The following is a 60,948-nucleotide window of genomic DNA, read 5'->3' on the forward strand; positions in this document are numbered from 1 at the left end:
CTTACTTACAACTTATATTTGCCTTATTAGTAATTCCATAACCTCCAATTTTCTTATTGCATTGTGTTATATAAAGCCAAATGTAATATAAGTTGCATTAATTGATTCACTGGTGTATTTTTTAGATTTTTGGTTTTTTTATAATAAAATAAAAAAATAGATACCTTTACAAATGCACAAATATTTTATCTCTTATTGCATTATTTTTTTCTAATTATAATATTTACTTGTCCTATCTTCTTATACTACATTGTTTGTATAGAAGATATTAGTCTTTGTGAAATTTTATTTTTATTATTCACAAACAATTTGAACACCTAGATGTAAAAGATTAGGTGAAAATATAATCACTGTTGTATCTCTAATGCATAGTTGTTCTTTTTATTTTTTTTTATAGTTTTTTGGTTTTTTTATTTTTAAAATTAACATTATGCAATTCTTTCAATTTTAAAAAATCTTGTCTACTTCTAGATCCACTTAGAAAAGAGTTTTTTTTGGATGTGGACATGTAACTTGTAGAATGAGCATTTTGTCATCCACTTAAAATTAGACATTCTTATACTAAAGTTGGATCTTTTTGAAGCAATTCTGTGTAGTTTCAAGGATTAACTCCCTTTGAGCTATCCACATTGTTCTTCCATCAAAAAAAAATCTTTGTATATGTTCATCTTTCAATCTTGTACAAATATGGTATAATGGTCTTAGTGTTTCAAAGCCACATAATACTTTGAATGGTGAGAATCTCAATAACATTGTAGGAGTTGTATTAGAACCAAATTCTATCAAATATAGCTTTTGTACTCAATTACTATCAATGGTAGCCATAGGATGTCTCAAGAACATATTGAAAATTTTGTTCATCCTCTCTATTTGGCTATTGTCTTCTAAATGCCAAGTTGTTAATATTCCTACAATAGTATCCAACTTGTTCATAGTAATATTTCAAAACATGATGTAGAATTGGACATCCCAATCACTTAAATTAATTTGAAGTAATCTATACAAATCTAACATGTTTTACAAAGAACAAAGTTACAAAAAAACATAAGCTCTGATTTGTGGTTATTATTTTATTTTATAATTGAACCTTGTTGTCTTACTCAGCCTATTAAACACAACTAAAGTTGCATCATATTTTCTATACTTCGAAAACCTACTCATAGAATCCAAAGAAATATACTTTGAAAGGTATTATTGGCACCGTTTTCTTATTTTGCTTTGTTTTGTTGTTTTATTTTGATTTTGTTTCTTTGTCAAAGGCACTTTTGTGAGTCTTCTTTGTAATTGAGTTGTTTTTGGCATTGCCTTTGACATAGGCTTTTACCATTGTCAAAGCACTCTTATTAGTTCCATGCCCTCCTTTTATCCCTTATTGTAAAAAATATTTGTGCTTATTCTACAATATTGTCTTCAATGACATTGTGTCACACAATAAAGTTTGTGCAAATTCTTCCTTCTCACAATACATGATTTCAAGATTTATTTGACCATCAAATGAGAGATGGGATCATGGTAGTCTTTCTCTACAATTTAAGATGATGAACTTGGTTCTTTTGTTAATAAAGAAGGACTGGAACAACAAGACTCCAATCTCCAGACCTCATTCTTTGTCTTTATATAAATGTGAGTTGTTGGATGAAATTAGGAGTTTGTTGAGAAACAAGTTTTTAAAGAAACCTCAATTGAATAAAAAGAAAAATTGATCATAAGATTGAATAGATGCTACGTGCCAAACACTTTGTAAACTAGTTTTAGTAAACAAGTTTAAAGATCATATTTTTCAATGATTTTTTTTTTTTTTTTTTTTTTTTTTTTTGTTTGGTTTCCACAATTGTTTAATTTTTGAAGTACTTCTGTAAGAAATTTGTGACATTCACTGTTCTTTCCATAAATGTGTGCATTTTAGGTTGACACATTAAAACTTGTAATGCACACAGATTATCAGCTTTGATCAGTTATGTGATAATTTTTACTCTTTTTAAAGTTTATTGAAATTATCACATTACAAGTTTTTGCTTAATATATGCATTGCATAATGCAATGGTGTTTTATTTTTTGTTTTTGTTTTATTTTGTTTTTTTTTTTTTTTTCATTTTGAAAAGGACTTTTAATACAGTGTCTAAATTTTATTGATACTTAGGTACTCTTATGATTAATTATTATTTATTTATTTATGGATCTCTTGATGCATTTTAGCTTTCATAAAATAAAATGTTATCACATGTCATTGTATTGCAACTAGATTTTAAAAATAAATCATTAATGTTTTACAAACTTATCACTTTTAGATTCAAATTCTTATTCATAATTATTATTATATTGATACATTATCTTTGAAATACTTTGTGTGTATATATATATATATATATATATATATAAAGAGAGAGAGTTTTCTGGAAAAAATCTCGAGTTACAATGTTTAGATGCAGCCATGATTAAGTAACACCACAAGGTTGTAATATTTTGATTTCACCATATTCTTTTCATTTTCATACGAAAATATTTTTGGAAAATATTTTTCACATGAGCACAGGCATTGTAAAATGTCATGTTGTATCATCACTTTTGTTCTTAATGAATAATGTAGAAATAAATTTACAAATAAATGAGTAAATAAATCAGCCGTTTTTGTTTCTGTTTAAGAAATTTATATAAGTCTTTCACGACATTGAAGTATGGCTTCTTTTTTTTAATATATATTTTTAAGTATCAAAAAATATATTCACATGTCAAAAAGAAATTGTTTGTATTCAAAAAATTGATTTTCGTTTTTAAAGCAACTTCATTCATTAAATCAAGACTTATCAAAATTAGTACATGTTCATGTTTAAGTTGAAAACTGCATGATACGCAACATATTCTGCAATCACGTCCACACTATAAAATAATTGCAAACACCTGTAATTTACAAAATATAGAGCACTTATTATTTTTAAGAATATCAGAAAATTTAATGTCAGTAAATTATAAAGTCACCACCATCTAAGTCTAGCAAACAAACTTATTGTTTCTACAGAAATAAAATATACAATAAAACATGAAAATAAATTAATATTCTCATTACTCTGCGAAGCATCCACAAACCAAGACTAGTGTCCCGGTGCACTGACGCTTTCACCTTCCATAGCGCGTGAGCTAGCTGCGATACACCACGGACTTCAACAATGAAACATTCGAGCCTGGACGGATACACACCAATCAGACCAGGAACCTGGACTTACCCTCAAAGTATGCTGCATCCAAACTACCGTCACCAGGACCCAAGCCTGCCTTGAAACCACTGACCACGCATATCCCATTTGACATGCAATCGAGGTTGCCGGGGTTCTGGAGCTGGTAACACAGCAGTGCTCTCAATCTAGTTAATTAAAAAAAAATTCGGGGATAGAACTGACTAACTGCACATGGCGCATACATTGGTATCAGCATCAAAATAGATTGGGACCTCCCGCAGCATCCACAGATCGAGGCTGCAGACTGCTTCGCAGCAGCCAAGTATTCTCTTCTTTTAACCATGTAGACACTGGGAAACACCCAAACCTTCCCCTTACCTCAGGAAATTTCAGGTGGGTACTGTGTCACCCCGATCCTTCAAACTCCTGCTCTGTAGTGAGAGGCCTGGTATAACACAGTTGCATCAAATCAATAGTTCCTGAAAGCGTCGCAGGCACACAACGCGAGCTTAATTGAGAGAATTGTAAGTTATTCAAAAGAGTCGCCCATCGAGGCGTTTCATGTTGTAAGACAGCCCGTTGCTGCACAGTTGTCAAGGTAAGATCTTCACGAAGAGGGAGTACTCGACGGCAGACAATTTGCAGTGGCAATTGAAGTTGTCCACAAGGGAGGAAGTGAGGAGCAGAGGTTGGAGCTGAATGAATGGTACTTAGAACGGAATGGATATGTTGATAGGAAGATTTGCCGACATGGAAAGGGTTTTCATGTGCTCATGCCGGAGTGGTTATCGGGCATGACTAGAAATCATGTGGGCTCTGCCCGCGCAGGTTCGAATCCTGCTGAGCACGTCGTTTTATTTGTCTGGACTCTACACGTCTGCCTGAACTTTCTGTGCACATTCAGACTTTTGTTCCCCGCAATGCCTTCCTTCAGCTCTCGCATCGGGGCACAGCTGCTCAACTTCTCGTCCTTCATGTACTTCGGCGTTGTCTTTCCAGCACATCCTGCACCTGAGCACTTGCCACAAATCATGTCCACCTCGTTCACCAGCCACAGTCGACTACTTTACTTAACATCCATTTACAACACGCCATAGTCCAGGATTTTATACAAGCCTGGTGCCCTACACCTGCAAGTCAAATCAAGTTATGCTGATTTAAATCAAAACAATATCTTTTCCATTCAAAGTAATAATTATAATTATGACGATCTAAGTAAAGACTATAAAGTTGTGTGTGTATGTATGTTACACTTCTCAAGAAAATATTCTAAAGTTTATGTAATATTTTATGTACGGTCAATAAATACGTATCTGTATGATCTATATATTTTTTGCACTGTAAGTACTAACATCTTTTTCAAGTTGGTGGATTTCACCTTAGAGAATGGATTCAAGACAACCCTTCTTTTACTGAATTAAAGTAGAACGAATTTAATTTTGGAAAGATATTTATAATCTCACATGCAAAAGCTTTTGACTTGGTCTATCATCAACCCCTACCCACAAAGAGACTGCAACTTCCACAGCATGAAGATATTCTCCAACCATAAAATGAGACGGTAAGATAATGTAACATTAAGCAAAAGATTGCCTTTTTACAATAACCGTACCAGGACTCAAATCCACAAAAGATGGCGTAAAGTAGATTTTCTTATACTCTCTTCAAAATATGACAAAGTGAAATGGATTCCCACACACACGATTAGTACAGAATTCAACATTTCAATATGTATATGTATATATATACACTTACAGACAATATATTTCAATGTACACTTACAGACAATTCTTACATCCAAGCATGCGTCTGAACGAAGCACCCACAGACCTACGACATCTGAGCTGGTGTCCCAATCTTAAAGCAAGAGCCTCGATTGTCTAAGTTAGCTGCTTCGAACACATGTGATCTCTAAGCCTCGACGGGTCTACCCCATACGTAAAAGAAACGAAGAGTAGTGGCATTCGTATGGGTTAGACCCGTCGCATTCGTTGAAAGGAGAGGGCACACAACCCATCTGGAGCCCTAGTACTGTTGTTGTTGCAGAGGGAGCTTAAGAGGATAAGAAAATTGAAAAAAGTTGTACAACTTGCCTTCCGCATCCGCATGCGCTGTGTGTACGATTAAACCACAAGGGGACTCTAGATTTTCATCTGACTCTATTACCATCTATTTTACCTATAATATTACTCAATGTATTTTGCCGAAAACGTTTTCGAATTGGTGAGTTTCAAGATCCAGAATGGGACTATTCCATCCCAGTTCCACACAGTCCCGTCAAGGTCTTCCAGTACTTTGTACTTGTGGGGGTGATGTAATCAACTCATTTCTGATGCCTCCGAATGCAAGTCAATGACTGGGACCGGTGTACTTGCATGGCACCGAAGTCTCGAGCCAAGCAGTTGTAAGAGTATCCTGCAGTTGAGAAATCATGCGCCCAGGTCCCGTACAGAGACTGCACCGGGCATTGAATTTGTGTCTGCTTCATGGTCCCCGTTAATGAAACAGTAGAATCTCTGACCTGCCCCCACAGGGTCATTCGAACCATACCAGAACACGTCCTGCGCTAGCCCAAGCTGCGTCCGAATGGGGGATGGTCGCGAATCGGTAAGGGCCATCTGAGCGGGGCCCGAATGTTTATACAACCGTTCCTCTACAGGCACTAGGCGCTGGAAATTTCAACGCACCCACCTTGACAAGAAGAAAAACAAAGCGGGTGGCTGCCGGCAGGTTGGTTCCACGCGTGCCTCACCCCAGTGCAGAGTTTCCTCGCTCCACCGAAAGTCACGCTGCAGTATTCCAGCAGAGATTGACATCCCCGAAACTGGCCCGGCATCCACGAAGTTGTGAACCTGGACAGAGGCTGGATGGAACACTTTGGGGCAGTTGCAGCGATCGACTGGCAGCGATCGACTTTTGTTGACCACACATGGCGGAAACCAGACGGTAAGCACTGCTAGGTCACCAGTAGCGGCGGTAACACACACACACACACAAAGGAAGCACCTATTGCGCTTGCTTGGACCCCGCCGCAGTGGTTCCGCAGCAGCTGCCCCACCAGGACACGATCCCAAAGAACACAAACCAGTGTGCGATGCTCGATCCTGCACGTTTGTATGGATCAACGCCGCCGGTCACGGTGACCACCCAGCGAAGAATGGATTTAGTAAAAGAGTGACATCGTGATGGTGGAAAAGGACGATTTTAAGAGTGCACTTCGAAGTGCCAACAATCTCTTTATGCACCGTAAGACACTTAATCTTTTCAGCTGATTAACTACGTGGAGCTGTTCGATGATGCCCTCCCTTTCTTCCTCGTAGGTGGGGTGAATCCATGCGTTTTTCTCCCCTCCGATTAACACAGCTTCACCTACATTGCTGAGTGCCCCGGTCCATGCTTCCGTGTGGCCGGTGCTCTGGTGTGTGTTGATCGATGACTGTGTGGTCATGTAATCGGTACGTTTCTATCAATTTCAAACCTTTGAAGAGGTAGCAAAAGAGTGCAATATATATACACATACACATACACATATAGAAGTATTAAAATGACCCAGGTTTTTATTAAATTGATCCAGCCCCCACCACTGTTCCCTCGTCCTGACCTCTAGTCCCTTATATGACCATAATGTATTGGCAGAAGTCCCAATATTGAGATGGATAATGGAATAGGACAAATGTGGAACAAAATAATAGAGGGGAACTAGACGACACAAGATCAATGTTGGTGTAAAGATTTTTAGTGCCATATTCATTGAGAATAGCAGTGAAAAAGCACACAAACAAACAACAATCAAACAAACAAATAACAACAACAAAGGTGAATTTAGAATGGCAATTGATGCTTGCTTTCAAAGAGACATGGACCAAAGTATGTATAGTATAGATCCATTTTATGATTGTGCACAATTGTGACAAAAGTTTATATACTAATTTCATGTGCAAGTAACCTTTCTCTTTTAAATGCCTTGAATATCTCCTATAGCCATCTTTAAAACATTGATGCCTTTGCTTACTTTAATTCTCATGTCACAAATGATCAAATTTGCCATCACAAAATTTTTATGTCATATCTAGGTGTATAAGCTTGAATGCAATACATAAGTGACCTAGGATAGCTATGAAAGTGACTGACCACAAGACAAAGCAAACATGCATTTTTATAGGGGGCCCATAATTAATTTGGTGTTAGCAAAGGTTGAGGGTTAGTTGGTTGCATAAGTAAGATAGTGGTCGTGGAATCATTACATCTACTTTCTAAATCTAATATATTTGTGGATTTTAAATTGTGAGAAATTTGATATGGTAAATTTGAGTAATATTCTACTTCTATGCTTGTAATTTTTATATTTTATTTAAAATACTTTACAATGGTGTCTTGATTGCATTGGCATACTTCTATAACTTACTTTTGGTCCTACTTTGTTCTATAAAGAAGGGTGTTGAGCTACACAAATTTAGTAGTAATCATCTACTTGGCATTGTCATGTATTATGAAAGCAAAACATCTATGACTAATATTTGACAATGCTACATTGTTTTACTCTGAAGTATTGGGAAAGAAGAGATACTTATCATTGGCATGCACAAGTTGTTTATAAATATCATTGAGAAAGTTTTAAAAATTGTAATATGCCTATTTCTCAAGATGTTGTCTATCACATTCACACTACAATTTCAACCTATAATGTATTCAACCAACGGTTATTGATTCAAGCAATGATTAGCTCTATTATTCATTTATATTTGAAAAAGTACTAAAAACTATTGTATACAACTTTTCAATATTTTCATAATTTATTGAAATGATAATTGCTAGTATATCCCTATAACTAAAACTTAAAACTTTTCAATCTCTACAACTATTTTAATTTGTAAAATTCAAGTAGAAAAGACATCACATACTAATTTATTGAATTATTTCAGCACTAATATTCTATTATAAAGAATATTAATATCAAAAAATTAAAAATAAAAAAAATCAATATATTCTAATGTCATTTAGAAAGAATAGATATTTATTTAAAATTAATATAGTATTGAAATTGGAATGACTATTGCCAAAAAAAAAGAAGATTTAAAAGTCTTGAAACAAGACTAATGACTAGAAAGACATTGATAAGAATGAAGAAAGCTTCATTCTTGCCTCTATATATATTATCTAACTAAGAACTATGTAGCAACATTTTATAGAACTTCCAACATGTGTTCAATTTTTAAGATACATGTCTTAACTTGTAAGGTAACTTTTCTATATGTGCATCACATATTTAGCTTGTACCATAAGCTACCAACAAGTGGAACATATGGCTAACTTATTAGCCATGTTTCTATTAAGTTAGCCATATATATATATATATATATATATATATTGAATTAACCATATATAAATTTGATATATATTTTACATATGTTTGAAATTGACTTTTCTACAAAATATTATCAAATTATCTACTTTAATTTACTTCTATTTATTATTATTATTATTATTATTATTATTTGATACAATTAATTATGTTTGCCACATACTATAATCTTTATTTTCTTTGAAGGTTGTTGATAGGTTGTCTTCATCATTGATAATATCTTATTTTAGAATAAAAAGACTACCCTATTATTTGATCATTTTTTAGACCTTTTTAACTTCCTTGAAACAAAATATTTGTAATACTATCAAGAATTGTTCATACTTCTAGTACAATCACCAATCATTGGGAGTCTCTTTCAAGGTTGTGATATCAAGTACATTATATCTTGCTATCTATTTAAGAAAGAACATATTATTCTTAAGAATCTTTATTTCCATTACATCATTATCATGTAGTAACACTGCTATTAGGTAAAATAAGATAGAAATTATTTTATTATAAAAGAACTTAATTAAAAATATATAGTAAAATAAATATAGATAAATGATAGATAGGTAGTAAAATCTATTAATATTAGAATTGCTTTTATGAAATTAGGTTCTATTTACTTTATAGAGCCATAAATAAGAAAAAATAAGATACATTAAAAAAATAAAAGATATAAGCATATATAAGAAGGAATTAGGAGTTTATTTTAGCAAAAATTACCTCAAAAAGATAAGAATTGATATTTGGAGGAGATTAGTTGTCAACTAGGATCAAAATTAGACTTAGAGACACAAAGAAAAGTACCTATGGTGATTTTAAGATTCTTTTATAAATTAAAAAGTAGAATTTAAAAACAAACTTTAAAAAAGATTTTTAAGCGTTAATTTCATGTTATTTAGATTAATATTGAAAATTTAAGAAATTTCCAAAATTAATAATATTCTTGGTAAATTTGGATTTTAAAAAATAAAAATATATTTATTAATTTGAGAATTTATTGAATTTTATAACATATGTATAGGTAAAAATTGGTCAATTTGTTGTTGTAATTGTTGTAAATATGTGAGATATTTGAGATCAATTAAGTAGTTAGATTGAAGCATATGAGGATTTTTAGTGGATCATAGTCTTAGAAATTTGAGATTTAGAATCAGTGAATGATTTTAATGTCTAGGAATATCTGTTGCTTGGATAGAAGCAAAATTTAGTGAAAGAAATTAAAACACATATATTTACATATAATCAAATTTTTGAAGCAATTGAACAATTTAGCAAAGAAAAATTGATGTTGAAATATTTACATTCAAGTCTGAGAAGGGAGGCGGCCAAAGTTCGAGAGGTTTTGAAAGCTTTGCTTACTATTTGTATATGCAATCTTCTTCAAAAAAATTTGTACTTATTGTCTACTTGGTTATTACATGGTGTACAAATTTTAAGTCAAAATCAATGGTTCAAAGATTAATTATTAAATTTTTAATGTATTATAGGATTATTAAGATTTATTTAAGATATAGGAATTTATTAATTATTAATTAGAATTGATTTAGGATCTAAAATTTGATTAGGATTTGATTAGGTTTTAATTAGGATTTAAGATTTATCTAAGATTTAGATAGGAATTAGGATTTTTTTGAATTTAATTAGCATTTGGCTAAGATTTTATTAGGATTTGATAATAGATTGATTAGGATTTTACTAAGATTCATTTACGTTGGTCTTAAATTTAGAATTTAATTAGAATTTGACTTAGAATTTAATTAATATTTATTAGAGTTTTAATTAGAATTTTAATTAGAATTTGATTAAAGTTCATTAAGATTTTAATTAGGACTAAATTGAGATTTGATTAGGATTTTTTAATATTTATATTTTAAATATAATTTTAGGATTATTTATTATTTCTTTTAAATTTTCTATTTTTAATATTTTTTAAAATTATTATTATTTCTTTAAAGATTTATTTATTTATTTATTTATTGAGATTAATTTAGGACTTCTTTGTGTTTCTTTTGTAAATTCTTTTAAATTTATTTTAGATTGATTAAAGTTCGATTAGGCTTATTAAAAATTATTTAAAGTTTATTTAAGATTATATTAGATTTAGTAGGATTGTTGGTATATTTTTACTTACCTTCTACGATTAGGCACCTAGTGTATTCCTAAGTAAGAACACATGTAATACAACATCATCTTAAAGGTTATAACAGTTGCAATTTCTTGTTCAGTATATTAACAAATAATAAATCTTGAATAAAATCTATTGGTTGTTGGTTTTTCAGCTCTTTAAGACCATAAATATACAGAAACTACAAATAAAGATAAAAATATAGAGTGCACTCTTTTCAAGATTTGATTTCTTTTGTAGCAAAGATTTGTTATTTTTTTTCTTGATTTTAGTAGATATTGTTGATAAAAAGCATCAACTTTATTTGTGGTATTTGTAAGATTCTTAACAAGGTCTCATGTGCATTTACTAATATCATATCTATGCCAATGAACAAGATATTTTAATTTACTTTGGTGTTGCCTTGAGTCTAAAACTTCTTCCTTACATTCATGATTATTATCTACTTATATTGGAAGAGGTGGTATTTGTCTTTTTCATGAGATTTGCATTGTCTTATATGGCTCAAGAAGAGACACGTCAAATATGGAATGGATGTTCATAAATTCCAAGAGATATAATTAATAAGTAATAAGATTGACTTATTCACAAATAGAAAATGGTTTAAGCCTATAGTAATCCAACTTTTTACAAAAGTAAATAGTTTTAATATTGCAATGGAGTAACTATACTTTGTTTCTTATGCAAAATTTAGGTTATTCCTTGTGATAGGCATCTACATTGGGTTTTTGTTGTTTTTGAGATTTTTTTAGATATGCCTTAATTATTATATGTAGCTTAAATAAATGATTCACCAAATCTTCTACTATTAGATTATTACCTTTTAAGAATTCAAAAGCATCAACTTGTAGATAATAATCATAATTAATCAAATATATATATATATATATATATATATATATATTATATAGAAGAATGTATCATATTATTATAAAAAAAACTCTATTAATGGCAAAAAAGTTGTCCAATTATCTTTTTGATAGTTAATGGTATACCTCAAATATTGCTCCAAAATTTGATTTACTCACTCCATTTGTCAATTGGTTTGAGGATGAAAGCCAAAGTTAATTTTATGTTAATTTTTAAAATCTTGAAAATATATTTTTTAAATCTTGATATAAATTGAGTCTTTCTATCTAATATAATATCTTTGGACAATCCGTAATAGCAATAGATGTTATCAAGAAAAAACTTAGTTATTTCTTTGTCTATGATAGATTTTATATATGATACAAAATGTGCCATCTTGATAAAAGGATCCATTATCATAAATATAGAACCATAAAAACCTAAGAATGAAAGATCTATGATAAAATCTATAGAAATTAAAAATCATATTTTTTATATGATAAGTAATAGCTAAAAAATTCCATAAGATCGATGATAAGTTTTTGATCTTGAAAAAATGTCACATGATTGTATAAAGTATTTGACTTCCTTTTACATTTGAAGCCACTAAAAATCTTTAGATATTAGTTCCTAAGACTTATTATATCTAAAACATTTGGCTATTAGAAAGTCATAATGAGCTTGATGAACAAGTAATCATGATTTGCCTTCTAGAATATCTAATTTTTTTCCAAAATAAAGTAGATTATTCTTAAATTCAAACTTAATAGTATTTTGAGACTAAAAAAAATTATTTTTAATATCATGAACAAAATGATTAGAAGACATACTAAGTTGAATTTGCTTGAAAAGTATTGAATCAATAATCAATGTTGATTTCATTGCTTGAAGATGAAAATACTTTGGCTTCAAGAAAATCATTTTTTGTTGATCAAAAGGTGCATCTTCTTCTTTTGACATAAGATGAGAATATCTAAAAATAACATCTAATAAAACTTTTTTTTTATTAATAAATAATTTTGAAATCAAATCTTCATAAAGACATGCTCCAATGGAGTTGGCAAGAGTTCAAAATATATTTTGAGATGAAATATTTAAGGTTCTTGTAATTCATTTATATAGTGATTAGATTAAAAGTGTCTTCTAGGTAATGAAGCTATTTTAAAATAAATCTACAATTATAAGAAGTTTTTTATTATCGATCTTATAATTGATTTTGACTATTGAAAATTTCTTAAAATAAAAAGCTATCATAAAGAGCTTGTTATGTATTCCCATTTGTGACAACACTATATCTATTGCATATGTTTTCATAAAAAATACCTTAAAAAAATCAATACAATACAAAATTGGTGTTTAAATAAATATTATCTTCAAGGCTCCAAAAGATGTTTAGGCTTATTTGCTCCATTCGAATTTGTCTCTACAAGTCAGATATGTAAGAATAGCCGTAACTTGAAAAAAATTATTGGTGAAGATCTGACAATAATTGGTAAATCTCAAAAAATATTATTTATCTCTAATTATTTTTGAAATCTTCCAATTCATGATAGTATGGACTTTCTTAGGATCCATCATAAAACTATCTTTTGAAATGATATATCCTAGGAAGTCAACTTGAGTAGTATGAAATATATACTTTTTTATTTTGGTATATAATCCTATAGTCTTTAGTTTTTATAATTCACTAAAAACATAAATTTTGCACTCTTTTATGTCATTAGAGTAGATAAAAATGATGTTTAAATAATAAAAAATAACAAAATTATGTAGAAACTCGTTAAAGACATCATTTATTAGACGTTGAAAATTAGCTAATACATTCATGACTCTAAAAGGCATGATATTATATTTAAAAATGTCCATACTTGGTTCAAAATATAATTATTCATTCATCTCTTTCTCTAATCAATACCAAGTTGTATGCTCTTTATAGATCTATTTTTATATAGACCTTTGCTTAATTTAATTGATCAAAAAATATTAAAATTAAAAATAGAAGATATTTATTTTTGATAGTAATCTTGTTGAGTCTTTAATAATCTATACACATTTATAGAGATCCATTTATTTTCTTTACAAATAAGATAGAAGCTCTCATTGGAGATTTAAAGTAGTATATAAAGTATTTAGCTAAGTACTTATCAATATATTCTTTGAGTGCAATCAACTCGTTTTATGATAAGTTATAGATTGGTCCTTATGGTAGTTGAGCTTTTTCTTAAAGATCAATAGAATAATTATAGAAATAATGTTTTAGAAGAATATTTATATTTTTCTTTTAAAACATATTTTGATAATTTTGATATTAGCTTAGAATGTTGATTGAAATATTTTTAAATATATATATATATATATATATAGCAAAAAATTGATCTTTTTTTTTAGCATACATGAAAGTTCTTGTATCTATCAATAAAGATTTGGTTGTATTGAATTTATGGATATTTACTTGACTAATAGAGTCTTAGACTAAACTATAAGAAAAATTAAGGTTTTGAAAAATCTACACTATTTGAAGGTTATACTTTTTTAGCCACTACAATTTTAACATAATTGAATTAGAATGAAATCTAATCACATTAAATATTACTAAGCTATAATAATTATTAATTACTACATTCAAAGGAATTATTTTATTGATAATATTTTTAAAAGAAAAAAAAAACCATCTATGACTTCTATATTCATAGATATATTTTTCTTAACTAAAGTTATTTTTTATTTTTTAACAAAGACTTTGTCTATAAAATAAGCTGAGGCTTCTAAATCTAACAAAATAAAGACTTTATGATTTCTTGGTCATGAACAAACTTCTATTATAAAATAAAGTGAAGGATCTAAAGAAAGAATAAGATATTTATTAGGTATTATACAAGATTTTAGTTGCATAGTTTCTATTATAGCTAAAAAAAATCATTTTTTGACATATTATCTTCTTAAGCAACTACGGTCATCATTATGTGATTACATTATTTTTTTGGATAATATTGTGCAATGTGCTTCAGTTCTCCACAATATAAGTACAATATTTTTTGATGATGTTAAGTCTTTTCTTATTTAATAATAGGTTTGAAATATACCATGTCAATTTGCATAGATTTTGGCCTTAATAAATAAACTTCTACAAACTTAGATGTTATTGCTATGACTTGATTTATATCTCTCCAATCAAACCTTTGTTCTTGGCATCTTTTAAAAAGTCAATTGTTTCATTCAATGGCTTGGGTAATAAATTGCTTCAATGAATCTATTTTCAATATAAACAATAATAAATTTTTGACATTGTCTTTCAATAAATATTGAAATTCATTGATAAGAGCTTTGTTATTCCAATCCATGTTGTAAGCATGGTTTTGGAATTTTACTATATATATGGTAATTAAACATGATCTTTATTATAAAGATAGAAATTTGATATTTGCTACATTTTTTTGATTATTTTCTCCAAATGTAGCCGTAAATACTTTTAAAAATGAATTCAAATCATAGAAGAGTTATATTTTTTTATTATTATTAAAGATGTAAATCAAAAGAGAGTACTCCTAGATAGAAGTGCAACTATGAATCCAACTTGAGTAAATCTGTCAAGATATTAAAAAAGATATAACTTTAAAAAGAACTTTGATTATTTTAGAAATCTTCAAAACTTTGATCTTATTCCATCAAACTTTTTTGGCATACTTATCTTTGCTTCCTTCATACTTATAGAAATAAAGTTTTTTTTATTCAATTATAAACTTAATCTACTTGCTTCTCTTAATTGCACAATTCTTAATCTACTTGCTTCTCTTAATTGCACAATTTTTTGGCATAGAGTTTGAATCTTATTATTCATTTTTTCTATAAGCATATAAATAGTATTTTTGTAGTTTATGTTAGAAATATGTGAGGTTTTGATTCTATAAGTATTAACAAGCTCATAAAGATTTGTAAAAGTTATAAATCTATTTTCACTTTTGTTGTGAGTAGCATTCATAATTTATTTTTTTTATAGGCAAATCAAATAAATTCACAAGTCAAATTAAAGGAAAGTAATCTATAACCTTTAATACCAAATGAAAATTTCTAGAAAGAGCAATAATCTACTCTCTTTAAAAAAAATAATGAGTATTAAAAAACTAAAATTTAGTTTAAAAATAGATAGTCTGCAACCTTTAAAATACAACAATAGAAATAAAATGATCAAATCACTTCTAAATCAAAACAAGACAACAAATTAGCACTCTTGTCAAACTGTCAACAACATAAGTTTTAAAGAACTAAAAGATCAATAAATTATTATATCATTCAAAAAGACTGAAAAATCACTCAAAGATAATATAATATTTAACTATAATAGCTATTGCTAAAGACAAGAAGATTAAAAAGTCTTGAAACAAGACTAAGAACTAGAAAAACATTGACAAGAGTGAAGAAGGCTCCATTCTTGCCTCCAGATATGTTATATAACTAGGAGCTATGTAGCAATGTTCTATAGGACCTCTAATACATCTCTAATTTGCAAGACATGTGTCTTAACTTCTAAGGCAAGTTTCTTATATGTATACTACATTATTAACTTATGCCACAAGCTATCTATAATTGTGACATATGGCTAATTATTTTGCTAAGTTTCTAACCTATTAATCAATTATAAACATATACAAAGTTAAATATGCATCTATCAAGCTTCTAAGAAGCTTTGCTACAAGATAATATCAAATCTACCTATATTATCCTTCTATCCAATAGTTCTTATTTAAATAAATATGTATGCCCATAACATGTTGCTGAAATCAGAACAAGTGTTGGAGAGGTCAGAACAGAGGATAGTGGTTGGAAATGGACGATGCAGACATGGGCTAGAAACAAGGGCTGGAAATAGGAAGAATGGAGGTACAAGGACAAGGACTAAAAGGTGCAATGATAGTATAGACATGTGGATCAATTTAGTAAAAATCTAAGTCATTTTAATATTCTCATATATATATATATATATATATATATAGACTATTGAACAACACAATTACCTAAGATATAGAAGATATTATTAAAAAATAAAAAAATAAAAAAATAAAAAAAAGAAAAAATAATAATATGTGAAATAGGTTGTAATCCATTCTTTGAAAATATAGTAAGAAAAAATAATATTCAATAGTTGGTACTTGATCCATTTGGATGTTTTATCAATTAAATCAAACATGGGAGTATAAGATTCTTTATATTTGAAATGCTACAAAATAAAGATTTTATAAAAATTCTAAATTAATTAAGGAATTTTTTATTTTTATTTTATTTTTTATAGTAGTTTCAACTTTTGAATATATTGTAAAGTGAGAAAAAATCATAAAATGAATCAAACAATTTTATTATTGAATACTTAAAAATGATGTCAATTCATATTTTTTTCAAAAAATATATAAAAATATTATAATTATTTATATTTATATGTATAAATATACTATTTTAAATTAATATTATCATAAAGTTTTTAATGACTTAAAAATTATTTATACAAGTTATTTTTGAAGTGGGATTTGAAAATTTCAAGGAATAATGTTTTTTCTTCCATGTAGAATATATATATATATATATATATATATATATATATATATATATTCTATCTCACATTTTTTTTCTTAGAGCCTTTAAATTACATTTTCTATTTAAATAGCCAACTAAATAAGGTCTTTTAGTTTTTAGCCAATCAAAAGATTTAAAAGTTATAACCTCTCACCTTCTCTTTCTAGTACAAAGTCTATATAAGTATTTCATTCTTTTAAATCATACTAAATCTTATCGAAATCATATTGAATCATTTTTTTATTTTTATTTTGTAAATAAATTGGTTCTTACATAGCAAAATAGAAACAACAAATGCAAGATTGTAAATATGCATGTAAATGTGTGTATGTGCATGTATAGATATATATATATATATATATATATATATATATTGAAAAACCTTATTGTAATTATAAATTAAAAACAATAAAAAGAATACATAATTTTAAAAAATAGAGATTAACAAATTACATAATTAAAAACTCAAATAACTTTCATTACATGAATAAGGATCTCAAATGGAGAAATATTTGTGAAGATATCTATAGTTATAAAAAATAATAATGATAATTTATTAACTATGTTTATATATTCTCTATCTTAATACATGATTTCATATCCCTCAATTTAATCAAAATAGATGGATGATTTTACATCAGATATAGATAGATGTTAATAATTAGGAAATTAAATAAAATATTCTTTAAATTATTAATAATTTTTATTTACATAAATTTGAACTATTATGACAGTTTTTATTACCATTTCTTTGAAAGATACCAGTAACAATTAAATGATATTGTTTATTTATTTTAAATATTAAATTATTAAATATTTTTTAATTTAAAAAATAAATATATGAAAAAATAGTTATAAATAATAATATGCTAATATATTACTTGATTTTTAAAAATATTTTATCAAATATTATTAAAAGAAAATACAAAATCATGTAATACCCAATATCATTTTAAAGGTATATTATTCCACTTGGACTAACTATCTTTGATAATATTAATTATTTTTACTTTTTATCTGAAAAAAATTACAATATTTTTAATTTCATTTAGATTCTAATATATGAAGGTCGATACAGTCTATATCATTTCTATAATGAAAAGAGTTAATACATTATTTTTAAGAGAAATCATTGAATATATATGCATAAAATAAAATATTTGCATTTAGATTAAAATTTTAATAGGATAAATATCAAATGATTGTAAAACATTTAAATGTAAAAATAGTATTTTGAAACTTTTATAACACATTATATATATATATATATATATATATATTAATATGTGTTTATATATATAATTATGAAAAACAAATTTTTTTTTGAATATGTGTTTATATATATATAAACAAATATATGTATAAATAACATAATTATGAATATGTTGTTTATATATATAATATTATGAATATGTGTTTATATATATAATTATGAAAAACAAAAAAAATTTATACATAAACTTTTATAACACATTATATATATATAAACTCATATTCATAATAAATTTTATATATATATATATATATATATATATATAAACACATATTCATAATAAACTAAATAATGTTTTTCAACTTCAAAGAATTTATGAAAAACAAAAAAAAAAAAAGCAAAATTCTGAAATTTTCTAATTTTATGTTTAATATTTTATTATTTTTATATTAACAGTATAAAAAATTCAAATAACATCTACTTGCATTTTTAATTTAGATTTCAACTTGTATGACTAAAAAATTATGTTAATTGAAAAACTCGATTAGATTTTTTTTAAAATCAGTAAATTTATTTATTTGGTTGTTACCATGATATTCTTTTAAAAACTTAAAATAACCTTTTTATAAATATTGTCTTGTGGCATTACCAACAAGGTATTACCATAGGTTATTAAAATTGTGGCAATATAATGGCATAAGTTTTTTGATGAAATTTTGTTTCTTAGAGTGGAATCTTAAAAACTTCTTCTTCAAAGAATATAGTGATGGGAATTGAAATTGTACTAAGTAGCATAGATTTAAGTAATGTATCTTAAAATTATTCTTATTATAAAATTTTCTTCACTATTCAAGATTAAACTTCAATTACCATAACTTAAATTGTGATCAATGCTTAATGCAATCACTTTTGAAGTCTTGTGAGTGAATGATGTTAGTAGAAGTTGCCAACTAAATTTAGATCATATTATAGCTATTTTGACATCAAAATTGCCTTTGGATAGTAATAAGATCAAAGTGTGATGATTTGGTCTTTCTATAGAATAATATCTATTTTACTACTTTTGTATACATAAAAAGGTAAAAAATAATACCTTAATCTTAATTCGAAAGAATTTGTTATAAAAGAATTTTAGAATGATGGAATCAATTTTTTTTAGCTAATTCCTATTCTTTTTATCTTTGCTACAAGATTTGGCATATTAAACAACTAATTATTTTTTTTGGTAAGTCCTTTTTTACAAAATATGTGTACCAAGAATTTAGAAGTAAAAACATGAATTTGGATTTAGTATTGGTATTTATATTGCATTTTATTTTTTTTAGTTTTAGGCACATTTTATCAAACATGAGAGGGTTGTTACTAGGATGTACTATTATACACATTTTTACAGAAATTTTCCTTAAATTGTAGGAAACATTTTTTTAAAATTAAATATTAGAAGTTGAGAGTATAAATACAATTGCTATAGTGACAAGAAGATCTCAATTTAGATTCTTTTTATTTAATTTAACTAAATGTATCTTTTGCAATTGCAATTAAGGCAAAGGTTTCATGGTTATTAAGAAAATAATTATATAATGTGTGTTACAAATAATTTTGATAAACAACCCTTTTCTCTTTGTGGCTAAGGCTAGAGATCTGACATAAGCTTTGTTAGGTAGACAAATGGTTATACTTCAAGATTTCATCGATACAATGCAAATAGAAGCATTTGTAGAAGCTTTTATGATATAAAACTATTTATAAGAATAATAGTATATTTCATTACGAAGGACACCATGTGCTTATGTAATTACAAAAAAAAAAAATCATTTCAAGCAAAAGAATATTAAATACATTTGATTTCTGTTGACAACATTTTAGTATTAAAATAACAAAGCTTGTAGTCCTTAATATTATGAATCATTTGGCTACAGTTGAATTTAGATGATAAACCACTTATATTTATATTGAATTATTTTGGAATTTTCAACTATGATATTTATTTTTTATTAAATGTAATTTCATTGTAAGTTATTTTGGCATATATTGTTGGACACATGTTGTTTCTGTATATTGGTTTGGCATTTTTTTAACAAGTTGTTATCTAAAACGTATGTGAAATCAAATAAATTATTATTAGTAATCATATGCATAAACTACCAAAGGTGAAGAATTGCAGAAAATTACAATAATCAATGTAAATAATTATAGTAATTGAGACATGTCTGCTATTTTCTTTTATTTTATATGATTGAATTTTTTATTCTGCTATATGAATATATAGTATTATATCATTCTTGTGTAAATGTCAAATTTTTCTTTTATTCACTCAAAATGATAAAAAAGTAAAGATTCAAAATGGTGTAGAATAATGTTTTAGTTGTGTGTCGAGAAGTTTCTTTTGTGCTTGTTAGAAATACATATCCAAAGACTTAGATCTTCTCTTAGGTTGCAAATTACACTACGACATGCATAGAATATCTGGTAGAAGTTGTAGAAGTTGTGATATCTATTCTGACATGTGTTTTTTAACAATAAAGTTATATATATATATATATATATATATCTCTCTCTCTCTCTCTCTATATATATATATATATATATATATAAATTCATGTATTGTTTATTTGGATTCTATTATTTTTTGCCATTTTCTAATGTATAGATTTTTAGATAGGATTATTTTATTATTTTAGGAATCTCAAAAATATCATAATCTAAACATTTTGCAAATCAATATGTCAACAGAAGGATTATATATATATATATATATATATATATATAGTTTAAACCATAAAATGGTTATAAAATGTATTTTTTAAATTTGTTTAAAAAATCAAGAAAAAAAAAAGTGGTAGCAAAAAGAAAATCTTCAAGTTTGCTATATATAGTATCTAAATGGATTGATTGTAAAATTATATATATATATATATATATATATATATATATATATATCTAATTTTTATAAATAGTCTTCTATTTTTTCATAAAACGATTTTGTCTACAAGAGTGTGACCTAAAAAATAAAAGGAAATGAACCATGTCTTGTTGAAATCTTTTAATATGTATTTCTAAGGTAATTATAATATTTTAATTATATTTAAAATAAATATTGATAATGTGTATTTTATTATATGTAAGAAGTTAAAAATTTAATTAAATTCATATTCCAAAAAAAAATCAAAAAAATTATTGTTATGACAAATTCAAAATAGCCAAAATAAATCTTTGTTTAAAAATAAGATAAGAAAATGCTATTTTTTATACTAAATAATGATCTTTTTTCCCTTTTTTTTATTGTCATTTTGTCATTAGGAGTTGTTGAAAAAAGTAGCTAAATAAGTAGATAAAAAACCTATTTTAGCACTACTGATATTATAAAAAATAAAATAAAAAAATAATGTAAATATCAGTGTATGCTAAATTCAAAAGCAGCCCTCTTCTATCTAATAGTAATTAATATATATATATATATACATATATACATATACATATATATACATATACATATATACATATACATATATATACATATACATATATATACATATACATATACATATATACATATACATATACATATACATATATATACATATACATATACATATATACATATACATATATATACATATACATATACATATATATACATATACATATACATATATATACATATACATATACATATATATACATATACATATATTAATTACTATTAGAAACAATAATTACTATTAATATACATATAGATTGATTTCTTCTATCATTAATATAAAATGAAAAGTAAAAAAACACTTACCATGATATTACGATAAAAGAAATAAAAACACAACAACAAGCACATTGCCGATGATAAAGCAACCACTCTTATACAAACTAAAATAAACTTTTTTACCAAAAAAGTAAAGAAAAGAAAAGAAAAGTGAAGAACGTAACCCACCTTGTGTACAACATGCCGAAACAATAGCGGGATTCCTTACTTTTAAAAAAACCAATCTTCAATACATGATGATGAGATTGTTCACGTGTGTTTTATGTTATTTCGAGAGGCGTAGTTGGTAAAGTGTGATGCCTAATTGAATCCCAATTGAAGGCTCGTGGCGCATCGCGTCGCGTCGCGTTGCGTGGCGTGGTGGGAGTCGCTCGTAGTGCGTTGCGTCGCGTCCGGTCGCGAGGGCTACGTCGTGAGCTACAATACACGGCGTCACGTGTGCCGAAGCAGCATCCCGATTTTCGCAACCCCATCAAGTGGGCCACGCAATGAGTTCTTAATTCTATGCAACTGGTGCCGCTTGAAGGGTTTGTTGCGAGGACATGGTATTTACTCGCTTGCCTTCGTCGTTGCTTCGGCGCATCCATTCTCAGACCTTCCTTTGCCCATGTGACGTCATGGCTCGTTGGTGCGTGGCATTCCGTTACAAAGCATCCCTCCGAACGCCGCAATTCCTTTGTGCCACTTTCAGTCTACCCCACAGTGTCGCCCTCAATCGATTGTTTTAAAGGGGGGACGGGAACCCACTTTGGCTTGTCCTCGAGCCATCGATATGGACAGTGGTTGTTGATTTATGTAGTGCTGTGTCGTTGCTTGCGGAACCGCGCGGGACTGGTTGTGTGCACCGCGGTTGCGTTATTTTGTGTGTATTGGTTCATTCAAGTGGATTCGAGTTGGGGATGAGTCGGTTTCGCTATCAATACCGGAATTTAGGTTTTTGAATCTACATTTTGCTGGCTGTGTTTTTGCTTGCGGAGTTTAGAGAAGAGAAAGTGAGGTGAGTGATGAGCATTGTTGATGGGAGGTGAACGTGTCGCGCAGAATCTTAAATTGGAAGGCTTGTTTCGAATTTACCGCTCGGCAGAATTTCGCAATCGGTGTAGATGTAAACGTGATAAGAACATCGTTGGCGGTGCTGAGAGTTGGTAGGGAATAGGGTTCCAATATGTCTTACCCGAACTACATGTCCCCCGAAATGGGGAGATTCGAGAAGTGGGCGCTGCTGCTTAGGGAGGAATCCGAAGAGCACACACTAGCCTTTGTGGCAACGATTCTTTTCGTCGCAGTGAACGCTTTGATCTTCATCTGGTGGCATCATCCTTTATACGGGAAAAACATTGGGCCTAGAGTCTATCCTTTTGTGGGTTCGCTGCCGAGCGCTATCCAGCATGCTCACCGGTTGCTTGATTTCTCAGTCGAAACTTTGCGTAAATCTCCGACACTGACAATTAGGTATGTGCAGTCAGGCTATACTGCGTACAGCACCGCGAATGTAGAAAATGTTGAGTACGTGCTGAAGACGAAGTTCGATAATTTCGTCAAGGGCGAAAGGATGGGGGATGTGCTGTTTGATCTTTTAGGGAGGGGTATCTTCAACGCCGACGGTAATTTATGGAAATTACAGCGGAAGCTTGCAAGCCATGAGTTTAGTTCCCGGTCCTTGCGAGAATTTGGTGTCGAGTGTGTGCAGAAAGAGCTACAGAATCGCTTGGTTCCCGTTCTCTCCCAATTCAGTGAAAATGGGAATGTCGTGGATTTGCAGGACCTCTTGATGAGGTTTTCTTTCGACAATATATGTCAATTGGGCTTTGGTGTGGACCCAAATTGCCTGGAGCCTTCCCTCCCGCCCGTGAAATTTGCGGAGGCTTTCGACAAGGCCAACGAGTGCACGTTGCTTAGATTCCGAACGTTTCCAATCATGCTGAGGCTCTACAAGTTCTTCAATATCGGCATTGAGAGAGGGTTGAAAGAGTCAATGGCGGTGGTCCACAATTTTGCACAGGAAGTAATTGAGGCACGGCGGAAGGAATTCAACGAGAACCACGGGGACATAGGTCACGCTCGTCAAGATCTTCTATCCAGGTTCATGCTCTTCACAGACTCGTCAAACAGTGAAGTGTTGGTGCAATCTGATCTCGAGCGGAAATGCATCAGTGATTTGAACTTAGATGCGAGCGATGCAAAGGAGAAGCAGAAGGCCTCTGATATCTTCCTGCGAGACATGGTGATAAGTTTTGTCCTGGCTGGTCGTGACACGACTTCCTTAGGGCTGAGCTGGTTTTTCTACGCCCTAGGTCACAATCCTCACGTAGAAGCTAAGATTTACGACGAAATCAAAGAGCAACTGCAATTACAAGCGCAGGAAGATGATTCTCTACCATCTTCCCGACCTCCGGGCCAATTATTTACCTTCGAACAATTGAAGAAATTGCACTACTTGCATGCTGCATTACACGAATCCCTCCGCCTTTTCCCGCCTGTACCATGGGATTCAAAGCATGCGGTCCGAGACGACGTCTTACCTGATGGCACCGTCATACTCAAAGGTGAGCGCGTCACTTTCAATATTTACGCCATGGCTCGAATGGAAGCCAACTGGGGCCCTGACTGCAATGAGTTCAAGCCTGAGAGATGGTTGAAGGATGGAGTCTTTGTACCTGAGAGTCCTTTCAAGTTTGCAACCTTCCAGGCTGGTCCTCGCATATGCCTCGGCAAGGAAATGGCCCTTATCCAAATGAAGCTGGTTGCGTCGAGTTTGGTATACTGCTTCAAGTTTACTCTGCTCGAGGATCCTCCTAGAACATGTCTTTCGTTTGTCTTTAAAATGTTGAATGGGTTTCCAGTGATTGTACACAAGCGAGCTGTGTCGACGTGAGCTATGTGGGTTTGATTTGCGCGAACCCATGTATATCTGCAGTTAGAATGTCTACGGTAGTTCTTCAGTGATGTCTCCGAATCTTTGAATATAGTAAGATGGTGCTGAACTACCTTGCGTCTTCTTTGGGAGCCTCTGCATAATCATTTCATCCCTTCTGATCTATCCAGCAAACTGGAACAAACTTGTCCGGAAGTTTAGATTTGTGAACTATGTTGTCTGTACTCATGCTCCCATACATAGATCTAGTATCGTTACTTAGCATAAGCTTCATTTCTACCGAAGTATTGGAGATGTCCCACTTCCATTATTTTTATAATCCACAAAGCAGACCTCTTCCTCTTGATTCAGAATCTCCTATCGGTTTTGTCTCCATTACTATACTTCGTTTGTATAAGTCCTGAGTTCATGGACTGAACTCCACGGGAAGTAGGATGTAGATCTCATTTGTGTCTGAGGTAGTTCAGCTGTTATATGTAGGTAAGTACTGTCAATGCCCAGATTGGAAGTAGAATGCAAGGCTCGAACCCTAGCATTTCTTACAGTGCCTCAAGTTAGAGGGTAGTTTCCTTGCTTTGCCAAACTTGGATGTGGGAACTTGTCTTCATCCAACAAAGTTTTCAGCGTCCATACCAACCCAATGTGAGGACCTCAAAAGGCAGTTGGTTGTGGAATATCTTGGGAACAGAGTCTGTCCAGCAGAACCCTTTTTTCCTCATTTCATATCCTTGTTTGTGATAACATTCACACAAGAGGACACAAATCTAAACTTTCGGACGAGAGTTTGCCGTCCTCGTATATCCATCACAGTTGCACCAGACCAAGGTCGAATCTTATTTCAAAACAAAAGCAAAGATGGACAACAAGAAGAAGTCAGCGAACACCTACGTGCTCTTCAACGAGCCTTTTTTTTTGCGCCAGTTACCCATCTACGGAGACGTGCGAAACCCGCTAAAACGCATGGCAACAACCCCAACTCTCTGAAAAAGCTAAAAGAAGCACCCTCAGACCCGCGACCGCAGAGAACTGCCCCACAAAGTCCCAATCTGCACATTGCAGTTTCTACTTTATATTAGCATGCAGCGACCTGGCAGTCCCCCAGCACACCACCGCTGAGAGCATGGATACCCATTCAATCCGCTGCCCATAGGGCCCGGTGCAGGATCTGTCGCCCGCGCCCCCAATCGCACCCAACCCCAGGTAATGCGACACCTCCAATACTGACAAGTGCTGCAGCGCAAGCCCCTGATCATAAATTTTATTGGACTGACTTGTCGGAGAATGAGGACAAAAACAGGTCCTCGTGCCTCCCTTGCTTTACGCTGCCCATCTTAGCGATAAGATCAGTCACTTGGGACAAACTAGTTCTTACGGTGCTCTGTGTGTCACTCACCTACCGCCTAATGGGGCTTATCTCCTGCTTAGCCAAAATACGGGCAAGCCTCTCTGTGTATGCTTCTGCCTTTCGGGCATCTTAATCAAGATTCATTGCATTCAGCAAGAATTTCTTCATGACTCACGATCTGACTTGTAGTGATGGCAGTGATGCTCCTCCGTCTTGTCCTTGGAGCAATTCCAGCTGCTTCGAGACTTCGCCGCGCTTGCCAGTCACTCAAGGTTTTAGTCGGCACAAACGAACGCTAGACCACATGAGGTGTATGATCTGAAATCGATCAGACTGCCTCTTGAGACAATCCACGGACCTCTTGCAAAAGTGTCTTTCCCTAAGATTCACAGCTTTTTTGCTGTGTAGATTCCACAAACATGACACTCAACTTGGCACTCCTCCATGATGCAGGAAGAGCTGTCTACTGGTGCTGCTTTTGGTCCTATTGAGGGTGCTACCATGGCATGTGTTGTCTAGGTTTCGGTGACATGCACACACTGAGTTGCTGAAGGCGGCGATGTTCGGCGGAGTGTATGCTTCTAGTTGTATTCCACCGAAGCTCAAATTCATTGGCTGAATATGCTGTTTCTTCATAAAATATATAATATTATTGGGGAGCAAGGGATGAGGCCTGTCGGTTTTGGACCAAAAATATTATTGGATTATTTACTTGATTAAGTAAGGGTAGTGAATTTGCACCCTTAATCATTTTGCATTAAAAAATGTAAAGAAGAAAGAAAGAAAGCTAGGTTTGGAGATATGTAAGCAAGTAGAGGATGATCTAGGGCCTTAGCAAGGATGATTTCTATCTTGTCTACAATGCACCACACAAACAAACAATTATCAATGATCTTTGGTGATTAATAAAGTTTCTTGCAAAAAATGATATTAATTAATAGAAAGATAAATATATATATATATATATATATATATATATATACAATAAATTTAAAGATTAGTGATTTGAATTTTTAATGCTATTATAATATTAAAAAATTATATTGTAAACAAATATGATTTATTATTCATGAAAATATTGATATTTAATCACCAAAGTTATATAATAATGTATTAAAAATTATTTTTCATCTATCAATTTTTTTGTATTTTTAATTATACATATAAATAATTATTTTAGTTCTACTAATATCTTATTAATATTAAACGAAATTAAGTAAAATTCTGATTTAATAAAATTTGAGTTCTTTTATAATTATGTCATTTGACTTCTATTTTTAATAAAAACACATTTTAAAAACTTTATCAAAGAATAATGTATGTTCAATGCAAAAAAATTATTATTATTATTATTATTATTATTAGTATATTTAGATATAAATGACATATATTTTTTATAGAATAGCAATAGTTAATATATAAAAATTTATTTTAAAATTATCTTGTATTTAATAAATAAATAAATTAGAATTGAATCTTCCTTATAAATGTGCATCTTTGAAAATATCTTCAAAGAAAAGATGACTACCAAAAATTGTTCATAACTTTCTTACAAATAAAAAATATATTCTTAAAATAAATAAATTTTACTTTATAAAATGATAATATTATTAATACACTCTTTCTTAAATGTCTTCCAGTCTAGAAATAATTTTGTAATAGTGGAAAATTTATAGTTTTTTTAAAATAAAAAATAGAAACTCAACCATTGTATGAAGTTTTATTTCTAATATTTTATTTGAAAAATTAAAATTAAAATAACATCTAAGAAAAAATTGGTCATATGAGAGGATATTTTATGCAACTCCAAAATTGTACGAATTTTAATCACAGAAATCCAACTAGAATATAATTTAAAAGAATTAATATTGACCAAAAATAAAAATGAGCTAATACAAAGCACAATAAAATAAAATCAATTAGGAAATAAATATTTGAAATAGTTCTTTCTTGAGTAAAAAAATATCTAGAATTATATATTACAAAATCAAATGATATCAATAGTCTAACTTATACAAATTAGCTTTTATTGACGTGTATATTTTAGAAAAAATATACATCTAGCTAAATTTATTAAAAGTTAATACATCCATGTATAGTTATAAAAGATATATATATATATATATATATATATATATATAGATGATTATGGTGATTATTGTCAAATATAATTAATATAGAAATTTTTTAAAAATAAAAGGTTTAAAGACAAATTTTCTAATAATAGGATATTTTGATAGAAGTTTGTTAGAAACAAAACTTTTAGAAGCAATGTGCCTGAGGATGTTTATAAATCCAACATAAATCCACAAAGTTTTCTTAATTTAATTATTATTTTGAATGCTATCTATCTAATTTATTTCTATTTATTATTATTAATTTAGTAATATAAGAATTTGTAATACATATCATAGATATCACACTAGGTTATACATTGCACAAAATTCTATACCAACTTTATAAAGAAATAGCTAATAGGCCTTTGAGAACCTCATTAAATACTTAATAATTAAAATTTAAAATACCATGTAAGAACCTCTTTTGACAATTAAACTTCATTATACCATGAGTAATATTTAGTTGAATAAAAGATTAGATACATATAATATTATGTTTTTAAAAACATACATTTTTAAAATACTTTCATTAGTAATAAATTTAATTTAATTATTATAAAGAATAGTTATAAATAAATATTATAAAAAAATATATAATTATATATATGTATTATTGCACAACTAAGTCTAAAAAAATATAAAAACAAATAAACACCATATCATATAAATAAAAACTACTTAAAAATATATATACAAATTTTTTACAAATAATGTTCTAATCTATATTGATAGAAGCTACTCTTAAAATCAATTCTATCATTATCTACAAGATGGATTTTAAAAAAAATACATTATTTTTATTTTTATTTTTAAAATGATGTAATAAATAATATTCATTATTTTAATTCATGAAAAAACTACAATTTTTTTTGTAAATTTAATACCACAATTAGCTTCATTATTTGTAATTATTTTCAGCTTTGAAAAGAAATTGTTTATCTTCTTTAAATTTTCAATTAAATATATATATATATATATATATATATACATGATTGTATTGTTTTTATATATTCTTTATTAATGTAAAGAATAATAATATTACAAAAATCGTAGAAGTCATACAAGAGATTGGTGTGAGTGTTCAGTGGCTATATACATCAATTGTGTCATTCAATCCAAGCAGAATCCGTCATTTTTGCAAAAAACGAGTAGGCATCCACCATTTCATCTATCTGCACATCAAGGGAGATGTCTTCAGCAAGATAATAACTTGAATAAAAAGTTAACCATCCAATCTATGATAATTTAAATTAATTTTCATTGCACTCAGTAGGTTGATCTAGAGAACCCTATCCAATATGAAGTATTTTTGTACAGTGAAAATAAAATGATGCAAGTCGAGGTATCAAGAAATAGAAACCATATTTGAGACTTACAATTTTCATGGTTGGGCGACCAGATCCATGACCAGCTTTTGTTTCAATCCTTCCTATTATTGGATTTGTCTGCTGGCTGTTGTCCAAACTCGTGCAAAGTTCATACTGCAATGTCTGTCCGCCCACAACAATGAATAGCTGATGAGGAGAAGAAAAGATTTTTCTGAAAGGGCCAAATAAATCCTTCAGAGTATTCAATAAAGAAGAAATCAGAAGGTTTTAAGCGTGCATACAGCGAGAAGCTTCAATGAATGTGAGGGAACAACTCGGTCATCGTGATCTGCTGTAAAAAGCATGGTAGCGGGATACTGAATAGACTTGGTACCATTTTCCCATGGTCTTTTCACATTATGCAATGGGCTATACCTACACAAAAGAAGACACATGACCAACATGAAGTAGAACCAAAACCGTAGACTCAGCTCGATTACTTCATGTTCTCACTAAGTCCACACAAAATATGCACTTGACTTGAAGATTAAGTTTGCTTAGAAATTGATTTTTTCGTAAAGGATTTGAAACTGGTACTTAAAATACGATATGAAATGCTTGTAATACGCAAAAGGATGCTTACTTGATCAGCCAGTCGAATTCCTCTGCAATATCAGCACAACCATAATCTGAAATCCACGCATGACCTGACCAATGAATATAAACTTTTGCATCATTGAAAGCTCTCACGCATTCAGAAACAGAAACCTTCAAAAACAGAAATATACTAAGATCTATAAGAAATAGAAATCTAATACAATATAAATGAAAAAAAAGGCAACCACTACAATGGCTTTACCAATAGTAAATTTTTGAAATCGGAGCATATCCATTACACCCACATGGGCCAAAGCACACCCAAACAAATCCGGTCTCTGCAAAGATGATGGAGGAGAACAGATAAGACTGAAAATCATAAATATAGTGCGAGAAATCGAATGGATGAGTAACTGGATCAGCATGTTACCGAGTAAGATTAAGCTAGAAATATCAAATAATAAATCTTCTTTGTAGAGGCCCTAAAACAGAGGTGTTAACAGTAAGCACCTGATTGATGCAGACAGCCACCAGCAAACCTCCATTACTCCCACCTTCAATGCACAACTTTTTATTTTGCGTATATCCTTCTTTTATCAAGTGTTCGCCACATGCAATGAAATCATCGAAACAGTTTTGTTTATTTGCTAGAGCACCAGCCTTGTGCCACTTCTCTCCATATTCTCCTCCACCCCTGGTATTTGCAGTTGCAACTACTGCTCCATAATGCTGGACTAACACCAGCCGAGACACACTGAAATATGGCATCAGACTGACGTTGAAGCCTCCATACCCATAGAGTACAGCTGGATGATCTCCGTTTCGGACCAGACCTTTTTTCGCAACCACAAACATAGGCACTCTAGTCTCATCCTTGCTTGTCGCAAATTCCTGCATATTTTGCATTATGTAAGAAACCGCAATCCAGAATTTCTGGTCTTTAGCTGAGAGAGTTTTATTTTTAAAAGTACTCCAATAAGGAGAATTTGAAGGATAAGAATCCAAATGTCAAAGTTGAGAGGTTGGGCAATAATAGTATAGGTCATTTTTGAATAGGAAAATAGTTAGAAAAAACAGCAAGCATACGAAAGTTACAGAGAGAGGAATATCAGAATAGAAGCATAAATTTGTACCTGGCGAATCTCAAACAATGATCTATCCCAATTGGCAATTTTAGTCTCCTTCAGCACTGATAAATCAGGAGTTCCAGAACTCAAATCGCATCGGTAGATAATTCCAGGGGTGAGAAAGCTTGTGAAACTGTAGAAGAAATCAGCATCTTCTGGTCTACTTGAAATTTCGCATATTGAGCCAATTTCAAGAGGTAATTTCTGAAGCAAATGACCGCTTTGAAGGTCATTCAACTGAAGCAGATGTTTTACATCACTCATATAGCATAAGACTAACTGCTGTCTATTAACCAGGTCAGCTGATGTAAGGACATCACTTTCCGATTCTGGTACCACATCCTTCCAAGAAGATGGATCATCAAGACTAACCCTTGTCAATTTATTCTTGGGTGCATCCTTGTTGGTTAAGAAGGTGAAAAGTGATCCTTCATTAGCAACCAGCTCATACTGAGCATCGAAGTTATCAATCAGTTTTATCATAGGAAGATGTTCCTTGTTTTGTCTCAGCCCTTCCAGTCCTTGAGGCAAAGTGGAAAGATTGCAGTAGTATAGTCTGTTGACTGGGTCACAACTCTCTTCAATGGATAACACCAAGTACTGGAACCATACAACCAGATGTAAAATTCTTTTTCCAGAAGAAAATGTATTGCCACGGTTACCTCTTTGAAACCTGAGTATCTCTTGTATTACAAAAGGGTGGATAGTGACAATAATAGAAGGATAATAGTAAATTCAAAATACATTTTCCACTGGTATGTAGATTCTAGTCAAGAGCAAGAGAAAGGTGTGTGTATATTGATTTCTCAAGCACAAGTTTATACGAAATTACCTGGCCATCGTCAGTAATCTCTGCACGAGAAAACCATTGAGCATGTTCAGAATCTCTCCAACACAGTATATCTTGACTTTGGTCAGTTCCCAGAAAGTGATAACGTAATTCTTGGAAGAGGTTTGAATCTGTCTCAGTGCCTTCGTCTTCAATCTCGTTCATACTGTCATGTAACATGTCATCTTAGTCGGGTAGAGGAACATCATAAGATCTGAAGGGCTGGGAAAAATTCCTAAAAAAGTGTCATAAACTCAATCTCCCTATAGCACAACTTCAGCACCGGAGACACAAGAACTGACGTAGGTTTTGGATAACGGTTGTAGAAGAAGCCTCTGTTGTCATGCGTCCACGCCAAGGATGAGAACTTCACCTGCACAGCCACAGGGAGTATTGGGATACCAGACTATATTTTATCACTAATATCGGAGCTAAATTCTGCATTCATCTGCCCAGCGACAATGAGACGACCACAATAATACTGATAATTCATAACGGTTCGAAGATTTTTCAATGGTGCACAATGGAATAAGAATCGGACTTTGGGAAAGAGAAAAGGAACAATAATTTCAAACGGCACTTATTCCAGAACAACAGAAATAAATGTTGGAACATTTTCCAGAACTAATGCACGAATTCGGGTGATCGATTTGGATTCCAACAGCACCAACTAATGTGTAGAGTATCTCACCCATGAAAGGGTGTCATCGAGCGTGATTTTGTCTGCCACATGAATTACTTTGATGGTGATCCAGTCACTCCCACTAGAGCTCTGTCCATAGGCCAGATATTCAGCATTACTACTGAATTTCATGATTTCCAAGGATTTGGTGCCATCCTCACTCCAAGTATTTGGGTCCAGCAACACTTCGGCCTCCCCGTCTAAACTATCCTGTGGACAAGCAAAAAAGACGAATCGATTGTTAGATTGAGACTTTGATTCGTAAAAGCACTATGTTACGGACTGTCAGACATAGTGTTTTAGTTCATTGGTTACCAATTTCATTGTTTTTTAGAGGATCCTTTGAATGATACTAATGTTTGAATGAGCAATAAATTACAAAACTCATGCTTGACAGCTTCAATAATTTGCTGATGCATAGAAGAGTATTCAAAATGAGAACGCTCGATCGTATAGTTTTAACGCGCCGTTCTTGTTATCGTATGTACACTTGGAGCTATCTTTGGGAGTACAAGAGTGAAAGCTTACATTGCCACGGACAAAGACAGTTGTAATTGCAAAGCATCCAAGGAGTACGTATGGTCCACAAAAATATACAATCCCTAGCTCGGCCAAGATTCTACCTGCATGTAGAGTACGCTTTGAGCTTGCAATCCACTATTATGAGAGTAAAAACATTTGTTCCCTCGCCTGTAGGGGCATGAAGATTTGGGATAATCATAGACAGCGGTAATCCGTTCTCTTAGCTTCTCTTTCGTGTCACATGTCGACAGCACAGACTTGGTCAATTCCACTTGGCTAGCTATAAATTCTTGCGTTGCCCTGGCTTTCGGAACTTCCAATCTGCTCAGATCATTTTAGAATATTATTGTGCAACAAGTATTCAAAATCTAAGGTTGGACACCTAATTAGGAAACAGCGGATAGATGAATGGTTTGCTACTGGAGAGTCCATCACAGGTTTTTGACTTGCCATTTAAAACGCTAGAAATTATAGCAGATGTGGGAGTTCTGGTTTGACATGCATTCATTAAAATTGCTAACCAAGTCTATATACAGCAATACTTGTAACGAGCATCCAAACTAATTAGGAGTAAGGGACTTACGGTCGATATGGATCGGGAATCTTATGGCCATGCATACTTTCTATGCACGTCTCATCCCTTTCAAAACGTGGATACGTTAAAGGCCACATCCGAGATTTGCATGGCATGACCTCAGGCATAAATGATATCACGTTCGATTTCAGAAGGGGTGCCATGGCACGAAATGTGAAGATTCGCAGTGAACAACCTTCTTTGCACCAAGAAGAGAGCAGTCGAAAGCTCAAAGATGAATAGCTACCGGATATTCCTCGATTTGAGGAAGAAAAAGGAGAACGTCCCAGTCATTCAGAAATAATGTCGCACCACACACCTCAATAAACAAATCGAGATGCTAGCTTGGTGTTGTTGATTTCCGAACTGCATTCAAAGACAAGTGCTGCAATTATATTACACAACTTCTCAATCATGCCTCAAGAAAAGGGTGAGGGGAGCTCTATATATGATAATGCTGTTAAGCTGAGCGTGCATAGAGTAATTTGTTCACCGTTTGTAGTGTTTACACGAATCGAAGGAAACGTAAAAGAGAGAACGTTTAAATATGTAGCATACACGTCGCGTCAGGACCACTTAGCATAATTAGTTTTTGAAGCTTGCAATTAAATCGGTAAATGGTAAAAGAATTCAAATTAATATTCTAATAGGGAGAGAGGGAGCGGACGGTAGAGAAAGAGGAGTTTCTCGATGGTGCTGCTGAAAGACTGTTTGCGTTTGCAAGCAACTACATCTGCAGTTTACTTTTCCCAGACATTCTACACTCGTTCGGCTTATGGCTCCAACAGATCTTAACTATTAAGGACAAAGACTTGCTCTTCGTATGAAGCGTATCGCCGTAGGGTATTGACGATTCGGATTACCACAACACCAAGAGAAATATTCGTCCAGAAATACCAGAAAGAGGTAGCCACTAACAGTTAGAGATACTATGCTCAGAGCTCTTCCCTCTCCTTAACTGAAACGGATGGAAAACTAAGCTCTATCCTTCCATTCATCTCACGACGTTTCTGAAAATATGCGAACCTCCCGAACCCCTTGAAAACATAATCAAAGTCGGACTTTAAAAATTCAAATTTCGGAACATATGAGTGAGGCACGAGTTAAATTATATGTTTCTTGCTCGCATTGGAAGTTTAGAATGATCCTCAACTACATCATGTCTCACGATTATTGTCTTCGCTATCTCCGAATATCAATCCGTCCAGAACAGCTTAAGATGGTTCGAACAGAGCCAGACCGAAGCCCCAGAGTTTTGTAGTTGTGATGGAAGGAATCCTGAACTTTTACACAGTTTCCTACAAGAAAAAAAATCTCGAGCAATTTCCACGAAGCCTGCCATAACTAAAATATCGATATAATCTCGTAACAGGAATAACAAATGTTCACGAAGTGATAAAAATGTAGGCTGTTTTTAATGATCGAACAATCTTCAATCACGCAGGACTGAGACATTCCGGGCAGCTATACATGTCCAACTCAGAAACATCGAAACTTCTTGGTTATAGAATGTGTTCAGAGATCTATTATTAATTAAATTTCCATTTTGCTTCGCGAGAGTCCGTCATCCCTACTACACAGGTAGGTGACTGTGGCCTCGTGCAAAGCGCAAACTGAGACTCAATCGATTCTAACAATGCATTCTCTTCTCACAGTTCACATATTCACAGTACAAAACAAAACACCCCGAGAGGCCAAGAATGTAGAGAGAATGTAACAGAGCAACACAAACTACGGCGATTCAGCGGAGAACGCACTCTACGCACCTGAACTCAATCGTGTGAGACCACCGCCGCATTCACCGGGGCAAGGCATTAGCCATTTTTAAATCTCAGGAAAGCGTGCTTCCAACGGTACAGTCGACGAATTTACTAACAGATAGCAACTAATCAAAGACGGCACTCAAAATACTTCCGTGCAATTCTTTCGAAACGTCAGGCTATTTGGATCGATTGTGTACAGCTGAGGCAAGAAGGTATATCAAGTGCACTCTCAGCACATTCAACGATACAATTACAACTAATCTTATGCACCCTCTGCTCAAGTTGCAATTTCCATTCTCGAAGTCAACACTGGTCTTAACTTGCTCGCGACGAAGTAATGCGCTTCAAAGATTGCGAGAGCATGTCACGGAGGATTAATGACAGAACAATCTGTTGTAACGGCGCACGAAAACGATCAATCTCATAGCAACAGATGTTGATCTGCTGGTGAGGAATGGCGACATTAGTAGTTGTAGCGACTGCGAAGTCCACCGACCAAGTCTATGAAATTCCTATTCACTGTGTTCTGCATAAAAAAGGACAATAAATTGCAAGGAAAGAGGGAAGAAGCTGGCTAGCAAGCTGCGAGCACCGAGAGTCCGACGAAAGCACCATGAAACAAACGCAAGTAGCCTAGTTCGATAATGTTAGGCCTTCTCTAATTCGAGATCAGGGGAGGCAACCTGGGTTGTTTCTGCCGCTACCTTTAAAAAAATTCATTCTGTTAATTATTTGAACTATGAAAATATAAACCATGAGTAATTAGAAATAATTAGAAAAAATTAAGAAATCGTGAAAGATGTAAGAAGGGCGAAAGCTTACCCTAAAACTAGAAGAGAAAAAACAAAACAAAACAAAACAAAAACACACACACAGTTAACAGAAGGGTGTTCAATGTACATTGAAATTGCCCTTGGGAACTGTTCCCGTCTCATCAAGGGAACTCGGGGAACTTTGATATTTTGGTGACGAAGCCGATCCCTAGATTCTACACTAAGCTTGGACTTTGACTTTTAAAATAGTGTTACTCAAAATAGTGTGACTTCATGCCAATGTCCACGGTTCCTTAGTCTTTTTCTGGAAATGGCATGCCAAAAAAAATCTTGCTAAAATAATGGTAACTTGATTATTTATATGAAAAATAGTCACCATTATCACTATTTTATATTGGTAGACCTGTGGATTCTTGCATCACTTTAAAATTACTTTTTAATGGAATGATCGATTTATTTTTGTAAATCAAAAGACTTATAATTGTATCATTTCTTCATGAGAACATTTAACTTGTTAAGATTTTTAAAGTACATGGATTTGATGACATGTTTAAGCAGCTTCTACAAATTCTTAATGAATTGCATTGGAATAATCTTTATTGAAGTATGGAATGTTGTGTTATATAGAGAAAGTACCCAAATCAAATAACATATCTTGCAATTGAATAATTTTTCTATGCATGGGTGTTTATTCAAATCATTCAATGAATTAATTAATGATTGGTCATGAGAATCCAGTATTGTAATCTTTCAGCATTAATATGCGAATCTATTATCAATAACAGTAAAGAATAGACACACACACACACACATATATATATATATATATATACATATTAAAACAAATCTATATTAACTTGGAATTGCACAATGGTATGATACTTAATTCTCTTTTAAAGATATTTAATTATTAATTTGGTAAATTATGTTGGATTTTTTATGAACCTGTACACGAGACAACGTTATTTTTAGGTTTGACCAATTTTGGACTAGAAAAAACATCTTTTCTACCAGAACACGTAACATTATCAAATGAAAGGATATGCTTCGATGCTTCTACTTTTAGATGGGATTATCTGGTTGGTATCTTTGATTGGTATCTTTAACTATATATATATATATATATATATATGTGTGTGTGTGTGTGTATATGTTATAAATATCGATAAAATTATCGTATATATATATATATATATATATGTTTTTCTTTTGTTTTATAAGTGATGACATGTTTAATATCTCACATCGACATTTAATTAATGATTTTGAATAAAATATTATAATGTTTAGAAGCATTCAAAAAAAATTAATTCACTATTTCTAAAACACGTATTTATCAAAAAATTATACTTTTGATCAAATACTTGGTCAAAATTCTATAATTATAAAAACTATTTACCTATTCAACATTTAATTATTTTTACTTTAATGAACCAATAATTATAAAAATACAACAAATGAGACCTTTTTACAATATTAATTATTTCAATAGCCAAATTTTAAAACTTATAGTTGTTTAAAATACAAATATTTAAATTATTTTTATATAATAAGCAGCTTAAATTAAACAATTCCTTTTGTAATTGAGATTCATATGAACTCGAAAATTATACAAAAATTCAAATTGATTATTTAAATAAATCATACATTTTATTGAAAGATTTTTCTTATGGCACTCACCTTATCTAATTTTATATAATTTTAAAATAAATGATTAGATTAAACATGTATAAATATATAAATATAAATATATCTTAAAAAGTAATATTAAATACTTAAATTCATTTAAAATGATAAAAATTAAATTATAGAAAATAGGACATGTGATGGAAATACTTTATTTATAAATTTAAAGCAACAATATAGAATAATATTCTATGATTTCATATGATTTTATACTTATTAATAATAGATATCTTAATCAACAAAGTAATCTTCAAAATTAGAATACAAACTTAAGCAAAGAAAATATTAAATAATATATTATGAAAATATACCAAATAAGATTATACAGTTAATAAAATATATTGAGATAGGAATACAAATAAATGAAAAAAAAAATGAAGTGTGAAACAACAAAAATCTTGGTTAAGAGTCTAATAAACAAGAAATTTTGAATCCAAAGGATAGTTAAATATTATCTATTTTTTTAAAAGCATAACAAAGATGAATATCAAACAAAATTCATAAGACATGGCATAGACCAAGGAGTGTTAAGACAAAAAAACATTCAACATCTAAGAACTTAAAAATCCAACTTAATGGCACCTATTTTCTAATAATTCCAATACTTTGTAGTATAACAAAAAATTTGACACATAAAATTTAATTATATATAACTAAAATATCTACAATATAAATCAAAGCAAGCCTAATTCTATATACACATCAAAACATTGTTGACATGGCTTTGACTACTAGAAGATTTATATAAAAATAATATACAATTAGACATAATAAAAGTTTGTTAATGAATAACAATGAAAAGAAAGAGCCTTCTTTATCCACCTTTGAGAAGAAAGAGCCTTCTTTATCCACCTTTGAGAAGATAAGGGCTTGGAAAAAACCTCACTAAATTAAAAATAGAAAATAAGATTTGTACTTCTTTTTAACTATAGTGGCACTTCAAGAATACATAGACAAACAATCAAAAAGAGACTTGTAGAAAAGATCCAACAAACAATCATGTTTAGAAATATTTCTTAAAACTATTTTAATTTTAGATAATCAATATGAAAAAAGATTTTTTAATGTTTTATTTGACATTTGGTACCAACATAGGAAAGATATGTATTTAAAAAATATATGTTCTTTATCTTTTTGCTTTATATATATATATATATATATATATATATATATTATTTTTATTTTTTCTTGGTTTCACATAGAAATATTATCTTTAAATAAATAGATTTGTATTCTTATCATCTTATGGATCATCTTTGGTCTAATTAAATCACTAAATTTTAAATTTATGGATTTTCTTTAGAATGGACAAATCAACCTATGGAAAGACAATACTGAAACAACACAAATTCTACTTATTAAAAGTATTCTACTTATTCTTGCATGTATAATATAATAAAGTAGAATTCTAAATTCTTATATTTTGATTAAATTTATAAAATTTATAATAATATTTCTGCTAATAAATTTCTACATATTAAATTGACTTATGTGAAACTATTTTAGAGCAATTAATACTTTAAAACAACAAATCATAAGAGATTTAAGAAACATGAGAAATTTTTGTGTCGATAGAATTACAAATATAATATTTTATTGCTTTTAATAGCACCCAATTGTCCAAAATTTATGAAAATATGACAAAAGCACCTATTATCAATTTATCAATTTCGCCAATAGTGACTTTTAAAAGAACTTAAGTCTTTCACAAGTTATCTTTAGGGGAAATTATCTCAATTAAACAACATAAAGACATTATTGTTACTAATAGTTGGAACTTGGTTGTTTGTTTGTTTGGTTTGGTTTGATTTTGTTTTTGAGGTTCTCAGGCTTTCTGAATTTAAACCTTTACTTATCAAAAAGCTTAGCAATAAGGAACATCCCCTACGTTTAAACAGAAAAAGAGAACAATAGTATCTCATATAATAAATAGGATTCTATACATTAAAATATTGCTTCCTGTTTTCTTGAGAAAAAATTGCACGTCACTCTACTTATTCATAACAATAATAATTTTAATATTAATATTAATGCCCTATGACCGCCCTAATAACCCCTTCACTGGGATTCTGTTGCTTCCCAATACGTGATTCATTCATTCATTTATTCTCCCATCCATCCATCCATTTATTCATTCGTAGTGGGTACCGTAGCACGCTTTCCGACAGGGGAATATGCTTCGTTTTTCAGGATTTTTCTATTACCAACAACGATTGAGAAGCAACAGATCACCGAATGTCGAGACTGTGAAGCGGGGCCCGCCAATGCAGTGGAAGAAGGCCTGGAACGCGGCACTGACCGGCACTACGAGCCTTCACCTTGTGGAGGCACCGCTTGGAGGCTCGTAGTGCCGGAAAATCACGAGCATGTTAATCCTAACAAATAGGTCTATGCAAGCACAGATAGATCCGTGTTGGTGGTATTGGTGGGACGTGCGATATATCTGTATCTACCTCACCTGAATACTACCCCCGAAATACCTTTTTGCGGTGCAATCCGCGTCGGATGAGTTGCTGCGGCGATGGAGTTCCCAGCCTTCAATCTTTAAACATTACTGCAATTGGATGGCTCGTGGATCGATCAGGACACAGGTCATCGGAGCATGACATTATGAATTTCATTCCTTTTACCATTGGAAAACTTAGCTGGACTGAGAGGGGCTTGTTGGACGGTGGGGAGACAGGAGAAAGCTGGTTCAGCACTGGCACTTCTGATTGTCGGTTCGGGCCCACTTAATGGGTGAAAGCTGATGATTCAACAGGTTGATGTTTCAGTGTAGATTTTCTGCTCCACCTGCTGCTATTTGACCATCTACGAATGTGCAATTGAACTTGAAAACCCAATTTTTTTACAATCTAGTCAGGGTTGTCTGCAAGGAAATATATTCAGGATGTTCGCACAACAAGCTTGAAGTTGGATGAGTTCTTTCGGCCGTTGACTTGACACGAGGGGCTGGTGGTATTCTAGAAACGAAATCGGCAGCCACTTTGAAGGCTATATTGTGCGGCATGGAGGACCGTTTACCTATTTAACTGTTCTTTTCTCGCTTCGGCACCAACTCGTGGTGGATGGATGGACGCCTCGTCTGCAGTTCCGAGTCCAGTGTCATTGCAGCATTGCGGGCTACTCAACATCTGCCCACATCGCAGATGACGTTACGAAGCAATTTAACCTAACAAACTCATCCACTACGGCTCACAATGATTGTTCAGAAGAATAATATTCAACGTTCTCAAGTGGGAAATTGAAGCGTAGTGGTACACCGCAGCCGACCATGTTTGTTCCCAAACGACAGATTAACAGTAAGTTTGTTAATTTAGCTTGTGTGTTACAAGTTGACAAGGTCGATAAGACTCCGCTCTGGTCCAAAGCATGTCTAATTATTTTCAACGGTGGTGCACACCTTGTTAGACTTACATCGAAACTTTCTGCTTGTCTGAAGCTTCATGATGAGAGCACAGTGCACGTGCGTTTGCTTTTTAAACTGTCCGCCATCTGAGCACCACGTAGTTCTCGACATCCCTTACCGACGTCCACCAACAGTCATTTAAATGCATCCGCCGGGCATACGGGGCGTCACGAAATGATAATCAGAATCCAGCCTAGAAATTTTTGTAGTACAAGCCCGAATTTTATACTGTCTAGAGTCGGTAAGCAGATGTCGGATCGGTAGGGAGTTGTAGGTAGACCTTATGATCTGCCAGGAATGCAATATTGTTATGAGATCTCTGTATGGTAACGACACTTTCCTCGCATTATTTTATAACAATTTTTTTCTTCCAGTCGAACATATCACATTGGATTGTTTTCTCATAAGGATTGACCTCCACACGACAATGTCTACTGCTTTCCAGGTCATGCGATGACGTCGAATCCTTGATATTAGCGGTGCCGATTGATCAGCATTATCGATACTTGCGGTTTCTTTACTTATCCTCGACATATTCTCAATATGCGTATCTCAAAATGCAGATTTGAGGCCCAATGCCACATTCTGTATTCTCAAGTTTGTCACATTCGGTAGAATATCTCTCTTCCTATTACATACAATAAACAGTTGACTTGTTTCAACCGACATCAACTACGTGAATATGTGGCAAAACTATATCGGTAGCATTCGTTTAATTCATACAGTAGATGGGTTTTGATCGTATGACACTTTGTATCATCAGCTTGTGCTTTCTTCAACCAGACTGAACTGTTTCAACTATGGGTTGAAATGTGAATCATATCACAACTTTGTAATGCAGTCTAGAGAGTGAAGTAAATATATGCTAGATCATTTAAAAAATATATAAAATAAAATAACGATTTATAATAAAATAAAATATATATCATTAGATAATAATATATTCTAATGATATAAATTTTTTATTCTATTTCTTTGTTTTTTGTTTTTAAAATTTTGGTAGGTACTTTTAGATTTTTTCTAAAAATCATTCCACCATATACCTAACATTTTTAATATTTGATTTTTAAAAAACTTCTTTAGCATTCTCCAATGATTATTTCTTATTTAAATCCAAAAGTATCATCAAGTTTTATTACTTCTATTATATACTCTAAGGGACAAAATAATATAAAAAATATAGTTATTAAATATTTTTTTAATATTGAAGTTTAATTAAAATTACAACAAAGGCTTTTATAACCTTTAGAAGTCTAAATTTTTATCTTAAACAATATTAATGAGATAATTTAGAATAAGAATATATGAATTGATACTTGGAAAAAAAATCATTTACAATTAATAGAACTTGTTAACTTTATATTCTAAAATAAAAATATTCCTTCTCATATATTTTAGTGAGTTCTTTGCTTTTAAAAAACTAAAAGGTCTGCATTAGATTGCATGTTGTCATAAGGTGGAGCTCACTTCTAGGTAGTTTGGAGTTCTATCCTTGGTAATTTTAGACTTTGTTTTTATTTATTGTTATTTTTAGTTATTTTTAGTTATTTTATTTTATTTTATTTTTTCTTCTTCTTTTCCTTTTGATATTTGGTTTTGCTCTATGTACTTAGTCTTAACTCAATTGATTTTTAAATTTGTTAAAAAATAATTAAGATCATAATTCTATCTTATATTCTTATATTTTTATTTTAAAAGAAAGCAATAATATAAGATTTATCTTTTTATCTTATTTTAAAAGCTTTCATAAAATTAGCAATATGAAATAAAACATCCAATATTTTTGAATGGCAAGCTCTACCCCCTACTACAATATATAATCTAACCTAAACCTTAGAAACTATATATTATTTTCTTAAGTAGATTCTTTATAATTCTAAATTTTAGATGAATCAACTTTGATACCAATTTCTGCCAAAGTCGCAATATAACCAAAAAAAAAAAGAAAAAAGTACCATCACTCTTGTTAGGTAGACCTAACATTTGAACCGTATTGATCCAAAGAAATAGTTTTTTAAAGAGGCCATAAGATCTTTGTTTAAGGTCATGCACTGAATCTGGTTCATACTTATCTAATACGGTAAACATGTTGTGCATATCACGAAGAGATATCACCAAATTTCACGCTTCCAGAGTTTGATATGTTTTGGATTACCAACAATAACTTTTGGTGCTCGGAGGGATTCCGAGATTCTATGGTATCATTCCTCCTCACAACCATTTAACTCGGTTCTTCCGACTGTCTGTGACACTCAAGTTTAGCTTACTGGATCCCAGCGCCTGCTTTGCAATCGTAGAATCTTTCCATTTTAATGACAAAATGGCAAGTCAACTTTTTTTGACATCGCTGGAGAATAAAATACCAAACAAGCAACACATGCCCGATGATAGGGGAGAGTGCCGTATGTGATTGCAGGATCCAGATTTCAATGAGCGACAGACAAGTGGGCTGTGAAGGCAGATATCGATGTTAGATATCGGTGGCTCTGCAAGTGAGGTGGTAGAAACAAATCAATATGAGTTGCATGTGAGCAACCACACGTTCCTTGCGTCCATGTTGACTGACGCGATTCTAAAGAACAAAAGCTACTGTACGTCATTTATTTTGTGCTGTGCGAGTTTGTTTGCATGGTACCGCTTCCTTGATCAGAAAAGCCTGCTGATCCTCGATCGTGTCCATTAATGTGAAATACTCCCAGCATCGTCTGGTTGCATGCACGTCGGATCCAGAGTCAGCAGCAACATTTCGCTGCATTTCCGCTGCGGACAAAGACAAATTCGTGGAATATGTCTGCACTCGCTGAGCCATCTAGTAGAGATCCGAATCGGGTGCTGAGCTCGTAGAAACGTACTTCGTTACCAACCAGGGTCACTACCGAGTTGATTCACAATAATGAGATAGAAACCAAGAGGTGACACAAGCAAGAGATCACTCAGAACTGTTCACAGATAGTCCCTGTCCTGCATGGCAACTCCCTGCACGAAAACATTAGCATACAAGGCAATGTCTGCTGCTTTTCTCTTCGAAACAGGAGAAGTACCAGGTTTCGAGAGTACACTGGAGTTTGCATGTGTTACCGAATCTGTCACTAGCAGCCACTTACATCTTATATATTAAAGTAGTATTGCAAGGGAAACTGCCTGTTTCCATAATCGAATCATATGTTGATGTCATGAAATAAATTCTACAGTAGAAATTATGTTGTGTTTCTTTCTAAATGTCACAAGTCCCTAGACTTAGAATTGGGAGGATGATTGTATTTTTAATTTTTTTAATTCTATGTTTATCAAAACAAAGAATTTGTACTGGTCTGTTAACTTCATTTGGTAACCTTTCACCAAAGAATGTCAATACTCTTTGGTAGTTCAAAGGTAAGAGTAGTCCAAGGAAGATATAATGTTAAAAATTATTTGGGTTAGATTAATAGATGAAGTTGTAGATTTTATTAAAATTTGAGCTTTGTTCCAATTTGGCCTCAAGATATTTAAGAAAAAAAGAATTGTACTTATCACATAATAGAACCACTCTAATATTTCTAGCACTTTTTTATTTTATTTTATTTTATTTTTTAAAATAAAAGGTTTGTTAAGATAAGGATTTTGCCTCCACCTTGCTGCCAAAGCAATAAAAAATATAACCATTTATTCTAAATTTATTCCTATAGATGGTCATGAAATAAACTATACATATATATAAGCTAAATTTAGAAATACTATATTGTAATATAATTATATGGTAAAAATATAAATATTTTTTTCAATTAATATTCTATCATCTTAATTTAATAAAATGTTAAACATTTAAACAAGGTCTTATGAAATTTTCTTAATTTATTTTGCTTATCTTAATATCTATTAGGTTAATTTTAATTAATATTTTTTCTTTTAAGACTAAATTTTAATGTAAAAGGCTCACAAGTAGTATATAAAGATGTTCTAAAGAGACCTTGAGGCCTTAGTCTTATCATCCTACTTACATTCAAGATGCTACAATGCATATGATACTTGTGCACCTTCATTCCTATAAGGGCTATAGTAGTTTTTAATCATTCTATTTATTATTAATTTAGTTAATATTTTATATTTTTGACTTCACCTTGGTGTTTAAAAGTGTTAGATTGGCCTTGGAATCTCATAAAGCCTTTTCATGATGGCCTCCCAAAGTGGTAAAAATTATTTTTATTAAAGTCTTAAAAATTACTTTAATAATTTCTAACTAATTCTATATAAAATTTAATAATTCTCATAATAATTTTGTAATAATGAAATAAAATCAAAGCTACTTCTTTTTTTCTACCTTTGTGATTTTATATGGTAAAAAATTAATTTAAATCAATTAATACCTTTAATTTTTACATAAATAACTAAAAAGTTATATTGTTCTTTTTCACGGTTCTGCTATCTACTAATATTTATAGGTTTTTTAGAAGTAATACATGTAGATAGGAGGCTAATATAGACATTGGTTTCAATAATGAAACATTAATACTCAACAGTAAATAAAAATATTAAATCAACTAAGATAATTTTTCCAAGACTTACTAAGAATCTATTGTTATAATTTTTTTTTCTAATAAGACTTTTTAAATTTTTGAACCCTTTTACATTATAATAAATACTTAAATAATAATATAAACTCTCTAATCCTAATATTTTTTTTCTTAAAATAACTTAAAACTATAATCTTAATAATTTCACCAATTAAGATCTATTGATAGAACTCATAGGAATTACATAAATAATTTTTATGATTCACTCTAAGATTAAAAAAAAAAAGTAAAAAATAGTGTTAAAAAAATCTTAGGATTGGTTGGATTGATATCCAAGAAATAATGATTTGTGAATTATGGTTGAAATCAGATTCCGATCAATAAAACAATTGCATATGATAAGGTACAAGAGCATTTGCAGATTGACATAGAGAGTTTGCAATCTAACTTCAAGTTAGTTCCAAAAGAAAAGAACATATTTCTTTTAGTTTTGAAATAACTTTGAAATAACTATTCAAAAATAAGATTTGTATTGGTAATTAGAATTTTATGTAATAAATTTAGTACAAATCCTTTTAGCTGATTAGTGCATTTTGAGCAACATCTATAGTTGTAATTTCTTAAATGTATGATTAATTGTGTATAATAGATATACATAAAAAAATCATGTCATTGTGAAAGTAAAAATAAATAATATCTAATCATAATTATAAGGAGAATTATTTTTTTTAGGACATATTAAAATTGATTAGGATCATTACAATATCTAAAGATTTATATGTTAGAATGAGATAAAACCTAGAAGGCAATTAAAAGTCTTAATAACTGAGTTTCAAACTAATTTTGAGCCAAATATAACAATTGTAATAGAAGAAATTGCTATTAGAATTTCTTCATCAACTTTCAAGTTAGGAGGTGAAGAACATATGTGTAGTATTTTGGATATTTTATACAATTTATAAGTTGGATTGGGCTAAATTTTTGTAAGCTTATAAAAAGATTTTAGTGGTATTAGTGTGCATAAATTTATACCATTTAAAATGTAAAATTAAGAGCTATGCCTTCATGGAGTTTGCATACTAATGATAAGATTTATAAAAATAATTAAAATTACAAAAGAATAATAGTTACAAAGAAATTTGAATTTGTACATACTTGTGGATATTAAGAATAGTGTTTTTAAGCTTTTTAAATTGACACTAAAACAACTTGAGTTGAAATTGGATGACATTGATCTTAGTCAATTAAAATCTATTTGAGTTTCTTGAATAATTAAATACCTAAATTCTACTTTCTATAATTTAGTGCTTGGTGCATTCTCAAATAAGAGAATATGTGATACAATAGTGATTTGTGTATTAAATTTATTTTTGACAAAAGATGATGTCTTTTTTGCTTTGCAAGTTAAAATCGTAATTTAATTATTTAAAAATTTTATCTTTTCATATAAATTATGCATTACTTCAAATTACATGAAATAAAAATTTTATTTAAAAAAATTAAATTTAAAATTATAACTTTAAATAATAATTAACTATTAAATTTTATATTTTTAGAAAAATAAAAATAAAGATATATAATTTTATTTAATATACTAGATATAGCTAAACTTAAAATCTAAAAAATAAGAATTATAAATTTGGTACAAATGATCTACTTAGAATCCATAATAAATGATTTAAATATAATTAATCAAATTTCTATATAATTTTACTTATGAAAGGTTTAATTTTTTATCTATCAATGTTTTATACTTACTTTCATTTCTAAAATTCATGACCTTATCTAATGATAATTCTTCAATAAAAAAAATAACTGCAGCATGTCATTTATATATTTGGACAAATATATTTTTCCATTATTTATTTAGTGGGTTCTTTTTTCTTTTAGGATATCTTCTTTTCCTTACTTCCTTAGAACATCCTTAGGATGTATATTTTAATCTTTCAGGAATATAAAAATTTTATAGTTATTTATACCTTATTTTCTACTTTAAAAAAAAGAATCATTTTTATCTAAAGAAATATTTTAAAAAGATATATTTAAAATTTTACTATTATCTTTACTTGAATAAATCTTTGAGTATTTACAATTATTTTTATTCCAAAACTTAATATCAAGAAATTTAATGTTCTTCTTGGATTATAAACTCATAAATACATATGCCATGGTTTTCTCATAACATCCAAAGAATATGCACAAGGTGCATTTGCATCAATTTTGGTTTTCATATAATCTGATTATTTTATATATAAAATATATCAAAATATTTTTTTCTGTAAAATATAATTTTCTCTTAGATATGTTTCACACACACACACATATATATATATATATATATATATATATATATAAAGTATTTTCTTCCATTTTTTTTACTTATAGTCTATGTATTAAATATGTAATTTTTTCTTTGAAATCTATATAATGGTGTAATTAGTATGTTCAATAGCTACATTTTCTTGTAGAATATATAATATTGAGATTTTTCTTTCACTATATTTATTTATTTAAAAAAATATCTTAGATATAAGCTCACTTCTATTTTTTATGTACAATACTTTAATTTTGTAATTCAATTCCTCTTTTACAACAGCCTTAAAGTCTTAAAGTTTTGTAAAATATTCAATTTTTTAATTAATTAGATAAATTACAATTCTCTTCAAAATTATTAATTTATGTAAATAAAATTCAAGTTGATTTTATAGATGTTGTATTTATAGATTGACAAACATTCAATTACATACTTTCCAATAGTTTGATAATACATATTATTCTACTACTTAAAAAATAAAACATTTAATTATTTTCTTTTAATGCATCTTTTATCAGAAAATCAACTATGTTTATGCATTTTTCTAAGCCACCTACTATAATTTAAAGCATAATAGAAATTAATTATAAATTTTTGTATAAAATATGTGTAGTTTAGAAAATTTATTTGTTATGTTACAAATTCCTCTATAGAGATTGTTAATCTTAGATATTATATTGATTGGATAGTCTATTGGTGAATAAATTTATTTGGTTGATTGCATATATTTCTACAAAAAAAAAAAAAAAAAAAAAAAAAATCTAGTTATTTGTGGTTTTAAGGTTTAATTTCCAATACTTTAAATATAAATAGTTCTAAAATCTAATAGATTGGAAAACTATCTCCAAAGTTGGCTTTGGTGTAAAAAAACACTTCTCAGTCATTTTAGAACAATATCAATTTTTTATATTTTTTGTTAGATATTTTTTTGTAAGTAATAACCTTAAAAAAAATCTCTTTGTATCAAAGTAGAAAATTTGTATTGAAAATCATATTAAGAGAAATTTTAAACCAACTGCTAGTTTAATATAGACTACATTTAATTCAATTTCAGTAAAAAAAAATCGATAATTATTGGCAATTAGCCATCTTATTGTTAGAAATTCTTTACTCTTATTTTTAATATACTCTAATTAAAACTTTAAGATGTCTGGTTCTTAATTAGATCAAGTATCTTTGACTTGGATTCTAGAGTGCAAATTATATTGGTTTGGTTGTTATATACATCAGATATCTCCAACCTAACTATTAAAAGTCTAAACCCTATTGCTCCAATTCTCTCTATCAAGTCAATTCTTTCTAACCATCTTTAGTTAACTAAGCCTTAATGGAGATTCTAAAGGAAAGAAGAGATGAGGAAATAAATGAGGGAAGGAAAAAAGAAGGTGTTTTTTTGCCTTTCATAAAGTGAGAGAATAAGAAAAATTCCTTTATAACACAATATATATTATATTCAGTACATATTTAGAGAACTATTAAATTATTTTGAAAGATTTAACAACTCTAGTATTTAACTTAATAGAACTGCAATTGCATATGTGTTGATTTAATTTTCAACAAAAATAACTTTATTTTGTATTGACTTCTTTATAAGTGTTTTATTTTATATATTTTTGTTCATCATAAAGTTATTTTATATTTTTATAATAAAATAGTAGAGAAAAAAATTAAAAATTAAAAAAAATCTTAATTTAATAAAAAAATTATAAATGCCACAACTTCTACTTTATTCACTTTTTTAGATAATATTGTATATGTTTCAATGTCGTATAATTGTGGCCACCATATCTCTGTTGATTATATGATTTTCTTTTACAAATCATCCATATGCATTGAAATAAATTTTAAATTTTTTATCACAATTTTGTTGATTAAAAAAAAAAAAAAAAAAAAAAACTTTATCTTAGATATATAAAATATGTCTATATATCTAATCTTTGTATTTTTATATGTTATAATAATATCTATAATAATAGATGTCATTTTAATGGCTTCAACCATGTCATATTCTCCCATTAAAATATCTTACTTGAAAAAATATACTTTAAAATTTTAAATGGTTTCATCTATTTATTAGCATCTAAACTTATAATCTATTTAAATGTAACAAGTATTGAGTTCTTTTCACTTGTTATGAAGACATTGTTGTCTCCTCTCAATTTGTATCTTACAAAGTTGATATGAGTTCTATTTATTTTTATATATTTAAAAAAATTAAAACAATATGGCATTCTTTTATAAATTAAATAATTCATTACTATAGAATGTTGATTAGAGGTGCTTTTCTTGCCATGATACGTGCAAAGATCAAAGCTTCTCATTTAGATATTTTTTTTCTTACATTTAATTACTTCATAATTCAAACTTGTTATTAAAGAGTCAAATGTTTAGTCAAATATTTAGTCTTTGATGTATATGAACTTCGCAGCTGTAAAAGATCTATTTCTGTGAATTTGGAAAATTCATCAATAATATCATTATATATAATATTATTTATAAAATCACTAATAGACATTAAAATTATTACAACAGTTTTAAGATGGAAATTTTATCAATCAACAGAATTTAATGTTTACGAAGATCTTTTTGGCATCTACTGAAATTATTTGTGGAAAAATTCTAATGTCATGAAAGTTTTTTAAAGAAATCTGAAATTTAGAATTTATTTTAGTAAATCAAGCATCACTGATTGTCTTTTACTGTTTTCAATTTTTTTTCAAATCTTAAAATTTTTGGACTTCTATAGTTTTTTACATAAATTAAAATGCAAATTAATCAAAAAATAATAATTTGTAAAAGATTATTTCTTTTTGTGTGTGTGTATATATATATATATATATATATATGTAAATCATATTTAAGGACCAGAGCATTTATGTAAGAAAACAAAAGAATATTGAATTTTAAATCTATGCTTTACTACTAAGTTCTATAATAGATAATATTGATAGAGATTTATCTACTTAATACAATTTTTACTTTGATAAATGTCCAACTTAATGGTAATAAGATCAATAACATATATTAGTACTAATATAAAAAAAATTAATTTAATATTTCTTATAATCAATAAGAGTGATTATTTTTTTCTTAAAATAACAATAAGTTTTATCAACATGCATCGATTACTTAAAAAACCATTCAAAATATTTGCAAGTTTTTTGTCCAAAAACCTTTTTCAGTATTATATTTGAGATTTTATTAAATATAATCTCTTATGACGATATTTGATGGTTATATTTGTAAAGTCTTATTATAAATTTTTTTAGTCAAAATAAATTATTTAAGTATGCAAAACAACATTATTTTTGATAAAAAGCCACCAAATTGGTTTTAAATACTTTTTCAAAAGATTTGTTGGATTGGTAGATTTCAAACATAAAGATTTTCAAAAATAAAGAATGTAAAGAATTCAAATTTCAAATATTCAAAATCAAAGATTTAAAATTTAAAGAATATAAATTACATTTGAAAATTTTCAAAAATCTTTATTCTTGACTCAAAAAATTAAAAAATAAAGAATGTAAATTATTTTTTTCTATATTTTAGCTAAATATAGATTTTCAATCAATACATAATAATCAAAGTTATTAGTGATATATTTTTTAAATAAAATTTAATATTAAATTATTACAAAAAATTAGATTTCTTGCTATTAATGTAAATCATTATTTATTTCTATTTTGAAATTAAATCAATAAATTTTTAGTTTTTTATTATTAAAATTTTATATGATTTAATTGATACATCAAGATTATTAATAAAAAAATTAAGATAATTCTAAATTTTATAAAAATATGACTTTAAGGTAGTACATAGGTCTAAGTTAGTAATTATAAATGTTAATGAACTATATCAAAATACAAGTCTAAATAGATTATTTTTGAAGGAAAAAAAATAACTCACTAAGAAATAAAAATAAGATGTATATAGTTGACATATTTTATATTTTTGTAATTTTTAGAATTAATTAGAAATCAAAAATACAATAATCAAGGTAAAATAGAATTTTGAATTACCAACATGTATATGTATGTATATATATATATATATATATATATATATATATATAGTTTTTAAAACTTTATATTATTGAAAAAATTAGTTACATATTATAAAAATCTTTGATACTTTGGAGTAAATAAACCTATATCCTACTACTGAAATAATATTTATAGATTGATTTCAAAGAAAATATGCAACAAACTGTGTTGCAAAATAAAGTATATAATAAAATTCATAATTCATATAAGGTATATATAATTAATGGATCTTAGAAATTAATAGAATTTATACCGATTAAAAAAATATAATTAAAAAGAAATAGTTTAAAATAATTAATAAAAAATTATGGCTTTTTGTGAAAAAAACCAGTGTATTGTTTTATACAATTGAATATTTTGTAAGTTTGATTTCTAAATTGATTTTGAAGTTATTTGAAAGAAGATATTTAAAGGTGAAAGTAATTTTTTTTTTCAATATGCTTACATTAGCTATATGACCATATTAGAGAATCATTTTGGAAAGGAAGAATTGATATAAAAGAAATCTCAATTACATTAAAAATAATCAAATTAAATATAAAAACAATTGTTTCCAAGTTTTTTTTTTAATATTAAAAACACTTTCTTAAATGGTTATTTTTATTTTACAGTATATATATATATATATATATATATATATATGAAATAATTTGTGGTAAGTAGATAAGAACTTGTTATGAAACTTGAATCTTCGTTTAAAAAATAAATTGCCTTCAAGATTAATGTTAAAACAATGATATTATATAAATTTGAATAGTCAAATTATTGAGGTTGTGATAGTATTAGGACTAATCTTTGACCTCAGAATGTGGGTCGCACATGATATGTATATGCACAACATATAATATATCATAACATTATTTATTTACTGTAATCAATCTTACTTAAAGCTCTAAAAGATTTCTAATGAATATTATGTTACATTAGTAGATGCTACTAAAACTTATCCTATTGCTATTCTTGTAGAAAATAAATAGATAGATATATTAGTGCAAGACTATTCTACAATAAAATTAAATAAAATTAAATAAGAATAACTGTGATAAAAATTCCAAGTCATGTCCAAGATAATTTTCAAAATACGATAATTTTTTTAAGACTACAACATTCTATATAATTATATTGATTCATTTTTTGTTGCATTGATGTTCTTTCTTATTTAATAATTTGCATGCAACATCAAAATATAACAATGCCGTTATTCAATACCTTCAATATTTTTTAAAAATAAAAAACAAAAACGTCTAACAAATAATAACTATATTTAGGTGGATTTTTCCTCATCTTTAATATTTAACTTCAAAATAAAGCTTTATTTTTTTCTATTATCTGCAAATGTGAATATAAATATATATATATATATATATATATATATATAAGAGAAAATCTGAAATTGACATCAATCATATAACAATATGATCCAATTTGGGTCTTGTTAAACCAATGTTGGTAATCAACCATAATTCAGATTCCATACCTCCTATCAAACATAATCATTGTTCATTTTTGCCATTGTGAACTTGTTCAACTAATTGTAGCCATATTATTTTTCTTACTTAAACAACTTTGAATGCTTTTATATTCAAAGCAAAATCAATGTTATTTCGTGTCCTCCATCCCTCACCACAAGATCCAGTGTCACAAATCCGGTGACCATTCGCTGCAGAATCTGCCACTATCGGGTGAGATGCCACTATCGGAGGAGAAGGGGGATAGTGGAGTGAAAGTTTGTTGCGAATTTTATATATATATATATATATATATATATTAAAAAGCAAAAAAAACAAAAAGAAAAGAAGATGGTGCTGCTCTCCACACACTGTGAGGCATCCTGGCTCTACGACATGACTACAAAGTTAACCATGTTCACATAACTGAAGGAAAGATGGAAGAAAGAATGCTTTTCTTTCTGCCTTCTAAAAAAAAGAAGTGTTTTTTATTAAGTGTAAAGCTCAACTTGATTTTTGCTTAGGGATAAGCTCAGGGAGAGGCAAAAAACAAGTTGATCCGTAAGCAAAAATCAAGCTTATCCCTAAGCAAAAAGCTTGTAAGGCCCACATATATGCTCATCATAATGCAGCAATTGAGGGATAGACTTGAGAAAAGAAACCAAGCTGCACGAGGCGAGAGTGAGAAACCGACCTGATTTATAGCGTCTCACAATGATGTTGGCTCTGGTTTCTCTCAAAGCTCACTACCTCAGAATCAACTCTGAAAATCCCAATAAAGCCTGTAGATAAAGAAGTAAACAACACATAATACAATTTGAAGCATGCCATGATCTGCAAGAAACCACATTCTACTCTTGAGTTTGCAGCAAGACAATTTGCCCCGTTTTCGTTCTGTGTTTCTTTGGGAGATCGTCCACAGTTGCCCGGTGGCACAGTGGAGGGATTGAGCACCACTACAGATTAGAGTATATAAGATATGTAGGGTAACAACTAGCACCGGCACAGCCGAATTCCTAACAGCATTCTCCAAACCATGCTTAACTATGTGCTAGTCTACCTGCACATTGGCAGGACAGCAGCATGGAGGTTTGGGGAGCAACAAAGATCTTGACAAGGTTTATGTATCAGCCAATCGCAAAACTGTGCTAAGTTCGAAGTCAGCTTCAGGCCAACATCTACTATTGATTCTAAATAGGACAAAAGTACAAGCTCTGGAGTACGTGTGTGAATTCAACATAATATATCAGATACAAAACTGCTACAACTATCCTTCACAGTTTTGCAGACCTTGAGCAGAACCGGAGGATTCCAAGTAAGAATACGAGAAGGATACCTACTGTCTCAACCAGGACCGACTTTAGGAATGTCATAATGTTCACTTAGGTTAGCTAAATACTGATTGAACTCTTCCACTCTCTGTCGATGGCTTTTTCTGGCGATTTTAGCTAAGCGTCCGGCTTCCGTTCTCGCCCTCTGCTCGTGATATCTCCTTTCTGCCGGCGTCAAGTAGTCATTAACAGCACTTGGCTGTTTCTCTTTTCTCTCGCGATCCTCGTAATTTTGGTTACCTCCGTCAGAGCCAGTATCTGCTTCAGATGAGTTGAGTGCTTGTCGTTCAGCGTCTTCCAGCCCTGTCAGAATCCCATAATGCTGTTGCGTGTGGCTGCTCTTCTTCTTTTTCTTCTTAATTCCTCCGGCCTTCACATCCAGCGCCTTCCCCTTCAGCTTCAGCCTCCCTCCTATCACATTGTCGAACAACATTGGTGCTTCTACCTCCACCTGATTAAAATTGTGCACCAGTGGCTCAGAACGCAATGCGGGCATGATCGAGAACGACTCCATCAACCCATATACAGGCTCTAAACCATCCTCTGGGTTGAGCTACTTGTCAATACAAGACATAAGATACTACCCAAACACCAATCGTATTCAATATCCGGAGCGAAGTGCTATGAACAACCTTCGCACGTAGGACAACAACAATCTAAGCTCGACAACAGATGTATCCAAGACGATAAAACGAAACATGCTCGTGATCAATCACAAAACCTCGGACCACCACCCACAATCAACCAAGCGCCTCCAATGCTCACGGAATAGCAACCCCCGCTAGCTAAATCACTTCTCATTAAGACTAAAACACTGAACGCACACACAAACACAAACACAAACAGACCTCGAATTCTTATCAGAAACACAACGGAAGAATCATGACCACCACCATGCCTTATTCCAAACCGGAAGTGAGCCTGACAGAGCTTTACGGTGGTGAGAAGCGCCAAAGGGTAGAGAAAAGATGGCGAAGTGGGTACGTACTTCAGGAAGTGAGGCAATGGTGCAAAGCAGCGACGAAGACGACGACGATGGATCTAAAACAACGTCAGCAATGCGAATTGAAGTGCGACGAAGAGAGTCTTGGCTGCGAGGGCGTACAATTCTCGCACGATCGTCACGCCCGATTCTAGAATCTTCGTCCCCACTTCAGTTCTAGAAAACTCGTTCATGCGACGTCACGAACGCACTGAAGACTGGGTTGCAGAATCTGGTCGAGGAATAATCAAAGGTTCTATTTTTAGGTACATAGTTGTCGGTCATGAGCCGGTAATGTGTGTGGAAAAATGGGATAGAGGATGGACGAGATAGGTTAATTGAGACAGGGATCTTAATAGATGACAATACTAATTGCATACATGGTTTGCTTCACAAAGGTGTTTCCTTACCTTCACCGACAGCATTCCTTTTCACTTGAATTGAGGTTTTCTGGTTACTTCTAGTTTCCCACAACAAGGTGAAGATGTCAAGCGATCTTTCTTGCGTCCTTGTGTTGTTACTGGTATAATTCATGCCACCAATGAATGTGAATAATACTTACTGTAGGCATTAGAGGATATTGACTTCTATTTTAATGCGAACTGACTGACGAAGATTGACACATATGTTGTGATCGGATGTATTCACGAATAGACTGCTATGTAATGAATGGACAATCAAAGAACTACGTAAATTTAAGTGATGAATGTAATATGTTGAGTGGAAATAAAGTGGAGAGAAACAAATTACCGCTGTCATTAGATGAAGTAAAAGAAAGAACGGAACTTTTTTTGGTAAGACGATAACTGCAAGTTTTGTCGAAGACGTTAGTGGGATCCCATCCTCGGTTGTACTGATAGTTTCCTCGAAGACAATTTGAAGCATGTAGCATGTACTATGAGAGAATCCACCACAAATGCGAGGACATACACAAAACGATCGGAGAAAAGAAGTGTAAATGCAAGCTGTTTTTATGATTGTGATTCACAGAAATGGAATTAAATAGACTACTGACTAATTGAACGCAAAAAACGGTTAAAAGAGGCAAAGATGCCAACAGCATTTGCCAAGGCTGACGGTTCTGGTTCACCATCTTCACCACTTCCTCCCCCTAAAAGCAACATCTGGATCAGCAAACCAACACGCGAATCTCAAGTTACATACAAGTTTCTGGTTTGCGGTAGGTCACGTCCAGCATTACTATCACAGAAGAAAATGGTTTCAAATACCATACAAACCGAAAGGCACGGATATTCAAAATAACAGACATTCTTTCCCATTCGATCTTTCACGTTCAACAGCAGATTATTTAGTGACTGGATCAGCATGAGAAAAGCGTTGTGGTTTTAGTTAGAGTTCGTACATCAATGTCATCCAAGGTTGGTCGACTTGGTTGCTCCTTTGCCAGTATCAGACGACCAGGTTGCTTGCTATCCTCTGTAAATATCTGCCACAGCCTGATGATGAATGATGAGGTATTTAGTACACTAATATGATTAGATTAAATAAAGCAAGGATCTCGAGAAAGACAGCACCTTACTTTTGTGTTCACAAACACAGGGTCAGGACATAGTCAGGATATAAAACACAGAGAGCCATAGGAGCAACAAATACAATTTGCTCATGTGATAGTAGACAAGATAGAATACTAAGGTCCAAGCAGATCTGGGAGATAAGTATGTGAGCAAGAGGAGACAATTTTGTACGGATTCAAGAAGCGATTGAAACCATTTCCTGTTGAGGGAAAGCACAACATACCCTGGATATTGCCTAAAGATGGTTGCTTCTGGTCGTGGTGCAACTGAATATACTGTGGTAAACTTGCTGCATTCCGACAAACAAATGCATTATTTGACAGAGCACAAAAAAAGTCTTCAATTTAAGTGTTTTCCATCTAAGACATTATAGGTTTTTTGCTAAGAATTCAGTCCCAAGAGCGTTTTGAATATTCGAAGCTTTAAACCACTGCTGTATAAACTAAAGATCAGAATATACTATGATAACATTGGATAAAGCAGGCCTTGTAAAAATGACCACAAGCGAACTGCAAAAAGAAAAAAAGGAAAAAAGAAACAGGGTACATATTCTCATTCTTGCCAACAGCCCCACTCCTCATAGCTAGTTGTAAGAAATTATAAAACTCACCTGAGAAGGCGTTCACGCATACGCCTAACATTGAGACCGACTCCAACATCTCCACTAACGAGACGTGGATTCAACATGACCATCGCCCTAGCCTGGCGTACAAAATAGGCAGTAAATTCAGTGGATGCTTTTTTTACAAAATTAGTTAAATTAGATTCACATAAGATCGCTAACATGACGAGCGAGCAAACTTACAGGAGTATCATCATCCCCCGCAAGGGTGCTGTTGATGCGTTCAACATCAGGTAATCCTTGATGATCCGGAGATATCAGTACCACTATTTCATCTTCGTTCGAAACAGGCCTCCTATCATTCAGACTGCAATGTGATGGCATAACAGTATCAGACACTAGTTATTACAGTTGCACGCATCAATAACAAAATACAGACGCAACACATCAGGAAACAAATGTTCTCAAACCAGTGTCCACGGTCCACGGCGCCTCAAAAACTAAGCAACTTGAAGTAGATGAGCTATGAACCTGCCAAAAGAATAGGGTACGTCTTTCCATTGGTACTTCACGAAAGCGGCTACTCCAGCATCTGGGAAAATAGCTTTGACACGCTGTACAGTGACAGTAAGAAAATATGTTACAAATACTCATGATGGCACATCTAGTCCTAGATATAATTGTTCATTTGACGTGCATATAGATGGATACGTAGAATGTTAAACAAAAGGTCTACTAAAAAATCGGCATCGTCTTCAATCCTTGTGAGCCATCCTAAGTACCAGAAAAACAAGGAAACATCATATTGTTAAGTGCCGACGAGAAAGGCCACGCAATGGACAAGGAAAAGGCTATGTTGTTACTTCCTCGCCATATATGCCTCACTTTCCGGGAGTAACTTCATAAGACTCATAAAACAAGCAACAACTCAGGAACACAACTACAAAACGCAACAAAACAGATAGGACTTCAGTTAGAAAACAAAAACCTGCTCTCCCACAGTTTCTTGCAAGGTATCAAGAAACAATCTAGAAAGATCCCAAACTCGTTGTTGAGCACCATCCTCGTCTAGATTCACCAACTCCGGTACGAGCAATTCTGCCTGTCCAATTTATTGTGTCAATATTAACATTATCGTGTTAGCCGATGATGCAATGTAGGAACTCACCATCGTACATCTCATCAAGATACATGCAAATATGTATGTATTTCATGTTTCATGTTTCATTTCTTTCATTGTCCAGCTCAAGCCCAAAACTTCGTTGACTCCGAAATTCAAACGAATGGAAGTGTTCAAAGCAACGTGCATGCTCACGAAAATGCCCTCAAAAAGCTATACCATGATTGCTTGCATAGCCAAACAAATGAACTGAAAACTCAAGAACAGAACCTCAAATTACTCAGCACAAGTCTCGACTATCAAGTCCCAACAGCAACCGAAGTCAGGATTTTAAACAAAAGCTGCATGCAGACACCAATAAGAATGCGGTAAAGATCGGTAACGAGTATTGAGGAAATTCTCACTATCACGCGTGTTCCACCAGAATTGATGTAAAGCCCAGTGGATTCACCGGCATGAATCATGGCAGTCTCTAGATTTTGCGGCAATATCCTGTTCCAAAAGGCTTGTCAAAATCTTCACAATGAAACCATTCTACAGAAATATTTTTCGAAAGATTGACAAACACTACACCAGAAAATTACAAAAACAATGCCCACGCATGAATTTCGCATTCCCGAATGCAAGAACCACAATTCACGCCTTAAGGATTTATTGCAATTGGAGAAGCAGCCCAAAGGAAACTAAACCTCAGAACTCGCTACACCACAAAACATTCAATCAATCAACAGTTACAACAAAGTCTCGTAGCTATACAAATTCCGTAAAGGCATTATTGCCTTGCAGTACTTAACTACAAAAGCCAAAATTCAGTTTGCACATACTGCTCGGCATCATTTTGTTCTGCCTCTGGAGATTCGTTTAACTCTGGAACGATCTCTTCCGCCGCGTCCTGACTAAACTGCTGGAACTTAGCGTAGCGTTTGAAAGAAATGCTCCGAGCCTCCCTCCCACGCCTGAAAGATAGACCCTCGGCACCGAAAACATTGACTAAACTGGCGGAACGCAGAGGAGCTACTGAAAGCGAGGAGCAGAGCACAGAGTTGGCGAGCGCAGTGCGGTGGAGTGCCATGGTTGAAGAGGTGGTGGAGGCCATCGCCGTCGCCATCGCCATGGCCGCTTGAGCTGCGAGCTTGTGCCTGCACTGGAGATCATCTTCAAGTGAAGCCATGGCAGATGGATGTCTTCATACCCGCCCCTTCGAGGCGGATATTTTCAGCCTTCGAAATCCAGGTTCTCAGCCCGGGTAATTAAGCAACCAGATTTGTGGCTCTGACCTCCGAGACTACCCAGGTTCTCTTTATGTGACGGTCATGAGATCCATTAATCACGGTAATAACGCAACACTGTGCTAAACCTTGTTCCCACGTTCAAATTTTTGTTGTGTTTTCAACTTTGGTTATTCAAGGTGTCTGTAAGTCTTATTTACAAAGAAAAAAATATATACAGAAAATTCAAAGATTAGATAAACCACTTAAA

At 31.0% G+C, this 60,948-nt stretch overlaps 4 protein-coding genes and 1 non-coding gene across 9 annotated transcripts; 2 read left to right on the plus strand and 3 right to left on the minus strand.

Annotated features, from left to right (window-relative positions):
• Window positions 1–3,940: 3,940 nt before the first annotated feature.
• Window positions 3,941–4,022, plus strand: TRNAS-AGA (transfer RNA serine (anticodon AGA)). The gene has a single exon. It is a non-coding gene; the product is annotated as a tRNA-Ser (tRNA).
• An 18,469-nt stretch (window positions 4,023–22,491) lies between these two features.
• Window positions 22,492–25,259, plus strand: LOC112284819 (cytochrome P450 CYP94D108). The gene has a single exon (XM_024525098.3). The coding sequence runs from the start codon at window positions 23,204–23,206 to the stop codon at window positions 24,911–24,913; it is 1,710 nt and encodes a 569-aa protein (XP_024380866.1). The 5' UTR covers window positions 22,492–23,203; the 3' UTR covers window positions 24,914–25,259.
• A 4,108-nt stretch (window positions 25,260–29,367) lies between these two features.
• Window positions 29,368–36,211, minus strand: LOC112292262 (uncharacterized). 2 transcript variants are annotated; one of them, XM_024540572.3, is made up of 13 exons: window positions 35,780–36,211; window positions 34,023–34,379; window positions 33,541–33,760; window positions 32,927–33,127; window positions 32,538–32,608; window positions 32,239–32,401; window positions 31,413–32,006; window positions 30,790–31,170; window positions 30,542–30,617; window positions 30,326–30,389; window positions 29,985–30,117; window positions 29,752–29,865; window positions 29,368–29,547 (listed from the first exon to the last, which is right to left on the minus strand). In XM_024540572.3, the coding sequence occupies exons 2-13, from the start codon at window positions 34,175–34,177 to the stop codon at window positions 29,482–29,484; spliced, it is 2,238 nt and encodes a 745-aa protein (XP_024396340.1). In that variant the 5' UTR covers window positions 34,178–34,379; window positions 35,780–36,211; the 3' UTR covers window positions 29,368–29,481. The 2 variants fall into 2 exon arrangements, with proteins under 2 accessions (XP_024396340.1, XP_024396345.1); XM_024540577.3 differs by lacking the exon at window positions 35,780–36,211 and having other exon boundaries at window positions 30,326–30,371; window positions 34,023–34,322.
• Window positions 36,212–55,163: 18,952 nt separating this feature from the next.
• LOC112283317 (uncharacterized) lies at window positions 55,164–57,142 on the minus strand. 4 transcript variants are annotated; one of them, XM_090251799.1, is made up of 4 exons: window positions 57,003–57,058; window positions 56,663–56,772; window positions 56,259–56,484; window positions 55,164–55,721 (listed from the first exon to the last, which is right to left on the minus strand). In XM_090251799.1, the coding sequence occupies exon 4, from the start codon at window positions 55,701–55,703 to the stop codon at window positions 55,284–55,286; it is 420 nt and encodes a 139-aa protein (XP_090107925.1). In that variant the 5' UTR covers window positions 55,704–55,721; window positions 56,259–56,484; window positions 56,663–56,772; window positions 57,003–57,058; the 3' UTR covers window positions 55,164–55,283. The 4 variants fall into 4 exon arrangements, with proteins under 4 accessions (XP_090107925.1, XP_073391507.1, XP_024378061.1 ...); XM_073535406.2 differs by having other exon boundaries at window positions 56,376–56,484; window positions 57,003–57,034; XM_024522293.3 differs by lacking the exon at window positions 56,259–56,484 and having other exon boundaries at window positions 57,003–57,142.
• A 63-nt stretch (window positions 57,143–57,205) lies between these two features.
• Window positions 57,206–60,655, minus strand: LOC112282676 (uncharacterized). The gene is made up of 9 exons (XM_024521041.3): window positions 60,294–60,655; window positions 59,874–59,961; window positions 59,338–59,451; window positions 58,881–58,963; window positions 58,593–58,716; window positions 58,398–58,489; window positions 58,011–58,076; window positions 57,616–57,709; window positions 57,206–57,376 (listed from the first exon to the last, which is right to left on the minus strand). The coding sequence occupies exons 1-9, from the start codon at window positions 60,638–60,640 to the stop codon at window positions 57,260–57,262; spliced, it is 1,125 nt and encodes a 374-aa protein (XP_024376809.2). The 5' UTR covers window positions 60,641–60,655; the 3' UTR covers window positions 57,206–57,259.
• Window positions 60,656–60,948: the final 293 nt, after the last annotated feature.

This window comes from Physcomitrium patens, chromosome 1 (assembly GCF_059467195.1).
Source record: "Physcomitrium patens ecotype Gransden chromosome 1, ASM5946719v1, whole genome shotgun sequence".
Taxonomy (NCBI): Eukaryota; Viridiplantae; Streptophyta; class Bryopsida; order Funariales; family Funariaceae; genus Physcomitrium; species Physcomitrium patens.

Excerpts from the sequence above, each read along its gene's own strand:
- LOC112284819 (XM_024525098.3), top strand. The coding sequence starts at position 23,204 with ATGTCTTACCCGAACTACATGTCCCCCGAAATGGGGAGATTCGAGAAG.
- LOC112292262 (XM_024540572.3), bottom strand. The coding sequence starts at position 34,177 with ATGGCACCCCTTCTGAAATCGAACGTGATATCATTTATGCCTGAGGTC. Across the intron at positions 33,128-33,540 it reads AAAGCGTACTCTACATGCAG|GATAGTTTAGACGGGGAGGC; the intron begins GTAGAATCTTGG and ends GCTTGTCCACAG. Across the intron at positions 30,118-30,325 it reads GAATTCGACTGGCTGATCAA|GTATAGCCCATTGCATAATG; the intron begins GTAAGCATCCTT and ends TCTTTTGTGTAG.
- LOC112282676 (XM_024521041.3), bottom strand. The coding sequence starts at position 60,640 with ATGGCTTCACTTGAAGATGATCTCCAGTGCAGGCACAAGCTCGCAGCT. Across the intron at positions 59,452-59,873 it reads CTGGTGGAACACGCGTGATA|GCAGAATTGCTCGTACCGGA; the intron begins GTGAGAATTTCC and ends TAAATTGGACAG. Across the intron at positions 58,964-59,337 it reads AAGAAACTGTGGGAGAGCAG|CGTGTCAAAGCTATTTTCCC; the intron begins GTTTTTGTTTTC and ends GTCACTGTACAG.